The 72,089-nt window shown below is 43.7% G+C and overlaps 3 protein-coding genes and 1 pseudogene across 4 annotated transcripts in view; 2 read left to right on the top strand and 2 right to left on the bottom strand.

The window, feature by feature from the left end:
- Window positions 1-2,367, bottom strand: part of LOC311106069 (rho-related GTP-binding protein RhoU-like) — an 11,456-nt gene extending 9,089 nt beyond the window's left edge. Inside the window, exon 1 of the mRNA XM_084148364.1 lies at window positions 1,900-2,367. The gene's annotated coding sequence lies outside the window, so the exon portion shown is untranslated. The remainder of the gene's footprint in view (window positions 1-1,899) is intronic.
- A 4,293-nt stretch (window positions 2,368-6,660) lies between these two features.
- Window positions 6,661-23,175, bottom strand: LOC311105615 (reticulon-2-like; the record flags this gene model as incomplete). Its single annotated transcript, XM_084147816.1, has 10 exons — window positions 6,661-7,569; window positions 7,803-7,861; window positions 7,981-8,027; window positions 8,324-8,393; window positions 12,648-12,786; window positions 13,470-13,677; window positions 19,666-19,878; window positions 20,597-21,118; window positions 21,745-21,798; window positions 23,145-23,175. The coding sequence occupies 10 exons, from the start codon at window positions 23,173-23,175 to the stop codon at window positions 7,494-7,496; spliced, it is 1,419 nt and encodes a 472-aa protein (XP_084003942.1). The 3' UTR covers window positions 6,661-7,493.
- A 10,337-nt stretch (window positions 23,176-33,512) lies between these two features.
- LOC311105566 (protein phosphatase 1A-like) lies at window positions 33,513-45,012 on the top strand (the record flags this gene model as incomplete). Its single annotated transcript, XM_084147751.1, has 5 exons — window positions 33,513-33,918; window positions 34,635-35,206; window positions 44,345-44,462; window positions 44,694-44,808; window positions 44,928-45,012. 5 exons carry the CDS (start codon window positions 33,513-33,515, stop codon window positions 45,010-45,012), a joined length of 1,296 nt encoding a protein of 431 aa, XP_084003877.1.
- A 3,267-nt stretch (window positions 45,013-48,279) lies between these two features.
- On the top strand, window positions 48,280-69,741 carry LOC311105736 (amino acid transporter heavy chain SLC3A2-like; annotated as a pseudogene). Its single transcript has 8 exons — window positions 48,280-48,624; window positions 67,276-67,454; window positions 68,252-68,355; window positions 68,457-68,532; window positions 68,649-68,691; window positions 68,850-68,944; window positions 69,049-69,117; window positions 69,340-69,741. The product of its transcript is annotated as an amino acid transporter heavy chain SLC3A2-like (transcript).
- The last annotated feature ends 2,348 nt before the right edge of the window (window positions 69,742-72,089 follow it).

Here is a 72,089-nt window from a genome sequence, read left to right as displayed (position 1 = left end):
AGGAGAGACCAGCCCACCAAAATATCCTCTGGGAAAAACAAAAGCAAGCCAGTTTGACGTACTTCATACACCCTGGACACAGTGGACAGAAACCTCACCCATCCCCCTAACTCAGAATGGCGGCATGTCTCGCCCACCCACTCGCCCAGTTAAAGTAAAGGCAGTAACTACTCTCTTTCATACCATATTATGTGTTCTTTCAAGCTTTGAAAGCCCTGCCAAGCTGTCTACAGAGGAAAACAAAGCATATTTGTTTGTTTAGTGACTCTCCCAATAGCTCTCTCCAGATTGGAAGAGTGCTATGAGTCATGTCACTAGCAGTTTCATTATAGGCCATGTTTCAAAAGAGCTCAATGTGGTGAAGCTTATGGAAGCGTTTACAAGGCGCCCGGGGTATACAGTCACACCACCTGATCAAAGAGCTGAGTACTACTCCTCATTAAACCCAGCGCCTATTGTGCAATCATTCCCAAATCCCTGACATATGATCTGCCTTGTATTCTACTTGGGCCCAAAACTCTCTGCCCTCCCCTCTCTCCATCCCTTCCTCCCTCTCTTTCCTCTACCCCAAGTGTCACCTGTGGAATTGCATAACTGCCCAGAAATCAGCTTTCAAAAGAGGGCTCTGATTTCAGCGACAGATACATGACATCATCAAATGGGGCCCCAACTGCACAATCCCTCTCTGTCACGGGGGCGAAAGACAATCTCTGCTCAGAGCCATTGCAACAGATGTGTCCATTCCATTATAGCAGAGAGACGGCTTTTAGGTCAAGGCTGACAACAATGGCCAGAGTTGTGCAATTCAAAACCATGCCTGCCTGCGAGAACCATGTTCAACAAGCATGTTTTGTTCAGTTTAGGCCTTATAACTTGTATTTCTGAGGGCAGTGAGGGAGGGATGAATATTAAAAGTGTTAGTGTGTGTATAAGCCTATTAAAATATGCAATATTCTCATTCAAAACCTTCCATAACGGTTGGAAAAAGTATAGTTCGGTGTTTAGAATAATAGAATGGTTATAATAGATTTATATTCCTGATGAAAGGATAAGTAAAGGCAGCTGTGTCTAATTATAATTTTGGATGGTCATAAAGAGGGTGTCACATTTTCCTAATCAAGCCTCCCCTAGAGTTATCATGTCATGCAAGTTTAGATGAATTCAGACATTGTGTTTTGGTGGAGGTTTCCTGAGATCAAGTTTATAGGGAAGACTTCAAAAGGAAGAATAGGCCTCTCCTGCGATAATGACGCGATAACATCAGTGTGTGCGGGCGTTGTCGTCAATTGCTTGCCAACGGAGGTTAGTTTAAACAAGTATGCCGTTTAAGTTTTCAACCGTTTTGTACATTAGACAAAAATTTGCTAGTGGCAGCGTTTTGGAAAATGGAATTCTGCCAACTGGAAAATACAATAGGCCAGGGCGTATAAAATGACCAGGGCATATCATTTGTGTGCAATAATACAAAGACCTGCAGACAGACCGTCGCTGCTGTTAGCCTCGAGGTCAGCAAAATGAAAGAAGAAAAGTTAGGTGATTCGTTCAGCAGAAAGGGTGGCTGCAAGGGAGAGCCAGCGCATTTCCCCGTTACAATGTAACAGAGATGTTCACTATGGTCAATTAAGGCTTTGTTACAATGTAGCAATGTGCAATATATATATATATATATATATATATATATATATATATATATATATATATATATATATATATATATATATATATATATGTGTTGTCCCATAGTCCAAATCAAAACGTAGCAATGTGCAACAGAAAACATGTTTTATGTTTATTATTTTATCTGGCTGGGAAGTTGCAGATTTGATATCTGTAGGAGACACATCTATCATTATTTTTGTCCAAGAATAGTACCGCAAGAAATGGTTTTAACTGGCTCACCTGAAAAGTCATCAAACGCAGTGGGGACGTATTTCGTTGGATAGCCATTCGTTGTGTAGCTGACAACCAGGCTGGTCTTCCCAACCGCTCCATCGCCGAGTAGTACGCACTTCAACACCCGCTCCTGAGCCTCACCTGGCCGGGTAGTTTTGGTTTTGAAGAGATTGTGATTGGGTCTAACTTACTTTGAAGAGATTGGATTATTGGGCCTGGAGGTGACATCAGCACTTGTTACGAACACCTTTCCCTTACTCCAGTAGGAGCAAATAAAGAGAGCACCATGAGAATGTGTTCTGTAGCCTATAATATATTTGTCAAGTAGACAGGTTGGTCTATATTTTTTATTTTTTATAATTCAAAGCAGTAGTCTTGTGCTCTCCAAATAACTAATAATCATTGTGTGTAAAAAGTTGAAACAGGCACTTCTCTGGGTTTTGAATACTCCAATCTGTTACTCCAATATGTTACACGTTGGAGGAGGAGGGTCTGCTTTATAACTTCAAGCGTGATTTGACTATTCCCTCCCCTCTCTCCACCACTGCGTTTTGAAGGAAGCGAGGTTGATGACACGCCTTCTGTCAGTGCAAAATTAACATATTCATATACCTGTAGGAGTGTGTACTGCAGGGGTCCCCAATTACATTCAGCCGTGGGCGGAATGGTCGGGTCCTGAACATAGTTATAAATAATTTTGTAACTGCAAATTGACCGCAGAATCCCAAACAAATATAGTATTTGACAAAAACCGATTTGACGAAACAGAATGATTTAAAACCTTGATTGCATTGGGATATGATCTCATATGCCTCTCTATTTATGCATGAGAATATTTGGGAACAGATTTCCTAAATTAAAATCACTTTGTGCTGATTTCCTGATGATTTTACAGTCCTTTTATGTCCAACAACGAAATTATAAAAAATTATAAAAATATATATATGTTTTTTTGCTCAGAATTGGGGAACCCTGGTATTCAAATGTAGTATATTGAACACCTCAAATATTTGGTGTAGCCCACCATTCCCTATTCCTATTCATTTTAGATTAACACAAAGGGAAAAACTTGAAAGGCAACCTTTAGAGAACTTTGACATGCATTGCCCCTTGGCAATTTACCTACTAACTATTTAAAATGAGGGCCAGTAACTAAAAACCATAATTCTACAAAAAAACGTAGGCCCTATCATTCAACTGTTCATAATTCATTTGCTTTGTCAAGCAGCTGGTTGTGAAAGGAGACATTTATTTGACACCTACCTACTCAACACGTTTGAAAATGAATGTGGCACACCTTTGACAGATTTAGGCTGATACAATATTATTTCAATGGCCTACAGTGACAACAGATTAAACAAAAATACAGAGCCTATTTGCGTACAAACCAGGGCCTAATACACTTTAATAACACCTAGTTTGAGGTCAGGGCATGTTGAGACTTGTCAAGGTAAGGCCCGTTTAAATGGCCCTATTTCCTTCTGTCACTTGCCGATCTTTTAATAAAGTACAAGCTGAAACGCCAGTGAGGCCCATGGTTGAGTTTGGACTAGGCCCATTAAATATGTCGCCTACTGCGCTATATTTGAGCCTAGAGCAAGCAGTACTGAAATTTCCAGTCGATTCCGTCATTTCTGGTTAATTTTACCATCGGGGTTTCCCTTACAATTCTAAAGATATCTCAGCCTCGCCGGATATTTGCATATTAACTTCTGAAGAGTCACTGTCAAGGCGCCGATCAAGACGCATTGAAAGTGTCAAACTAACTGTCCATCAAGTGTAAATGTCGTATTCAAAATGTCAATCAAAATGGAGTGACACCTTCACTATTAATCTGTGACACAGTATGACTGTTGCAGTACATGCATTGGCTTTTGTCGCCTCCCCTGGTGGTAAAAAGCTAGACATCAAATGGCAAGGATAACGCTCCCTCTTTTTCTTTTCTTTTAGTTTAGCTTTAAAACGTTAATATTAAAAACTCGGAGTCTTCTCTCTCTCTCTCTCTCTCGCTCTCTCTCTCTCTCTCTCTCTCTCTCTCTCTCTCTCTCTCTCTCTCTCTCGCTCTCTCTCTCTCTCTCTCTCTCTCTCTCTCATCTCTCTCTCTCTCTTCACTCTCTCCTCTCTCGTCTCTCTCTCTCTTCTCTCTCTCTCTCTCTCTCTCTCTCTCTCACACACACACACACACACACACATAAACAGTATTGTACAGCTAACCTTGGTGGGGGGACACAATTCAGTCCCATTCAAAATCCTATTTTCCCTAACCCTAATGCTAAACCTAACTCTAACCATAATCTGTACTCTTACCCTTACCCTTACCCTAACCTTAACCCAAAAACCTAACCTTAACCCTAACCCTAACCCTAAACCTAGCTCCTAACCCTAACCCTAAAACGAACCCTAGCTCCTAACCCTAACCTTTACCGTAATTCTAACCCTAACACAAATTCTAACCTTAACCGTAAACCCCCTAGAAATAGCATTTGACCTCGTGGGGACTAACAAAATGTCCCCAGTTGGTCAAAACATTTTTTGTTTACTATTCTTGTGGGACTTCAGGTCCCCAAAAGAATAGTTAAACACGTTCCACACACACACACACACACACACACACACACACACACAACACACACACACACACACACACACACACACACACACACACACACACACACCACACACACAAACAAGGTGGTGTGAAACGCGGAAAGGAATCAAACACTGGACTTGATTTATTTTTCAAGATTTTGTCTTTAATATATTATTGCAAGATTCAACGTTTGGGTACCCATTAGATTTTTGATCATACAAAATTATTCATGTTGGTCTATGCATAAGACAAGTAATGACAGTTCATTTTAGGTTTGTTAAGACTTGCTCTCATGTCCTTGCCCCTTCTAAGGGATTGTGTAATAAAGTCTTCCTGCGAACCATTACCCATCTCACCTCTCATCCTCCAATTCACCATCTACCAAGGGTTCAGGTCTGTCTTGGGCTTCAGGCATCCCTAGTACTGTGTAGTGAGATCAGTGCAACATACTATAAACTATAGTAGGGAGGGAGACGTCAAGTGTTGGTGAACAGGCCACATCATTTAATCATGTCCTGGGATAAAGTTAATTCTAACTCTTAACATACAAGGCCCACTTTGTGGCACAAATGTCAGAACATACAATAATAATAATAATAATAATAATAATAATAATAATAATAAGGCAGGGGAAAATGTACCCTTAAAAAACTTGACAGGTCTAGTGCACTACTACTAAATCACACTGCCAGGCTGTGGTGAGGACCTGAAAGCAATAGGTGTAAAGAGGTGGGCATTTCAGTGGCAGCAAATTCTGAAATGTTTCTTTACACTGAAATGATAATGATGATGATGATTATACATTATTGTGAAATGACTCTAAAAAAGCCTTGGTTTTAGTCCAACAAGAATGGCTTGTTACAGAAGGCGTCTAGAAGCAGTTATCTAGCTAGTCATTCCTTCCCTGACGACTCAAACTTAATTGTTCCGCTTCTCTATGTTCGCTACATACTTCAGTCTGAGACTGACATCGTTTAAGTCGTTTGTGATTATGTCAAAATGAGGGGTGTTGTACGAAACAGTCATCAGCGATTGGATCATCTCTAATCAAAGCCAATGACACATTTTCAAAACGCAGCTTTAGCCACGTCTGTTTTGGCTCTGGCCTAACCCATCGCTTTCTGGGACTAATCAGAACGGTTAGAATGTGTTTACGTTAAAAAAAAATCGCCTGGGAAGTATTCATTACGGAGAAGAAACTAACGTCTGTGGGAATGGCGTAGCGTTTGGCCGGAGCAAGGAGTTTGGGTAGCCAGGCAAAGTCATTCAGTTCATGCACTAATGTGACTGTTGTTAGAAAGGCACCTATTGAGTCATTGGTCCCAAACACCCTTTCAGGCTAGACGTAATCTCGGAAACCCAGAACTAAAATCACACGTAATTGCGTCAGATGCTCAATTAGGTTCTTGGGGGTGATGTATGAGAAAAGATACTTACGAGACTAGCGAAGTCTCCACCCCCCTAAACCGAAACGCTCAGCCCAAGCATGGGCCAAATGTCCCCTCCCCTTCTGAAATTTGAAAGATACGAACACCTGTGAAATCTTGATTTGGCCAAATGATCAGTGATGAAAAAATCTGCACACTGGAACAAATTTCCTCATTAGTCAACGCATCCCACAGTCTGTTGACAGACTACGATACCATCCTATGTTGCGTGCATCTGTCCACGAGAGATTAGGCTAGAGGTACCCTCTGTGTGGGTGATGGGGGTTCAATATTTTGGTAATACTACCCCCTCCATAGATCTTTAAATTATCCATCTAGCCTTTTATTTTTTCAACTCCTCTGCATAAATACTTCTGATGCATTACCAGAGGGACATGTGTGTGCCTCTGTATCTATATCAATTGGCCTGTCATATCAAACCATATTCTGGCTGACGATGAAGGAGATTAATATAATTGTTTCAATACTCCATCAACCGAGCTCTGGTTTAACCTTCAATACTCAGTACTGTATTACCCAAATTCCTTTTACCTCAATCTCAGATGAAACCCTAACTAACTGCATTTTCCCCAATTCCATTCTCACAGATATTCGGATCTTTAAAAGTCATACTGTGTACATTTTCGATCATTGTCTTCTTGAATGTCAATTCAGAAAATACATTTAGAGGCCTGGTTCTGACTATGCTGTTGTATCCTACAGTTGAAGGTGGGGGTAATTTTAGAAACTTCACTGGTTGTATAGACTGGTGAAATGAGAATGGAAGACGTTCAACGTTATTGAATACAAATGTCGTGTGGATGATCATATGGGCAAAAAGAAACAGAACATTTGAAATGAAAAGAACAGTTGTGGTTTTAATAGTTCTCAGGTAACAGGTTCAGATCAGCAAGCTGCATGTCAACTCACACATACTGTGTACACACACATACACACACACACTCGTCATGAGCACAAAAGTGCCATCATTCCCTCACACACACACATCCTGATTCCAAGTGTTAGGCTGCCATGAATAATGATGAACTCTAGTTTGGTGAACTCCAACCTCTGACCCTGGACTGACCCTGTCCTAGCTCCTGGTGAACTCCAGTCCTGCTGGACTCTATACTGAAGTTTTTACTTCCCTCTGATCAGATATACAGCTGTTAATAAGGAACCCACAGGTCTCATAGCATTAGAGGTTCCAATCAGTCTTATTACTTTACTGGACTGCAGCTGTCTGTGTCATTCAAGCCACAATCACCCATGTAGGTCATTTAATGCTGTACCAACAATCATGAGCTGTGTCTTAAATCTTCCTTCGAAACAGCAACAACTCTCGTCCAGATATCACTTCCGTTCCCTCATCCTCACCCAATAGCAACCTACCCAATCCCACCATACAGTATACAGTATCATCATGTCCCAACCCCATGCTTCGACTCCCCACACAACCCGCCCCAATCTCAGAAGCTCCGCCTTCTGGAGCTCTGAGCACAGACTGCTGAGTAAGACATCTGAGTGACAGCCTGTAACTCCTTCTCTTCTCTGCTCCTCATCCTCCTGTCCGCCATGACTCTTCATTGTGTTTTGGGCTTGGCACCGCCAGGGGTTGGGTCAGGGGTGGGGCCACCACCTTGGGCAATTCTGTGGAGACTGTATTAAAGAGAGGGGTCAATATCACATTATCTCATTTTCATTGGTCATTGACAAAGGTTATATGCTTTTTCTATACCATTTCTCCAATACTGCCAGCCATTACAAATTGAGTAAATGTCACAGTGATTCAGAATTCAGTTCAGGGTCTGCAGAGCTGCATTGGAAAACTACAGGAAGGAAAGAGGAATGTTTAATTCCACTGTTGTGCCGTAAGATGGCGCCATACTCACATGTCCTTGACGTTGTCAATGTTTGCCTGAATTCCTGCAAAGAAGCCATCCACTTTTGCCTGGAACATCAAAAAGGGTATTGGTGAGAAACACACTTCATTTGAACAACTGACAGAAGTACCTTCTTTTACTGAATTAATCAGGGTAGCAGTTGTCAGCAGCGTGAGTGAGATTTGACCTGGTTCTGCCTGTAGAACAGTGGTAGAGAGAAGAGGGCGATCACACCTGGAGAAGAGGAAGATAGAAAGGGAGGAGTGAGCATGTGTTATGCCTTCTGATTGAGTATATAGCTTCTTCAGACTAACAACATGGCATACACTTTTATTAAAATCAAAAGGATGTTGATAAAACAATAGAAGCGCTGTCTTCAACTGAAATACTAGAAGTAAAATATGCGACAATGTCAGCATTCATCAACCAATTGTATCCGTCTCTACAGGACAAATGGCCATCATGATTTTTGAATGGCAATACAATAAAGTTATTCAAATACTGATTCTAACTGTGTCTGTGATTCTCACCAATGATGAGCACTGTAAGGCCGTTACACAGGTCTCCCAGGAAGGTCACCAGGTACATCAGAGCCAGGAGCTGAAAAGAACGGGAGGAAACACACAGTGAGCTCCACATACACAATGCACAATTGAATGTACTCTTTGCATTAAGGATTGAAAAATCCCATCAAAATATAAATATATTTAGCAGACAAATTTATCCATAGCAACTTGCAGTCATGCATGCATACATTTTAAGTATGGGTGGCCCCGGGAATTGAACCCACTATCCTGGCAATGCAAGCAACTGACCACCAAAGACCACACAAGCTTGTGGTAAATGTGTTGCAAAGAGTATCTTAAATAATCCCACAGCACCCCTCCTTGCAAACCCTCCACACCTTTCGTGAACTAACACTCACACTTGACTTCCCCCCCCCCCCCTTACTAGCTCTGACTTTCCTGATCGTTACTTTATTGAGGAAAAATGTACTTACTATCACTGAGATATGTGGTTGTCCCACCTAGCTATCTTAAAATGAATGCACTAACTGTAAGTCACTGTAATATGTTAATGAATGCATGCATCATATGTCAAAATTGCACATGGTCCCTGACAAATGAATGAGTACATTATTCCCAGATCATCCACCATAACCCTTCTGGAGTTCGTGTAATATAGCTCAGTGGGTTGTCACTTCGGACCCTTACCCCCATCCTGAAACGGGACACCCCCCTCTCAGAGAAGACGAAACTCCTCTCGCCCCTGTAACTGGGTGAACAGCCACCTGTGTCCCATGTCACATACCGGCCAGGTCAGGGTTGATATCGCGGGGCTCTGGGGCTTCTGGGGATCAGGCTCAAGGCTACGTGGCACAGTCACACTGGCTCTCACTAACTGAGATAAGTCACACTAAGTACTCCTGCTGTACATTTACATTTAACCCTGAAGCATTATTGTGCAACGCATATGACTGTTGTTGATTCAATATGCCAATGTTTTAGTTCTACTGTCCCGGTAAACTGGAGAGAAAATGAATGAAGTCTAAAAGGAAGGTTTCTAGCAGAAACACTTTATCATTTGATAAATAATTGAGCTTTAGATTTTGTTATTAGTCGAAGTTTGCAAGCATACAACATGTGCTGTATACCGTTGAAGTCGGAAGTTTACATACACTTAGGTTGGAGTCATTAAAACTCGTTTTTCAACCACTCTACAAATTTCTTGTTAACAAACTATAGTTTTGGCAAGTCGGTTAGACATTTACATTTTAGTCATTTAGCAGACGCTCTTATCCAGAGCGACTTACAGTTAGCACATACATTATTTTATCGAACCCACAACCCTGGCGTTGCAAACGCCATGCTCTACCAACTGAGCTACATCCCCTGCCGGCCATTCCCTCCCCTACCCTGGACGACGCTGGGCCAATTGTGCGCCGCCCCATGGGTCTCCCGGTTGCGGCCGGCTACGACAGAGCCTGGATTCGAACCAGGATCTCTAGTGGCACAGCTAGCACTGCGATGCAGTGGTTAGGACATCTACTTTGTGCATGACACAAGTAATTTTTCCAACAATTGTTTACAGACAGATTATTTCACTTATAATTCACTGTATCACAATTCCAGTGGGTCAGACGTTTACATACATTAAGTTAACTGTGCCTTTAAACAGCTTGGACAATTCCAGAAAATGATGTCATGGCTTTAGAAGGTTCTGATAGGCTAATCGACATCATTTGAGTCAATTGGAGGTGTACCTGTGGATGTATTTCAAGGCCTACCTTCAAACTCAGTGCCTCTTTGCTTGACATCATGGGAAAATCAAAAGAAATCAGCCAAGACCTCAGAACAAAAATTGTAGACCTCCACAAGTCTGGTTCATCATTGGGAGCAATTTCCAAATGCCTGAAGGTACCACGTTCATCTGTACAAACAATAGTACGCAAGTATAAACACCATGGGACCACACAGCCGTCATACCGCTCAGGAAGGAGACGCGTTCTGTCTCCTAGAGATGAATGTACTGTGATGCGAAATGTGCAAATCAATCCCAGAACAACAGCAAAGGACCTTGTGAAGATTCTGGAGGAAACAGGTACAAAAGTATCTATATCCACAGTAAAACAAGTCCTATATCGACATAACCTGAAAGGCCACTCAGCAAGGAAGAAGCCATTGCTCCAAAACCGCCATAAAAAAGCCAGACTACGATTTGCAACTGCACATGGGGACAAAGATCGTACTTTTTGGAGAAATTTCCTCTGGTCTGATGAAAGAAAAATATAACTGTTTGGCCATAATGACCATTGTTATGTTTGGAGGAAAAAGGTTGTCACTTGCAAGCCGAAGATCACCATCCCAACCGTGAAGAACGGGGGTGGCAGCATCATGCTGTGGGGGTGCTTTGCTGTAGGAGGGACTGGTGCACTTCACAAAATAGATGGCATCATGAGGAAGGAAAATTATGTGGACATATTGACGCAACATCTCAAGACATCAGTCAGGAAGTTAAAGCTTTGTCGCAAATGGGTCTTCCAAATGGACAATGACCCCAAGCATAGTTCCATAGTTTTGGCAAAATGGCTTAAGGACAACAAAGTCAAGGTATTGGAGTGGCCATCACATAGCCCTGACCTCAATCCTATAGAACATTTGTGGGCAGAACTGAAAAAGCGTGTTTGAGCAAGGATGCCTACAAACCTGACTCAGTTACACCAGCTCTGTCAGGAGGAATGGGCCAAAATTCACCCAACTTGTTGTGGGACGCTTGTGGAAGGCTACCCGAAACATTTGACCCAAGTTAAACAATATAAAGGCAATGCTACCAAATACTAATTGAGTGTATGTAAACTTCTGACCCACTGGGAATGTGATTAAAGAAATAAAAGCTGAAATAAATCATTCTCTCTACTATTATTCTGACATTTCACATTCTTAAAATAAAGTGGTGATCCTAACTGACCTAAGACGGGGAATGTTTACTAGGATTAAATGTCAGGAATTGTGAAAAACTGAGTTTAAATGTATTTGGCTAAGGTGTATGTAAACTTCCGACTTCAACTGTATATTGTATTACTATGACAAGGGAACATGTTTCACCGATATGTCAGGACTGACCTACACTCTTAAAAGAAAGGGTTCCAAAAGGGTTCTTCGGCTGTCCCCATAGGAGAACCCTTTTTGGTTCTAGGTAGAACCCATTTGGGTTCCAGGTAGAACCCATTTGGGTTCCATGTAGAACCCTCTGTAGAAAAGGTTCTACATGGAACCCAAAAGGGTTCTACCTGCAACCAAAAAGGGTTCTTCAAAGGTTTCTCCTATGGGGACAGCCGAAGAACCCTTTAAAGTTCTAGAGAACCGTAAGTGAAATACACAAGTGAAATGTCATACCTGTTCTGTATGAAACACATACATAGGATGGGGAGAGGGAAAGGACAAGAACCTTTGCATAACCTTTGCATGAGTACTATGTTGTTTTAGCCTCCATAAAAAATGACACCATTGCAATGCTTTGAGAGCACTCAGGGACACTTGTAATGGGAAGATACAGTTGCACTGCTTTCTTATTGTTACCCTTACAATACGACACACGTTCTTTGTGTATTGTCCCCGATGCGAATCCAATAAAAACCCAATGTACTACAAACTTGCAATTGTGCTTGCTGCCAGTTTGCTTGATCACACTCCGATGCGACCAAAAACAAGGGAACATTTAAAGCAGCAGGACTGTATATACATGATTATCACAATTATATGAACCACAGTGAGTTGTGGGTATGACAGCAGCTCTCTTTGACAGTGGTCTTGTTAGGAAACACAGTCGTCATTTGTCATTTGGCGACGGAGGGCATGACAATGTTGTCATCTCCAGTGAACGGGGAGGCAGGCTGATGCCAGTACAGCACAGAACAGAGGAAGAGAAAAATATGGATAGAGAAAGGGGAGGGATGGATGTCTGTTCTCATGAAAGAGAGTAGAGCCCAGACAGCTAGCGGTAGTAATGTTCAAGTAAATCCACAACGACAAGACAGCCTCCTGTAAACACGATAATGGATGGGGTTCAAGAGACAAGGAGGAGAAGGTAAGGAGATTAAAAGACATACAAAGAAAGAAAGGGAGCAAAAGAGAGAGAGAGAGAGAGAGAGAGAGAGAGAGAGAGGGCGTGTTTTGAGGAAAAAAGGGTCTATGCCATTCTGAAGAGCTTCCTTGTGTAAAAGGTTATTTGAACCAAAAGTAAATGAACGAGACTGAGAGGAGCTATTGAAGGAGAGCGTATAAAAGGTACACTGCCATATTCTGGCCAATTCTAGATGAAGATCGAGGAGATCCAATACCTAGGCAGTCTCACCTTGAGAGAGTCGAAGAGGCTTCCAACCAGGAAGAGATTCTTGAGTGAGTTAGCAGCAGAGACGACTGTAACGATGGCCTTCTGCATGTATTGGTCAGCCAGCTCCCCACTGAAACTGATGTCCAGATCCAGATACGCCCTGAGGAGAGAAAGAGTGGGGGGCCGCATTAAAACCAGAGTGATAGGGGGGGAATGATGGAGAAAGAGAGGGAGATAGAGTCCATGATCAAGGACCAATGGGAAGGAGGAAAGAGTGAGTGTTGATTAGAAAATTAGTGATAGTCGCCACGAACACAACCTGATGCATACACAGTTTGTTGTCTTATGCCTCAATGATTTCCATCAGAACAGATATTCTTTTCAGATCATGATGGATGAAGTCTATCAACTATTTTATCAAACAGCAGTGGTTAGCCTAAACAAATCATAAAACACACTGCCGTTTTCAAAGTCAAGCCCACTGGACTGTGAATTTATTTTGGGCGGTGCAGGAATCCAGCCAATTGAGAACCTATTCCTGAATGCTACTCCCACACCATTATTAGAGAAGAGAGGAGATAAACGAGAGTGGGAGGGAGTGGGGGATGAGGGAAAAGAGGAGAGGATAGGCGAGAAGAAGTAAGAAAATAAGAGGGGAGAGGAGAGGAAGAAGACAAGGGAATAAAGGGGAAAATAGGAAATATTTCTAAAAGAGCAGAGAGGACAAAGTGAATGGAGAGCAGAGATGATGAATACGTCAAGAGAAGAGACCCCCTCCGGATTTAATAGGAACACTTCCCACCCCATTCTATCCCATCCCATCCCAGGTGGCCAGCCACTCACATGAAGGGGTGCACTCCGTCTCCCATGCTGAGCACGTGCAGGATGTTATAGTAGAGGCGGACTGAGACGGTGAAGCACATGATGCCCAGGGAGATGGTGGAGATGACTGTGATGATGCTGAGCTGGAACAAGGACAGGAGGCCCACCACCAGCCCTGTGAATACCATGCCTGTACACTCTGTGTCCTTCCAGTAGATCAGATCCATCACTGAGGAGAGGAGGAGGAGGAGAGGAGAGGAGTGGAGGGGAGAGCAGAGGAGACAGAGAAGGATAGATGGTAATAGAGGGATAGGGAGGGGAATTGACAAGAGAGGGAGAAAAGGTGGAGAAATAAGAAAGTTGCAAAGTCAACATGTTCTCTTCACATATAAACCAATGAGAAACAGAGTGGAAGCCAACATGGACTCAGGAGTCTTCATTGAAGCAGGGTGGGGGAGGGGACAAGCCCATGCATCTGACACTTCCTCTTGTTATTTTAGTTGGTTGCTAAAGGCAGCAGGGACAGTCAGAGCTGCAAGAGTCTCTCCTCCTCACTGTTCCTGCCTATGTGCCTTTTACAAAACGCCCACAGCATCACCAGCCAGTCAGTCCCTGTTTGGCTCTGACTCTCCAGTGCTCAGTGGGCCAGAAGGCCTTTCAGCTGTGCAGAGGCAGAGCAGTGGGACAGTGATCACCAAGCAGAGAGAAAACACACACAGGAGCAGGGGGAGACGTCAAGCCTAACATGGGTTTAATATAGCCTGCACACTGTATAGAGGATGGGAGAGAGAAGAGGAAAGAAAAGAGGAGAGGAGAGGAGAGGAGAGGAGAGGAGAGGAGAGGAGAGGAGAGGAGAGGAGAGGAGAGGAGAGGAGAGGAGAGGAGAGGAGAGGAGAGAGGAGAGGAGAGGAGAGGAGAGGAGAGGAGAGGAGAGGAGAGGAGAGGAGAGGAGAGGAGAGGAGAGGAGAGGAGAGGAGAGGAGAGGAGAGGAGAGGAGAGGAGAGGAGAGGAGCAGGAACCCTGAATTTAAATGTTGCCTCGGAGAGCACCTGCTGACAGTCTTCAAGCCCGCTACCACCCCTTCTCTACACCCTGTCCGTCTCCCTCGATCAGTCACCCAGCAACTGGAGCCGCTGCGACTGGGCGCTCTCATTACAAAAATGGAGGCTCCCCTGGCCTGATCCCTCCATGGAATAAGTCAAAGTAGCGCCAACCAACAGAGACATTACAGCCAAAACACTGATAGCACAGTGTAATGAAGCTGAACACTAGCAGCTCGCTAACCCTCGGACGTGGTAAACTGTAGTGACAAAGGCATGTGGTCATTACTCCATGGCTATTAGTGTATGAGTCAGCCTGGCCCTGGGAATTAGAATAGAGTGCACTGATATATCTGACCAGCAGGAGGACTATTTATAAACATTACCCCACAATATTAATCCCTACAAAGCCTCCAGCACACACACACTTGTCCATTGTCCCAACAGGTGGAACTGTAGCATACAGCCCTCTTCGATGTGTTGGCACTTTGCGACATTGACCAGTACATGGTAAGACTGTTCAATGCATAGACTAAGTGCACTAAGAAAAGGAAGACATACTACAACAAGTTATACTAATGCCGGAGCAAAACAAACCCATCATGTGACAGTCCAATAGATTGACTCTATACTAAGCCGTGTCTATATTGGTTGAAGTTAATATAGTTATATAATGAACTCTCTGAGAATAGTACAGACAATATGAAGTGGGGAAGGGGGAATGGGGGGTTACACACACACACAGGCATACACACACATGCACACACGTGACCACAGACCAAATTGAAAGCTATATTTGCCATAATCTTAGGGAAACCTCTCTATCTGTGCCAACTGCGGCATTCTTTTACCCCATGAGGAAATACAATTCAGCACTCTTCTGACTGAACTAACCACCACAGAGCTGAGCACTGACTGACTGACTGACTGACTGACTGACTGACTGAATGACTCAATCGTTACTACAACATAATAAATTACCAGTCAACCAATTCCCAGCCTGACCTGGCATTATTTACCACCACAACTAAAACCACCACCCAGCCATTGTAACACTACGGGGCATGCAGGAAGTCCCAGAGTACCCCTGTGAAACACCTTGGCTCTGCCAACCCTGCTGCCAACCCTGCTGCCCAAAGAGGTAACATGTCCGATGGGGCACAAACCAGCTGATCACGCTACTAGCCTCTTACATACAGATACAACCACACAGATGGTGCTGTAACAAGCTACAACACAACTCTGGATGGTCACCACTAGGGCCGGGATGAGCAGGTTTTTAAAGGACCAAAGAGTTTAATTTTTGCCATGGAAAAAATATTGCGATACTGGTCCCATCACTAAGCAGGCAGACACACACCTCTGCATAGTTGGTACGGTCTCAAACACTCATGGTCAGTGAGTGGTCAAAATCTCCCCATAGACCCCTGGCTGTAGCTGTTCTCCTGACGTTCAGACTCCTCTCCAAACCCACGGTCACTAAATGCATGGCTCTACAGTGGACAGACAGTCAGTCCCTATATGTGTAAGCGCCCCTACGGCTTGGGAAGATAGGTACTGTAACTTTAACTGTGCCCTGATCTTTCCGGTGTTTGAAACGAGACACTGCTTTGCCCATTCAATAGGTCCCCTGCCTCCCCGCCTAGTCAATTCACTGATAGAGCTCAGTGTGCCGACTGACACTGTCTCATATTATCTCCATCTTGTCTCTCTGAGCCCAGGGTCTTACCATTAATGTTGGCCATTTTGGTTGCTGCTCAGGCGATCCCCCCTTCTCTCTCTTTGACTCTCTCTCAGTCCCCCTGCTCTCTCCCTGCCACTCTGAGCTGTTTTTGGCCTCCCCTGCCCCGTCAGCAGTACAGAGACCTTTCAGCCAAAAATGATCTGCCCAATAGGGCCCGCCCCCCTCAAGACTCATGGAGACTCCAATGTAGATAGACAGATAGATATAGAGATACTGTAAGATGGATACCCAATATATTCACTTATTCACACATTTAGTACATGCACATACTGTATATTGACTGAGACAGAGACAAACCTTGAGACACAGACACATGTTGACATATTCAGTGGGGAGAACAAGTATTTCATACACTGGCGATTTTGCAGGTTTTCCTACTTACAAAGCATGTAGAGGTCTGTAATTTTTATCATACGTACACTTCAACTGTGAGAGACGGAATCTAAAACAAAAATCCAGAAAATCACATTGTATGATTTTTAAGTAATTAATTTGCATTTTATTGCATGACATAAGTATTTGATCACCTACCAACCAGTAAGAATTCCGGCTCTCACAGACATGTTAGTTTTTCTTTAAGAAGCCCTCCTGTTCTCCACTCATTACCTGTATTAACTGCACCTGTTTGAACTCGTTACCTGTATAAAAGACGCCTGTCCACACACTCAATCAAACAGACTCCAACCTCTCCACAATGGCCAAGACCAGAGAGCTGTGTAAGGACTTCAGGGATAAAATTGTAGACCTGCACAAGGCTGGGATGGGCTACAGGACAATAGGCAAGCAGCTTGGTGAGAAGGCAACAACTGTTGGCGCAAGAAAATGGAAGAAGTTCAAGATGACGGTCAATCACCCTTGGTCTGGGGCTCCATGCAAGATCTCACCTCGTGGGGCATCAATGATCATGAGGAAGGTGAGGGATCAGCCCAGAACTACACGGCAGGACCTGGTCAATGACCTGAAGAGAGCTGGGACCACAGTCTCAAAGAAAACCATTAGTAACACACTACGCCGTCATGGATTAAAATCCTGCAGCGCACACAAGGTCCCCCTGCTCAAGCCAGCGCATGTCCAGGCCCGTCTGAAGTTTGCCAATGACCATCTGGATGATCCAGAGGAGGAATGGGAGAAGGTCATGTGGTCTGATTAGACAAAAATTGAGCTTTTTGGTCTAAACTCCACTCGCCGTGTTTGGAGGAAGAAGAAGGATGAGTACAACCCCAAGAACACCATCCCAACCGTGAAGCATGGAGGTGGAAACATCATTCTTTGGGGATGCTTTTCTGCAAAGGGGGCAGGACGACTGCACCATATTGAGGGGAGGATGGATGGGGCCATGTGTCGCGAGATCTTGGCCAACAACCTCCTTCCCTCAGTAAGAGCATTGAAGATGGGTCGTGGCTGGGTCTTCCAGCATGACAATGACCCGAAACACACAACCAGGGCAACTAAGGAGTGGGTCCGTAAGAAGCATCTCAAGGTCCTGGAGTGTCCTAGCCAGTCTCCAGACCTGAACCCAATAGAAAATCTTTGTAGGGAGCTGAAAGTCCGTATTGCCCAGCGACAGCCCCAAAACCTGAAGGATCTGGAGAAGGTCTGTATGGAGGAGTGGGCCAAAATCCCTGCTGCAGTGTGTGCAAACCTGGTCAAGACCTACAGGAAACGTATGATCTCTGTAATTGCAAACAAAGGTTTCTATACCAAATATTAAGTTCTGCTTTTCTGATGTATCAAATACTTATGTCATGCAATAAAATGCAAATTAATTACTCAAAAATCATACAATGTGATTTTCTGGATTTCTGGAAATTACCGACCTCTACATGCTTTGTAAGTAGGAAAACCTGCAAAATCGGCAGTGTATCAAATACTTGTTCTCCCCACTGTACATTTATAGCCATAGCTGGATAACATGGAGAACAAACAAAACCACTAGAGACGCAAAGAGACCCACAGACAAAGGTAACAGGCAAACAAACCCATTCAGAGAAAAACACTCACACAGACACGGAAATGGACACAGACAGAGAATTACACAACACACTTATGTAAGCAGAGACAGAACAGACAACAGCTAACAAAGGAGCAGGTATAGAAGTAAAAACACATTATTGTGACATACAGACAGTACCGTCCTACCGGTAAGTACCCACTCTTAGAAAAAAGGGTTCTTCGGCTGTCCCCATAGGATAACCCTTTTTGGTTCCAGGTAGAACCCTTTTGGGTTCCATGTAGAACCCAGGTAGAACCCTTTTGGGTTCCATGTAGAACCCTAATGGAACCCAAACGGGTTCTACCTGGAATCAAAAAGGGTTGTTCAAAGGCTTCTCCTATGGGGACAGCCGAAGAACCTTTTAGGTTCTGGATAGCACCTTTTTTTGTAAGTGAGTGCAGACGATAGCTCAAATAGCCTCATATATTTCAGATATGCATAGCAGTAGTCTAACCTGTAACCGTCTAGTCTAACCTCACAATAAACATGGGGAGTAAAATATGTTCTGACACATTCAGCCCCGTTCTGATACAGAAACCAGATGGTTTTCTTTACATGATATCTAGATAACCCTTAAAGCTTGTCAACAGCTTGACCAGCCATTAATCACCCATGGCCAGTGTAAGGGGGAGTGGACAGTACACTACACCCAGCCCCCAGTCCACCCAGCCCAGCCACCCCCCAGTCCACCAACTATAATAAGATTGGAAGATATGCCGGTGGTCCATATTGAGTGGTGCCCCCCTTGAAGAGTCATGGAGGCCAGAGAAGATTGAGAGAGAGATATGAAATCTCTCCCTCTCCCTCTCCCTCTCCCTCTCCCTCTCCCTCTCCCTCTCCCTCTCCCTCTCCCTCTCCCTCTCCCTCCCTCACTCCCCTGTCTCACATTCTCTTTATCATGTGAACAGTGATCCAAGGGATACGGAAAGATTGGAGTGTCAGTGTGTGTGTCCGAGCAGACATACATACAATACAGACAGACCAGGAATACAGACAGATTTTTGGTGCAATTAGCCCATTACCCCTCGGAATCCCAAGGGAATGTTGCCATGGAGACACAATAGAACACTCAGGGCTCACAGCAGAATATATTCCAGGGTCCATGTCACTCAAGCAGTGAGAGGGAAATGCATATTTTCAGTATTGTTTGAAAAGGATTGATTGAGGAAGGCTTTGTGCTCTCAGCAACATATCAAGGAAGGGGTTGGAAGTGAGGTATCATCGTAGGGGTCACTGTCTTCCGACAGATGGCGTCATTCTAACATGACCATGTTGCCATGAACTATCAGTGCAGACTTGCTATCTGACGTAAGATAATGTAGTAGAAGTCAAATAGAATGATTTGGGCAAGGGCGGGGGATGGTAGATGCTCAAAATGTAAAGTTAGTTCCAAGATAGGAAAGTCACATAAAAAGAGATAAGATGTGCTACAAACGTTACCTGCTATGTGGGTGCATATTGTAGGGCCTGATAGGTTGAGCTCTGAAAACCACTGTTCGCTGACCAGCTCTTCCTGAGTGTTTCGACCAATGGAGGTGGAGGAAGTGGATGATACGTCATCGGTGAGGCCGCCTCTTGGTTGCACAGCCGTGAGCAGTGTGACTGTGGTTTCCATGGTTATGAGGGACTCAGGCTCAGGGAGTGATGATGCTGCTGAGAAACAGAACACAAGGTCATTGTGATGATGTCATCACCCTGCATCAAGTTAGTCTACAACCAGGTTGTATTAGATCAACTAAAAATTGAATTTATCTAACAATGTAAGTATTTACCTTAGCCTCACCTACTATACAATGAACAGTGATTTAGCAATCTTATTAACAAATGTACTCATCCTGATCCTACAGACCAGGAGAGAGCATGCTGTCCAGGGAGTCTAAAGCACAGTGGTGTCTGACTTCATCTGTGGTCATGGTGTGTGACTAACACGCACACACACACACACTCACACACACACACACACACACACACACACACACACACACACACACACACACACACACACACACACACACACACACACACACACACACACAGGCAGTATTAGCTCAACTCAGTTGTGTTGTGTGTAAGCCATGGTCCTGTCACAGTTATGTACCATCAAATGGGACACGCCTCCCATTTTCAAACATAGAGTTTACACCCATTTACCCTCGAGCAATATCCTCGCCCACTGTGTGATTTAAATGGCTAGAAAATATGCAGAAGCTTCTGCTTTTATATATGTAAGTCGCTCTGGATAAGAGCGTCTGCTAAATGACTAAAATGTAAATGTAATATGTAGCTCCATGCAGGTATATCTAACCTGATCCCATCTACCCTCCCATCTAGATAGCCCCACCCCATCCCCACTGCCCCATAGTGGGCTCACCCTGGTGGCTATCTGAGGGATTGTAGTGCTGGGGCTCCAGGGGCTCTGTCTCCCCTCTCTGGGTCTCTGTGTCCCTCTCCTGAGGTTCAATCTCAGCATCTAGGAGAGATGCCTGGACTGTCTCAATCTGTCTGTGGACCTCCCTTTCCCTTTCCTCCCACTCCCTCTCCTCCTCCTCTCGGGCGAGGAAGGCGTGGGGGTCCCACTCCACGTCGGGGGAGTCCAGTGGGAGGAGCGTCTCCACGGTGTCCGTGCGACTCAGGAAAGTGCGGCCTCCCCTGGCCCCGCTCCTCCGCCGGCTCCCTGACGATAAGTCACGATGATGTCGTGAGGCTCCGCCCGCCTCTGCCTCGGCGATGGCGATGTAGGAGAAGGTGGGCTCGAAGAAGTTCTGTCTCGGGGTCCCCCAAATGGAGGGGGATGAAGCTCCACCATCATCATCATCCTCCGGACCCCCGGCTTCTTCGTCAGACCACTCCCTGGCCGTCTGCAGGTCGCACAGCTCAGACTCCTCATTCCCACCTGGAGAGAACAGGCACAGGAAAAGCCTTAAAGTAAAACCTATATTTCTTTAAGTATTTTTGCATTTGTATATTTGTTATTCTGTCCTGAGTCAATGTTATATGTTGAAATTGTATATGTTTTCATTACAAAAAATCTATAAACTTAGATATAAACTTCAACCATTACAGTGAAAACTTTCATCCTAGGTGATAAAGCTATATAAGCACAAAATATTATTCCATAAACACATCACATGTTCTGTGACTTTAATATCTATGGAGGAGCCGTTTGACGTTGCTTTCTCTCTTTCATCTACAAATCCTCTGATGTTTTTGAGCGCTGAGTTGAAAGCCCAGTAAAACGCAACATGCTTTGTCTGAATGAAAGGGCAACATCCAAAGATGCAAAACGCCTTTGTTGGGAGTAATGTTCCAGATCTCATTTTTCCAAAAGGCTACAAAAGCATTCAAACCAACAAATGGACACAATCAACCTCTACCTACTACTATAACCTTTACGCCTGTAGACTTTGTAGACATGTCATAGTATGATTTTTTCATATTATGATTCTCACATATGAAGTTCAATCATTCACACCATGCATTTCTATACATGTACAGTGTGTATGCATTGTGTGATGCTACCTTCAGTGCAGGGAGGTGTTGAATCAGGTGTGGAGGAGACAGAACCATATTCCTCTGGAAGAAAAATAACAACATTAATCAGAGACATGTTTATTTCCATTGGCTAGGGAACTATCACAATCACAGTCGTGAAATGTACAGTATCAAACAGACAATTTGTATCTAAAATAACAACCGATTAACAACTGGAGACTGTTCTATACCGTCTATGTCTGCAACTCCTCTCTTCCTTCTACATCTGTCTGCAACTTTTAGCCAAGGACAATTTGCATATACCGTAAGCCTAGAGGGCAGACACTATCGAGGTAACAGTTTTCCTCTCAATATCACATGCTAAAGCATTGTTTCACATTCAAAAGCATTACATTGTGCACAAAAGCATTATACCACACATAGCCTATTCTCAGACAGATTACCTGCTTTCAATAATGTAAATGTATTTCTATAGTGTCTCAATACATTGAGATGAGATTGAGAGCGTAAATAAAAGGGTTGCATTTGTAATTTTTAGGAGAATCCATGGCTCGAATCCCGTCATTTGAGTAGCCTTTTTCTAAGCCATTACCAAGTCTTTAAAAGCAATTTCATTAGTGTTTGTATACATTATGCTAACAGATAAGTATGTTCCACTTCCTACAGTACAGATCAGCTCTGGCAGAGCAGGCCTTAACTACATTAGCTAGCCTGCTGCCTCAGATCACCCAATAAATCAAGCAGCCGGCAACTGTGAAAGTAGCCCTGACTAAAATGAACACACCAGCATACACACACACACACAAAATAAACCAAGACTGCCGATGTGGATGGAGACTACCAGGAGGGTTGTGGCGTCAGAAGGGAGGTGAGGAGACACAACGACAAACACAGCGACAGCAAAACAACACACAGCTTTTTTGATCCTGATCTCTCTCAAACACACACACACACACACACACACACACACACACACACACACACACACACACACACACACACACACACACACACACACACACACACACACACACACATAACCAATGCTCAGTCAATGAAAACACTCACACATAGCCTACACATCCTGAGAACAATAATAATAATAATAAATAATAATAATAATAATAATAATATGCCATTTAGCAGACGCTTTTATCCAAAGCGACTTACAGTCATGTGTGCATACACATAGAACACACATAGACACATAGACACATAGACATCTGCAATAGGTCTCTACAAAACAAAAGAAAGAGGTGTGTCTGCTACAGCACTCCATCCATCCGTCCGTTCAACCATTTGTTTATCAAGGGAGGGAGAGAAAGAGAGTGAGAGGGGAGATCGATGGCCATGCATTTGGCTAGTACAGATGCTGTACAGATAGATGGATGCTAAAGACAGGCAGACAGACAAAAGCCGACACTCACTGCAGTGGGAGAATCCAAGAACCTGGCCCATACTCCATCAAGGCACCGCTGGGCCCATCCAGTCTGGAAGCCCCCCTCTCTTCCTCTAGATCTCTCTCTCGCTCTCTCTCTCTCTCTCGCTGCTCCCTCGTGCTCTCTCCCTCTTCCACCTCCCTCTCTCTTTCTTGTTCCACCGATGCAGCTGTTTCTCTCTGTCTCTCCCTCTATGCACCCTCCCCTGCCTTCTCTCGCTCACGGGCCCCTCCCTATCTCCCTCTCCTGCTCTCTCTTTTCCCCTCCCTCCCTCTCTTGCTCTCACGTCACTATGACAGCAGGGGAGCAGCACAGGCAGGGCAGAGCCAGAGAAAGAGTGTGTGTGTGTGTGTGTGTATGTGTGTGTGTGCATATGTGAGCGTGAGTGTGTGTTTCCCTCCTTCCATTCATGACTAATCATTTGTGTATGCATCCAGCCGAGGGGAGTACATCTCTGCTTTTGTAATTTCACATAAGCATCTTACGGGGCTTTGCCTTGTTGCATGCACATAACAACGGGAAACATCGAGCTCATTACAAATACATGTCCTTTTGCACCCACCCACACACAGACAGACATACTGTACGTCTTACTGGGTGTTTTGAATAACCCACGTGTGAGACTGCTAGGTACAGCAGAAGGGTGCATTTTGAGATTGCCTGGCGGCAGTAAGCAGCAGTAGCAGCAGCAGCACATACTGTATAGCCCGTTGTAGCCCTGGTGTGCTGCCTGAAGCTACTTCTTCAAATCAAATTAAATCAAATTGTATGTTACATGCGCCAAATACAACAGGTGTAGACCTTACCTTGAAATGATTACTTACAAGCCCTTAACCAACAATGCAGTTTTGAGAAAATAGAGTTAAGAAAATATTTACAAAATAAACAAAAATAATAAAATAACAATAATGAGACTATATACAGGGGGTACCGGTACCGAGTCAACGTGCGGGGGTACAGGTTAGTCGAGGTAATATGTACATGTAGGTAGGGGCAAAGTGACTATGCATAGTTAATAAACAGCGAGTAGCAGCAGTGTAAAAACAAAGCAATGCAAATAGTCAGAGTGGCCATTTTATGAATTGTTCAGCAGTCTTATGGCTTAGGGGTAGAAGCTGTTAAGGAGCCTCTTGGACCTAGACAGTCTATGACTTTGACAATTTTTTGGGCCTTCCACTGATTGAGTGGTCACATGATGTGTCAGCTAAATCATCCTGCTCATGTACATCACTGACTGCACTGACTCACGGTTCAGACTTGGGCAATATATAAGGGGGGAATTATATGAAATATTGACATTTTCTCCATTCAGAAAACACACATTTAATGAGGCTATTAAGTGCACTTCCTGGCAGGTACAATACACTGAGTGGACAAAACATTAGGAACACTTTCCTAATATTGAGTTGCACCCCCTTTTGCCCTCAGAACAGCCTCAATTCGTCGGGGGCATGGACTACAAGGTGTCGAAAGCGTTCCACAGGGATGCTGGCCCATGTTGACTCCAAAGATTCCCACAATTGTGTCAAGTTGGCTGGATGTCCTTTGGCTGGTGGACCATTCTTGATTCACAACGGAAACTGTTGAGCGTGAAAAACCCAGCAGCGTTGCAGTTCTTGACACAATCAAAACGATGCACCTGGCACCTACTACCATATCCCATTCAAAGGCACTTCAATATTGTTGTCTTGCCCATTCACCCTCTGAATGGCACAAATACACAATCCGTCTCAATTGTTCCAAGGCTTAACAATCCTTCTTTAACCTGTCTCATCCCCTTCATCTACACTGATTGAAGTGGATTTAACAGGTGACATCAATAAGGTATCATAGCTTTCACCTGGATTCACCTGGTCAGTCTGTTCCTAATGTTTTGTACACTGTACATTATAATTTCAAAGAGGTTTTCGGAAATACATTCAGCAATGTAAAATGACATCTGGCCAACTACTGCAATTATGGCGTGCTCATATAATGGGATATTAAAAACAGAATGCATTGGATTCCTCATGTTTAATGGATAAACTTACTCACACATTTTTGCCCAAAACAATTCTCACAATTCGTTCAGTTCAATTGCTAAATATTCAACTGATTGCCAAGAAGAACTGCTCATAAAGGGAAGTTGCAATGGACACATTGGGATTACAATAAGAGGCTACTGTAGCTTTCGTCACTCACCTTACCTGTGTATCCTGTTAAAAGCTGGGGGAATCAAGCATATGAGGTCCCTCTGTCACTCATCTAACAGTCTGAGGAGCAGGATTACATAAGCACTGCTAGTGCGATACTAACACACACACACACATTGATCTTGACAACCAAAACAAACTGCAAATGCTTCCAACAAGTTTGTAGAGTCACAAGCTTGATGTAGTCATTGTGTGCTAGGAATATGGGACCAAATACTAAAGCTTTGACTACTTTAATACACTATAAGTGAATTTGTCCAAATACTTTATGGAAAAAAATTGTTTTATTCAAATGACGGGACTAGATACATTGTAACGATGACTCTGGGAGTCAGGAAGCAGGTGCAGGTGGTGAGTTTAATAATAATGAAGAACATAGAGCCATACAAAACAAGAGAAGGGTCTGGACATGAACACAGAACTAATACTGCCTGAAGAGTGATGCTAGGGAGTGCTAAATAAAGGGGGAGTAATCAGGATAGTGATGAAGTCCAGGTGTGCCTCATGATGGTGCGCAGGTGTGCGTAATGAGGGTTGCCAGGTGCGCGTAATGATGGGTTGCCAGGACCGGTGGTTTGTAAACCGACGTGACAGTACCCCCACACCCGACGCAGGGCTTCCCTTGATGTCCAGGGGAGGCGGAAGGGTGTCATGGGGGACGGCATCAGCCAGGGGATCAGGAACCACCAGCCTGAGGAGAGAAACATGAAAAGAGGGTGAGATCCAGTAGTTAGTGGGGAGCTGTAATCTATATGTCACCTCGTTGACCCTCCAGAGGACTTTGAACGGTCCCACAAACCGGGGTCTCAGCTTTTTACAGGACAGGCGGAGTGGGAGGTTCCTGGTGGAGAGCCAGATGTGATCACCAGGATGGAACACGGGAGCATCACTGCGGTGGCGATCCGCCTGCTCCTTCTGGCGCCGGACGGTGCGCTGGAGCCTCACGTGGGCATCATTCCAAACCTCTTCTGCGCGCCTGAACCACTCGTCCACCGCAGGAGCATCAGTCTGGTCCAGTGTCCACGAAGCCAGGGCTGGATGATAACCCAGAAAACATTGGAAGGGAGTCAGCCCGGTGGAAGAGTGACGAAAGGAATTCTGGGTGTACTCCGCCCAGGAAAGGTGTCGGGCCCACTCCCCCTACCGGTCCTGGCAGTGACTCCTCAGGAACCTCCCCAGCTCCTGGTTCATCCTCTCCACCTGCCCGTTAGACTGAGGCAGGTACCCGGAAGTGAGGCTGACCGTGACCCCCAGCTTCTCCATGAAGGCTTTCCATATCTGTGACATGAATTGGGGGCCACGGTCGGAGACGATGTCCTCCGGAAGGCCATAGTGCCGAAATACCTGCCCACTACAACCATAATAGTGGTGAAACCAACAGACGGAGGGAGATCAGTCACGAAATCTATGGACAGATGAGACCAAGGCCACTGGAAGGGGATGGAGTTTCCCTGCTGGAGCGTGCCGGGGAGATTTTGTTTGGGCACATACAGAGCATGAATTGACATAGCGGGCGACGTCCTGTGCCAAGGTGGGCCACCAGTACTTTGCGGAGATGGATGAAATAGTGTGGGTAATACCTGGGTGTCCAGCAGTGAGGAATGTGTGTATTCTGGTCAACAGCTGATCCCTCACCTCTGTGGGGATATACAGTGGGGAAAAAAAGTATTTAGTCAGCCACCAATTGTGCAAGTTCTCCCACTTAAAAAGATGAGAGAGGCCTGTAATTTTCATCAAAGGTACACGTCAACTATGACAGACAAATTGAAGAAAAAATTTCCAGAAAATCACATTGTAGGATTTTTTATGAATTTATTTGCAAATTATGGTGGAAATTAAGTATTTGGTCACCTACAAACAAGCAAGATTTCTTGCTCTCACAGACCTGTAACTTCTTCTTTAAGAGGCTCCTCTGTCCTCCACTCGTTACCTGTATTAATGGCACCTGTTTGAACTTGTTATCAGTATAAAAGACACCTGTCCACAACCTCAAACAGTCACACTCCAAACTCCACTATGGCCAAGACCAAAGAGCTGTCAAAGGACACCAGAAACGAAATTGTAGACCTGCACCAGGCTGGGAAGACTGAATCTGCAATAGGTAAGCAGCTTGGTTTGAAGAAATCAACTGTGGGAGCAATTATTAGGAAATGGAAGACATACAAGACCACTGATAATCTCCCTCGATCTGGGGCTCCACGCAAGATTTCACCCCGTGGGGTCAAAATGATCACAAGAACGGTGAGCAAAAATCCCAGAACCACACGGGGGGACCTAGTGAATGACCTGCAGAGAGCTGGGACCAAAGTAACAAAGCCTACCATCAGTAACACACTACGCCGCCAGGGGCTCAAATCCTGCAGTGTCAGACGTGTCCCCCTGCTTAAGTCAGTACATGTCCAGGCCCGTCTGAAGTTTGCTAGAGTGCATTTGGATGATCCAGAAGAGGATTGGGAGAATGTCAAATGGTCAGATGAAACCAAAATAGAACTTTTTGGTAAAAACTCAACTCGTCGTGTTTGGAGGACAAAGAATGCTGAGTTGCATCCAAAGAACACCATACCTACTGTGAAGCATGGGGGTGGAAACATCATGCTTTGGGGCTGTTTTTCTGCAAAGGGACCAGGACGACTGATCCGTGTAAAGGAAAGAATGAATGGGGCCATGTATCGTGAGATTTTGAGTGAAAACCTCCTTCCATCAGCAAGGGCATTGAAGATTAAACATGGCTGGGTCTTTCAGCAGGACAATGATCCCAAACACACCGCCCGGGCAACGAAGGAGTGGCTTCGTAAGAAGCATTTCAAGGTCCTGGAGTGGCCTAGCCAGTCTCCAGATCTCAACCCCATAGAAAATCTTTGGAGGGAGTTGAAAGTCTGTGTTGCCCAGCGACAGCCCCAAAACATCACTGCTCTAGAGGAGATCTGCATGGAGGAATGGGCCAAAATACCAGCAACAGTGTGTGAAAACCTTGTGAAGACTTACAGAAAACGTTTGACCTGTGTCATTGCCAACAAAGGGTATATAACAAAGTATTGAGAAACTTTTGTTATTGACTAAATACTTATTTTCCACCATAATCTGCAAATAAATTCATTAAAAATCCTACAATGTGATTTTCTGGATTTTTTTTTCTCATTTTGTCTGTCATAGTTGACGTGTACCTATGATGAACATTACAGGCCTCTCTCATCTTTTTAAGTGGGAGAACTTGCACAATTGGTGGCTGACTAAATACTTTTTTTCCCCACTGTAGATGCGCTCAGTAGGGCAGGTAGCAGGTGCGGGTTCCATCTCCAGAGCCTGGCGGATGTCGACATCTACGTCCCAAAACACAGAACCAACGATATGGGAGGACAGAATGGTGGGCTGGAAGGCACTCACATGACTTTCAACCGATGTGGAACCATAAGGTAAGGAAAAGCAGGTCTTCCGACATCTGGGTGCCCATGCGGTGATATTCATCCTTGACCAGGAGATGGTGGGGTCATGACGTTGGAGCCATGGGAGGCCGAGGATGACTTTGTGTATGGGAGCCATGGTGATGAGGAAGTGAAGGCTTTCTTGGTGCAAGGGTCCCACGGTGAGGGTGAGTGGTGCTGTGATGTGCGTGATAGTGCCGGATCCCAATGGTCGTTTATCCAAGGCTTGAACCGTAAAAGGAGAAGAGAGCTGGTACGCGGTGATGTTCAGGGAGGAGACGAGGGCCTGGTCGATAAAATTCCCCGCGGCACCAGAGTCCACTAGAGCCGTGGAGACAACACCTGAGGGACAGCCAAGCAGTGAAATAGAAACCAGGAAGGGTTTGGTGGAAAACAATGATGAAGAAATACTCATGCCTGGGAGACAGAGGATCACAGGGCCATCCCTCTACCCCAGTGGACTTCGGGTTAGGAAGCACCGGACACCGCTGCAGCTGGTGCCCCTCCTGGCCTCAATAAGGACACAGTCCTTCCTAGCTGTCTCCGGCAACGTCGCTATGCCGCAGAGAGGTGTGTGAACCCTATCTCCATAGGTTCAGGCTCTGCCTCAGGATGGCCAAAGGAGGAGGGTGAGGGGAGAGGAGGACATCGGCGCTCCCGAAGAAGGTGGTCCAGGTGGATGGCCATCGCGATGTGCGTGTCCAGAGGAAGGTTGTCGTCCCGGCAGGCCAACTCCGGAATAGGGTGCGGAGCGCCGGAAGCTGCCACAGTCCAGAAGGCACGGACGTACTCTGCAGCGGTCTAGGAACCCTGCCGGAGTTGGAGTAGTCGTTCACCTCCCGCGATGCACTCCGTTGGATGGTCGAAGACCACCCTGAACAGAGCCATGAACCCTTTGTAGGAACCCTGCTCTTCCTCTCCTCTCTCCCAGATGGCCGTAGCCCACTCCAACGCCCGCCCAGTCAGCAGAGAAATGACCATGGCAACCTTGGACCTCATGGTGGTGTGGCTCCCGTCTGATGGGTGAAATAGAGGGAGCACTGGAGTAGGAAGCCACGGCATTTGGATGGAGTCCCGTTTTACTTGTCCGGGAGGGACAGTTGGGCATCGCTGACCTGGGCGGACTCACTTGGACGAGTCGTGTTAGAAGGTCCTCCGCTATTTGAAGGTGAATCCTCTCGGGTGGTGTCGACGTGGTGGAGGACGGGAGGACCTCATCCATAGCCGCACCCAGTTGTGCCAGCTACTCGTGGGTGTTGGCGGAGTAGGTGTCCCTGTTTGATCGTCTGGGAGATGTCTTTCTCATCTGCTGCTTCCATATTTTGAGGCAGTATTCTGTAACAATGACGCTGGGAGTCAGGAAGCAGGTGGTGAGTTTAATAATATATATATATATATATATATATATTTAACTAGGCAAGTCAGTTAAGAACAAATTCTTATTTACAATGACGGCCTACACCGGCCAAACCCGGACGACGCTGGGCCAATTGTGCGCCGCCCTATGGGACTCCCAATCACGGCCGGTTGTGATACAGCCTGGAATCGAACCAGGGGGTCTGTAGTGACGCCTCAAGCACTGAGATGCAGTGCCTTAGACCGCTGCGCCACTCGGGAGCCCATAATAAAGAACATAGAGCGATACAAAAGAAGAGACGCGTCTGGACATGAATGCAGAACTTATACTGCCTGAAGAGTGATGCTAGGGAGTGCTAGATAAAGGGGGAGTAATCAGGATAGTGATGACGTTCAGGTGTGCCTCATCATGGTGCGTAGGTGTGCGTAATGAGGGTTGCCAGGTGCATGTAATGATGGGTTGCCAGGTCAAGTGGTTAGCAAACCGGCAACATCGAGTGCCGGAGCGGGGGAGCGGGAGTAAACGTGACCTACACTACCAGTCAAAAGTTTGGACACATCTACTCGTTCAAGGGTTTTTCTTTATTTTTACTATTTTTTACATTGCAGAATAGTTGTGAAGACATCAAAACTATAAAATAACACATATGGAATCATGTAGTAGCCAAATAGCCACCCTTTGCCTTGATGACAGATTTGCACACTTTTGGCATTCTCTCAACCAGCTTCATGAGGTAGTCACCTGGAATGCATTTCAGTTAACAGGTGTGCCTTCTTAAAAGTTAATTTGTGGAATTTCTTTCCTTCTTAATGCTTTTGAGCCAATCAGTTGTGTTGTGACAAGGTAGGGAGGATATACAGAAGATAGCCCTATTTGGTAAAAGACCAAGTCCATATTATTGCAAGAACAGCTCAAATAAGCAAAGAGAAACGACAATCCATCATTCCTTTAAGACATGAAGGTCAGTCAATACGGAAAATTTCAAGAACTTTGAAAGTTTCTTCAAGTGCAGTCGCAAAAACCATCAAGCGCTATGATGAAACTGGCTCTCATGAGGAGCGCCACAAGAATGGAAGACCCAGAGTTCCCTCTGCTGCAGAGGATAAGTTCATTAGAGTTACCAGCCTCAGAAATGGCAGCCCAAATGAATGCTTCACAGAGTTCAAGTAACAGACACATCTCAACATCAACTGTTCAGAGGGTACTGTGTGAATCAGGCCTTCATGGTCGAATTGCTGAAAAGAAACCACTACTAAAGGACACCAATATGAAGAAGAGACCTGCTTGGGCCAAGAAACACGTGCAATGGACAAATTGGAGAATTTAGGTTCAAACCGCCGTGTCTTTGTGAGACACGGTGTGGGTGAACGGATTATCTCCGCATGTGTAGTTCCCACTGTAAAGCATGGAGGAGGAGGTGTTATGGTGTGGGGGTGATTTGCTGATGACACTGTCTGTGATTTATTTAGAATTCAAGGCACACTTAACCAGTATGGCTACCACAGCATTCTGCAGCGATACGCCGTCCCATCTGGTTTGGGCTTAGTGGAACTATCATTTGTTTTTCAACAGGACAATGACACATCATACCTCCAAGCTGTGTAAGGGCTATTTGACCAAGAAGTAGAGTGATGGAGTGCTGCATCAGATGACCTGGCCTCGACAATCCCCCGACCTCATACCAATTGAAATGAAGCTGGTTGAGAGAATGCCAAGAGTGTGCAAAGCTGTCATCAAGGCAAAGGGTGGCTATTTGAAGAATCTGAAATATAAAATATATTTTGATTTGTTTAACACTTTTTTGGTTACTACATGATTCCATATGTGTTATTTCATAATTTTGATGTCTTCACTATTATTCTACAATGTAGAAAATAGTAAAAATAAAGAAAAACCTTTGAATGAGTAAGTGTGTCCAAACTTTTGACTGGTACTGTATGTAAAGTGCTTTAATTTCTAAATGATAAAACAGAATTGTATGAAAATACCCTTAAATAAAAGGTGACATTCTGTACTGTCACCTCATTTGATCTCAAATCCAAATGTACACATTTTAGCTTCACTGTCCAAATAAATACAGAGTGGAGTGTATATGCAGGTTACTTACTCATTCCCTTCTGTATCTGACCACCATATAGCAGGTCCCATCCTCAACCTGAACCCATAACTCGACCTATAACGGGCTCTATAGATAGCTGGATCAGCTCCCAACCTCATGTATACACAACTTGAAGTCCAGTAATCTACTAGACCACTCCAGAATGACTGCATCTAAAATAGGCCAACGGCTGCAAATACGCTTTTGAGAAACAGCAGAGATTGAAGAGGAATGCCCAGGCCTATACTGTAGCTAGGGGACCTCTGATGATGAGGATCACACCTGTTGTTAAGTGAGGATTTCCCTCTTATGCTTCAGTTATATCAGTAATGAGGTAAACTGACTCACGTGTTAAACTGGTTGAACTGTTAAACTGGTTTAATCATGACACACATGGATAATAATATGGGTCCTCCATATCAGTTAGATGTGTCACTGATTTGCTAATCCATACTAATGTGTGTGTGTGTGTGTGTGTGTGTTGTGTGTGAGAATGTGTGTGGCATTGTGTTAAAGAGAAAAAGAGAAAGCAGTGGGCGCCCAAAGTCAAAGGTGGACTATATTCAGTGAATCATTGCTAACAGGTCCTAAAGTGTTCTGAAAATAAACTACAGAGGTCCAGTCACAAAAAGTTGGAGAGCTCATTCTATCTGTCCACTATGCTACTATGAAACGCTGACAGGCTCATAATCCATATTTTACATTCGGTCCTACAGTACTAATCTAAGATCCTGCGCAGGTTGGAGATTAACTAGTGCATTAAGAGACAGACAGAGAGAGAGAGAGGTGGAGAGAGAGAGAGAGAGAGAGAGAGAGAGAGAGAGAGACAAGGGAGGAGTGATCATGCTGAGGGATAAGTCAACAGAAATAGATATAGGCCAACAGCATCACAGGGCAAACGCTGGCCAGGGACAGGAGAGAAAGAGGGGGAGAAAGACAGAAAAGGAGATAGAGTGGGCACCATACAGCCACATACGCTGCACATAAAGACATTGAGACAAATGCTAGGAATCCAGAAACTACGCCAACAAGCCAGGTTTACAAAGACAAGGATGGCCACAGCGATTTCTGCCAGTATCTAGTGAAGCCCACCTAAACTCTGAAGCCCACCTAAACACAACTCTACAGTCCAGAGTTGACACATTTTCCACCTGCTCAGTGTGTCTAGCTTAACCCAGTGCCCTGGACCTGCTGCGGGGGACACAGACTGGGAGAAGGAGGAGAGAGGGGAAGAGGAGGACCAGCGCCAGGTCAGGAAAGAGACTTGAGCGGCGCCTCCGAGGAGCCATGAGGACGGCCAGGCGGGCCAGCACCGTGGAGGTGCCCTCCTTCCTCCGCCAGCTAGCCAAGGAGACAGAGAAGATGGTCACCTTCTTCTTTAAGGGAGTACAGAAAGATGACCAGGAGGGGAACGAAGAGGACTTCAGTGATGAGGATAACGGGCCGAGCATCTACCTGGACCGGCCCATCCTGGAGAAACACGCGGCCGAGGGGGGGTCTCAGTGGGGGGTGAACTATGCAACGGCCAGCATGCAGGGCTGGAGGGCGCAGATGGAGGACGCCCATGCCTGCATGCCGGAGATGGGAGGGGAGCTGGTGGAGTGGGGCTACTATGCTGTGTTTGATGGACACGCTGGCAACACGGTGGCACAGTACTGCTCCCGCAACCTGCTGCAACACATCCTCGCTACAGGTACCAAATTGGGCCACGCACTTTGACTAACTGAATTATATAATTGTAGGCAGCCTAGTTTATTTTCACTATTTTACGACACCTATTTCCAGTGTGTGTTCCACAGACATAGCTAGGCATGGGTGACAAGGTGCCGTTGTGCTGTAGGCTATGTGTATGGTGTTCTTGATCTAAAGTTGTAACTTGAATACCAAAGACAATATCTCTCCTGGTTTTATGTATCATTCCTAAACATTAACATGGTAGCACAACATGGCTGACAGCTGTTGTTGACAACCTCTTGATCCTTGTTCTTGGCCCGAAGTATGACATACTTAATCTGACACTTGTGCCTACAATGTATGCTACTTAACTCAAGACAAACTTTTAATCCTAACCTACAATGCATGAATTAATCAATTAATGCCACAAGCAAAACAGACAGACAGACAGACAGTGACCTCAGAGGACTACAACAGCGCAACCTGAGCTCTGAGATTTGGGCTCTGGCAGGGCACCAACAGTGGGCATTTGTCCCTTGGAACCAAGCTGGCAAGGCTGGTGGTCAAATAATTGTATTGTAACTATGTGTAGTTATCCTGTAGTTGGCCCCACTGTAGTTAACTTCTGCATGTCGATTTTAGGCAGCACAACCTAATATGAATTAGAACCAAATGATGTGTATTTGTCACCTATAGGCCAGGTCTCTAACCCGTATAGATCTCTCCTGCCTCCAGGGCGCGTAAAGGCGGAGGAGGACCCTGATGATGTGAAGGAGGGGATTGTCGAGGGCTTCCTGGCCATCGACAGCCACATGCACACACTGACGCGCCAGGAATGCTGGGAGCGCAGCGGCTCCACGGCGGCTGCCGTCATGCTCTCGCCGCAGTACATCTACTTCGTCAACTGTGGCGACTCGCGGACGCTCCTCTGCCGTGACGGCCAGGTCATCTTCTACACGGAGGACCACAAGCCTTTCAACCCTAGGGAGAAGGAGAGAATACAGAACGCAGGCGGCTCGGTGACCCAGCATAGGGTGAACGGCTCCCTGGCTGTGTCCAGGTCCCTGGGTGACTTTGACTTTAAGGAGGTGGACTGGAGGTCCCAGACTGAGCAGCTGGTCTCCCCAGAGCCGGAGGTGTACAAGCTGGAGAGGTCACCGCAAGACGAGTTCCTCATAGTGGCTTGTGACGGCGTGTGGGACGCCATCGGCAATGAGGAGCTGTGTGCGTTCGTCCGCAGCCGCCTGCAGGTGTGCGATGACCTGAGGGAGATCTGCAACCAGGTCATTGACCTCTGCCTCTATAAGGTCAGTGTATAAATTATCAGATCACACTACATGCAGAATCACATTGATCCTAAACCTCTGCCTCCTCTATATGGGTACGTATGCAGGACCAGAGAATAAACTTGTAAAGGGGTACAATCACACTCACTAACTGCCAAAGTGAGTAAATTGCAATGATGACCATAACTGGACATTGTATTGAAAGTCAGAAGGTGCCCGGGGTGAGAGGGTTAAGAGGACTTTGGCAGTATCTTCAGGCAATGATATCATCCCAAGGTCTTGGCTGTCCTCTCCCCTCCTGTAGTCCTGGAGACTAATACCATTCCAATACTCAGTGTTCAGATCAGTCAGAGGATTTAACAGCAGGACATAGCCAGGACGGAACAGCCAGGTGACTTACACTGCAGTGCAGGGAGTCTCCTCCATAGACAACGGCTGTTTTCTAAATCCAGCCTAAATATTGCCTTTAATTTAAGATTTTTTTATTTAACCTTCATTTTATCAGTGAGTCATACTGAGACTAAGGTCTCTTTTACAGATGAGCCCTGAATTACATCAATTACAGAAAATACACAAATCAAAATATGAATACAAAATGCAAGCAGAAAGAAAAACACGGTCATAAAAACCAAAAATATTAATTAATATGGTCCTCAATCAGCTTTCTGAATTGCCCTGGAGGCACCAACAAATCTAATTTAACCCTCCCGTTGTCCTAGGGTCAAAATGACCCACCACTGTATTGAACCAACTTTATTTAATTTTTATATTTTGGGGATAATTTGTGAGAAGGAGGCAGTTAGACTTTAAAGAAAGTATCACGGCCTCCTTCTCACAAATGATCAAAAAAATATAAAAATTAAATAAAGTTGGTTCAACACAGTGGCGGGTCATTTTGACCCTAGGACAACGGGAGAGTTAAGAACATTTTGAAGATTTTTCCACAAATTAGGTGCAAGAAAACTAAAAGCTAAAACTAACTCAGTAGAGACCAAAGGAATATCCAGAGACCAGGTGTGGTAACTCGTATGTCTAAAGTTGAGTAAAGATGTTAGGTATGGGACTTTTTGTAAAAGGGCTTTATAAATGAAAACATAGCAATGTATCAACCTACATGACATCAAAGAGGGCCAACCAACTTTCTGGTAGAGAATGCAGTGATGAGTACTAAAATTGTTGGCCGTAATAAAGCGCAGTGCATCTAATGGCTTTAATGAAGAGGCAGATGCGTTCATATACAGTACCAGTCAAAAGTTGACACACCTACTCATTCAAAGGTTTTTCTTTATTTTTTCTACATTGTAGAATAATAGTGAAGACATCAAAACTATGAAATAACACATATGGAATCAAGTAGTAACCCAAAAAATGTTAAACAAATCAAAATATATTTTATATTTGAGATTCATCAAAGTAGCCACCCTTTGCCTTGATGACAGCTTTGCACACTCTTGGCATTCTCTCAACCAGCTTCACCTGGAATGCTTTTCCAACAGTCTTGAAGGAGTTTGCACATATACTGAGCACTTGTTTGCTGCTTTTCCTTCACTCTGACGTCCAACTCATCCCAAACCATCTCAATTGGGTTGAGGTCGGGGGATTGTGGAGGCCAGGTCATCTGATGCAGCACTCCATCACTCTCATTCTTGGTAAAATAGCCCTTACATAGCCTGGAAGTGTGTTGGGTCATTGTCCTGTTGAAAAACAAATGATAGTCCCACTAAGCGCAAACCAGATGGGATGGAATATCGCTGCAGAATGCTGTGGTAGCCATGCTGGTTAAGTGTGCCTTGAATTCTAAATAAATCACAGACAGTGTCATCAGCAAAGCACCCCCACACCATAACACCTCCTCCTCCATGCTTTACGGTGGGAACTACACATGTGGAGATCATCCATTCACCTACTCTGCGTCTCACAAAGACACGGCAGTTGGAACCAAAAATCTCAAATTTGGACTCATCAGACTAAAGGACAGATTTCCACCGGTCTAATGTCCATTGCTCGTGTTTCTTGGCCCAAGCAAGTCTCTTCTTCTTATTGGTGACCTTTAGTAGTGGTCTCCTATGAACAGTTGATGCTGACATGTGTCTGTTACTTGAACTCTGTGAAGCACTTATTTGGGCTGCAATTTCTGAGGCTGGTAACTCTAATGAACTTATCCTCTGCAGCAGAGGTAACTCTGGGTCTTCCTTTCCTGTGGCGGTCCTCATGAGAGCCAATTTCATCATAGCGCTTGATGGTTTTTGCGACTGGACTTGAAGAAACTTTCAAAGTTCTTGACATTTTCCATATTGACTGACCTTCATGTCTTAAAGTAATGACTGTCATTTCTCTTTGCTTATTTGAGCTGTTCTTGCCATAATATGGACTTGGTCTTTTACCAAATAGGGCTATCTTCTGTATACCACCCCTACCTTGTCACAACACAAGTGATTGGCTCAAACACATTAAGAAGGTAAGAATTCCACAAATTAGCTTTAAACAAGGCATGCCTGTTAATTGAAATGCATTCCAGGTGACTACCTCATGAAGCTGGTTGAGAGAATGCCAAGAGTGCAAAGCTGTCATCAAGGCAAAGGGTGGCTACTTTGAAGGATCTGAAATATAAAATATTTTGATTTGTTTAACACTTTTTGGGTTATGACACGATTCCATATTTGTTATTTCATAGTTTTGATGTCTTCACTATTATTCTAAAATGTAGAAAATAGTAAAAATAAAGAAAAACCCTTGAATGAGTAGTTGTGTCCAAACTTTTGACTGGTACTGTAAACGATGTTGCAATAGTCTAGGACCAATAGGAACATCGACTGAATAATATGCTTTCGACTATTTAGTGAGAGGCAGGACCTATTTCTATAGAAGAAGCCTATTTTTATTCTCAGCTTCTTACTTAACTCATCAATATGCTTTTTAAATGACTGTGGTGAGTGATTTAGAAGGAGTCAGGCGCAGGAGGGTAAATCACAGAATAAAAGCGTTTATTCCGAAAACACAGCATTACGCAGCAATGCGTCAAACACTCCAGTGCGTAAATCAGGCGCACCGGGAAACAAGGCACACGGGTGAAATACATGGAGCTCCACCGAGCTAAACTAACCTCCACAATAAACAATCACACACAAAGACAAGGGGGCAGAGGGAACACTTATACAGGTACTGATGAGGGGATATGAACCAGGTGTGTGTAATAAACAAAACAAAACAAAACAAATGGAATGATGAGATGAGGAGCGGCGGTAGCTAGAAGGTCGGTGACGACGAAGCCTGCCCGAACAAGGAGAGGAGGCAGCTTCGGAGGAAGTTGTGACAATGACAGTCATCTATCCAGTTACCCCGATATGTCTAAGCAGGGACACGATCAATATGGACACCATCTAAAGTACATATTCTTAAATCATCAGAGTTATTTTTATGCGCTCTACACACTTAGAAAAAGGGTTCCAAAAGGGTTGTCCGGCTATCCCCATTGGATAACCCTTTTTGGTTCCAGGTAGAACCCTTTTTGGTTCCAGATATAACTTTTTTTGGGTTCCATGTAGAACCCTCTGTGTAAAAGGTTGTACATGGAACCAAAAAGGGTTTTTCAAAGGGTTCTCTTATGGGGACAGCCGAAGAACACTTTTAGGATTTAGATAGCACCTTTTTTTCTAAGAGTGTAGAGAACAATGTATACTTTGTTTTACCTGCATTCAATACTAATTTCAGGTCCATACAGTTTTTCTGTAATACAATGAAGGCAGACTGTAGTTCAGATAGAGCCTGGTCAACCGAGGGGGCAATAGCATACACAACAGTATCATCGGCATACAGTGCAGGTTACACTTTTGTTACAGACAATATTGTTAATGTAAACAGTAAAAAGTACAGGACCCAGAATCGACCACTTTGGGACACCTTTCGTAATATCCAGAAAACCTTCAGTAGATACACATTGAGTTCTGTCAAGTAATTTTTTAACCAGTTACATGCAGCCTGGTCTAGGCAAATTGAGGAAAACCTCAGAATTAGAAGTGAGTGATCAACAGTATCGAAAGCCTTTGACAGGTCAATGAATAGGGCAGCACAATGTTGCCTTTTATCCACAGTTAACCACAACATTTATAACTAGAGATGCAGCAGAGATAGCACTATGACCTGGTCTAAAACCCGACTGATGTACATTTTAGAATACATTTAAAAGAAAAGAAAGATCTTAGCTGAGAATTAAATCAAGGATTCTAATATGTTAGCTAGGCAAGAAAGTTTAGAAGTAGGGGGATAATTATTTAGGCCACAAGGGTCACCACCTTTGTGAAGGGGGAGTAAATGATGGCACTCAGCACTGGACAGGGTGTGTGTTGAAGGGCCTACATCATTACATACCTAATGTACCAAGCATTACAGTGGCTTGCGAAAGTATTCACCCCCCTTGGCATTTTTCATATTTTGTTGCCTTACAACCTGGAATTATTTTTTTTGGGGGGGTTTGTATCATTTCATTTACACAACATGCCTACCACTTTGACAATGCAACATATTTTTTATTGTGAAACAAACAAGAAATAAGACAACAAAAAAACAGAAAACTTGAGCGTGCATAACTATTCACACCCCCAAAGTCAATACTTTGTAGAGCCAACTTTTGTAGCAATTACAGCTGCAAGTCTCTTGGGGTATGTCTCTATAAGCTTGGCACATCTAGCCACTGGGATTTTTGCCCATTCTTCAAGGCAAAACTGCTCCAGCTCCTTCAAGTTGGATGGGTTCCGCTGGTGTACAGCAATCTTTAAGACATACCACAGATTCTCTATTTAATTGAGGTCTGGGCTTTGACTAGGCCATTCCAATACATTTAAATGATTCCCCTTAAACCACTCGAGTGTTACTTTAGCAGTATGCTTAGGGTCATTGTCCTGCTGGAAGGTGAACATCTGTCCTAGTCTCAAATCCCTGGAAGACTGAAAGAGGTTTCCCTCAATAATTTTCTTGTATTTAGCGCCATCCCATCATTCCTTCAATTCTGACCAGTTTCCCAGTCCCTGCTGATGAAAAACATGGTGTTCTCGGGGTGATGAGAGGTTTGCGCCAGACATCACATTTTCCTTGATGGCCAAAAAGCTCAATTTAAGTCTCATCTGACCAGAATACCTTCTTCCATATGTTTGGGGAGTCTCCCACATGCCTTTTGGCGAACACCAAACTTATTTGCTTATTTTTTTCTTATGCAATGGCTTTTTTCTGGCCACTCTTCTGTAAAACCCAGCTCTGTGGAGTGTACGGCTTAAAGTGGTCCTATGGACAGATACTCAAATCTCCGCTCTAGAGTTTTGCAGCTCCTTCAGGGGTTATCTTTGGTCTCTTTGTTGCCTCTCTGATTAATGCCCTCCTTGCATGGTCTGTGAGTTTTGGTGGGCGGCCCTCTCTTGGCAGGTTTGTTGTGGTGCCATATGCTTTCCATTTTTTAATAATGGATGTAATGGTGCTCCGTGGGATGTTCAAAGTTTCTGATATTCTTTTATAACCCAACCCTGATCTGTACTTCTCCACAACTTTGTCTCTGACCTGTTTGGAGAGCTCCTTGGTCTTCATGGTGCTGCTTGCTTGGTGGTGCCCCTTGCTTAGTGTTGTTGCAGACTCTGGGCCTTTCAGAACAGGTGTATATATACTGAGATCATGTGACAGATCATGTGACACTTAGATTGCACACAGGTGGACTTTATTTAACTAATTATGTGACTTCTGAATGTAATTGGTTGCACCAGAACTTATTTAGGGGCTTCTTAGCAAAGGGGGTGAATACATATGCACGCACCACTTTTCCGTTATTTATTTTTTTGAATTTGTTGAAACAAGTTATTTTTTTCATTTCACTTCACCAATTTTGACTATTTTGTGTATGTCCATTACATTAAATCCAAATAAAACTCCATTTAAATTACAGGTTGTAATGCAAAAAAATAGGAAAAACGACAAGGGGAATGAATACTTTTGCAAGGCACTGTATGTAAGCACTTATCTTATTCAGGTCTGCTTAAGCTGGTTAGGACTTACAATGTTACGTCTTAACACTGGCACGACCTGTACCTGTCCTCTAAATAGCAGGATTATGAGAGGGAGCTATAGAGAGAGGGAGAGAGGTGAGGGGAACACAGTGAAGGATTTTGGGTGAGTGTCTGTGTTAGACTGTCAGGGTCTCAGGGCCACACCAGCTGATAGCTAGGCCTATTAACCTGGTCAAGAAGAGCCTCACTTTACCAATAGCAACAGAACAGGCATACAGTGGGGAAAAAAAGTATTTAGTCAGCCACCAATTGTGCAAGTTCTCCCACTTAAAAAGATGAGAGAGGCCTGTAATTTTCATCATAGGTACACGTCAACTATGACAGACAAAATGAGATTTTTTTTTCTCCAGAAAATCACATTGTAGGATTTTTAATGAATTTATTTGCAAATTATGGTGGAAAATAAGTATTTGGTCAATAACAAAAGTTTCTCAATACTTTGTTATATACCCTTTGTTGGCAATGACACAGGTCAAAAGTTTTCTTTAAGTCTTCACAAGGTTTTAACACACTGTTGCTGGTATTTTGGCCCATTCCTCCATGCAGATCTCCTCTAGAGCAGTGATGTTTTTGGGCTGTCGCTGGGCAACACAGACTTTCAACTCCCTCCAAAGATTTTCTATGGGGTTGAGATCTGGAGACTGGCTAGGCCACTCCAGGACCTTGAAATGCTTCTTACGAAGCCACTCCTTCATTGCCCGGGGTGTGTGTTTGGGATCATTGTCATGCTGAAAGACCCAGCCACGTTTCATCTTCAATGCTTTTGCTGATGGAAGGAGGTTTTCACTCAAAATCTCACGATACATGGCCCCATTCATTCTTTCCTTTACACTGATCAGTCGTCCTGGTCCCTTTGCAGAAAAACTGCCCCAAAGCATGATGTTTCCACCCCCATGCTTCACAGTAGGTATGGTGTTCTTTGGATGCAACTCAGCATTCTTTGTCCTCCAAACACGACGAGTTGAGTTTTTACCAAAAAGTTATATTTTGGTTTCATCTGACCATATGACATTCTCCCAATCCTCTTCTGGATCATCCAAATGCACTCTAGCAAACTTCAGACGGGCCTGGACATGTACTGGCTTAATCAGGGGGACACGTCTGGCACTGCAGGATTTGAGTCCCTGGCGGTGTAGTGTGTTACTGATGGTAGGCTTTGTTACTTTGGTCCCAGCTCTCTGCAGGTCATTCACTAGGTCCCCCCGTGTGGTTCTGGGATTTTTGCTCACCGTTCTTGTGATCATTTTGACCCCACAGGGTGAGATCTTGCGTGGCGCCCCAGATCGAGGGAGATTATCAGTGGTCTTGTATGTCTTCCATTTCCTAATAATTGCTCCCACAGTTGATTTCTTCAAACCAAGCTGCTTACCTATTGCAGATTCAGTCTTCCCAGCCTGGTGCAGGTCTACACATTTTTTTCTGGTGTCCTTTGACAGCTCTTTGGTCTTGGCCATAGTGGAGTTTGGAGTGTGACTGTTTGAGGTTGTGGACAGGTGTCTTTTATACTGATAACAAGTTCAAACAGGTGCCATTAATACAGGTAACGAGTGGAGGACAGAGGAGCCTCTCAAAGAAGAAGTTACAGGTCTGTGAGAGCCAGAAATCTTGCTTGTTTGTAGGTGACCAAATACTTATTTTCCACCATAATTTGCAAATAAATTCATAAAAAAATCCTACAATGTGATTTTCTGGATTTTTTTCCCTCAATTTGTCTGTCATAGTTGACGTGTACCTATGATGAAAATTACAGGCCTCTCTCATCTTTTTAAGTGGGAGAACTTGCACAATTGGTGGCTGACTAAATACTTTTTTTCCCCACTGTACTTCATTTGAATCTGTACTTAAGCTAAATGGGTTATGTTGTAGCACACAGTGAACCTAGCTTCTCAGCTCTGTGACATGAGATCACAATAACCAATTAGTCACGATTGATATCCTATTAAATTACTAGAGGGGCTATGTCATGATCCCTCAAAGTTACTGAATGGGACGAAAATGGCAGCCATCTTGGTCAGGGAGAAACACAGAACCAGTTTAAATGGAATTAATGGTAGTAGAGGCATAGGTCATGCATTTCCTGCTTTTACTTATGAAGGAATATAAAATGAAGGCATGTGATGTATCAGAAATTGTGTCATAGAATTATAGTCAACCTAAATAGTCAACCTGTCATATAAAAATAAATACAGTTTATACAGGTTTATACCAATTTTCTGTATAAATATCCTCTAAAATATATGTAAACAGACATAAATGTCTCAGATTTAGTTTTTCGGGAAAGCTGTGAGTGCTATTATATGATACAATATCAGTACTTGTTGCATTTACAACTTGTGTAAGACCTGTCATCAACTGATTTGAGCCAGTGTATGGCTGTGGATTGACTGCATTGTTTGAATGGAGTATTGGCATATTAATTAATGGAATCACTCCTCTACAACTGGCTGGCTAGCTAGCTAACACACATACAGTGCCGATAAATTCTTCACATTCATTGTTTTACACAATATCTTATCACAGCACTGTCAAACCATGGCTGAACTTTGGATCATCATTACATTTTAGCCATTTAGTATCCATAGTGACTTACAGCAGAAGGTTTATAAGAAGGTTCATGTCCATTCTGGTATTCTAATTCCTAATTCTTCGTCCCACTGTTCCATTGTGACCTGATTCCAAAATTCAAATTTCTGTCAGTACACAATTATGACATCACAATATCCCTCCACCTGCAGTGTCATGTAAACATCTTCCCACTCTGAGACTTCAAAGTCCTGTTCTCTATTGTGATGTCATAATGACACTTATTTTCTTCTCTGTTCACATTATCATTAAGCAAGCAAAGAATATTCCTCATCATCATATTATTCCTCAAGTAAACTTCAATATCAATAGTGGCAGCTTTATGTTAGCTTTTTTTCATGGCATTTCATTTAGCTTCTCAATGTTTGGGGTAACAAATGACATTTTTGAAACGAATCATACGCCAACAAACAATGTTCCCTATTTATATAAAACATTGGCTTATGCTTCTCTTACAAGAGCTCATAGAATTGTGCCTCTATCAAGCAAAGTCATCATTCCTGCGTTCCCTCTTTGTCACCCCCTACAGGGTAGTTTAGACAACATGAGCATCATCATTGTGACCTTTTCTGGCGCACCCCAGGTGTCACAAGAGGCCCTACAACAAGAGGCCGAGCTAGAGACACTCCTCGAGGCCAAAGTGGAAGGTAGGTCTTTTGATGGCCTTTTGAGTTGCGATTAAGATTACTATGCAGCTCTAAACCATCTTGGCTTGGTCTCACTCACAATAGGCTTTCATGTTAATATGTCATCACATCAAAATGAAACTTGATAACAATAACAAGAACTCTGAGACAATGGCAGCTTAATTCTCTCCTCTGAGGACAGTGACCGATCATTACATCACTCTCTCCCTTTCTCTCTGTCTGTATGTGTAGAGATTGTCAATTTACTAAGGTCGCGGGACAAGGACCCTGACCTGCTGTACGTGATGAAGTTTCTGGTCTCTGAGGATATACCTGGCCTGCCACCAGGGGGAGGAGTCACCAGCAAGTAAGTCACTCACTCACGACTCATCATTCAGAGTTCAAAAAGTGACATAGAGGCCTAGATGTGTGTGACTGAATAGGAGTAATTTTGTATATTAAATGTTCATAATTTTTCATTTGCAGAAGAGACTGTGTAATCTCTGCATATCAGAAGTTTGTAACGCCCTTCAGACCTCTGGAACCAATGGTAGGAGACGACCAAACATAGGTCACACGCTCTTGAACCATGTCTCACTAAACACATAAGTGCAAACTGGACTACAAAGTAACTAAGTTACTGTTTGTCACTGACACATCATTGACTTGTCGCATTCCAGGACATCGGAGGATCTGAAGAGTCCTACTAGTTGTTTCCATGGAAATGTATTCTTCAGCCTCATGTATCCATGGCGACCAATTCCAACTGGGGACTCCACTTTTCAGCTGAGGAATCAGCCAATGGCTAAATAAAGAACTATGGTGGGAGTGGTTTTGACCTGGGCCTTCCCTTAGCCATTCATCTCTTCTCTGTTCCTCATTTACACTGTCTATCAACAAGTCTACTGTATCATCAGAAAATATGAAATAGTTAGCATTTTCCAGTAAGGGAAGAATGACATATTCCAAAACGTTTATTTAAAATACATGACAGTTAGATATAATATTGATTAACTTTCTTACTTTACACTTTACAGTACCTGGGTAGATCTGATTACTTTTCTTCAAGACTAGAAGCTTATGAATAAGGCTGATCATGTTATTTCATTTAAAAGCAAATTAAAATGTTTAAGCAATGTGCAACTCCATACTACAGCTGTAAATGAAGTTGACAAAACACCCGTTCAACCATCACAGACCAGTGAAGCCTCTGATATGCATGTGTCCTGTGATGGCCTACACTAAATAATCTGCACAATCCTGTGAGGGAGCATATGAGACATGAATAGATGTGTGTCATGATGATGATGCTGTGAGAGAGAGAGAGAGAGAGAGAGAGAGAGAGAGAGAGAGAGAGAGAGAGAGAGAGAGAGAGAGAGAGAGAGAGAGAGAGAGAGGATAACATGGGGTGTGGGATTATTGGCACACATACTGTACCTCATAAAATGTAACCTTTTGCAGTTTAGAGCACAGATGCTCACAGTTAGACATGATTTAGACCAGTGTGATGCGTAAGGTAGTATAGCTACAGGTAAATTGTTGAACTGTTTGTGAAAAATAAGTGTTTTGCTGTTTGCATGTTTTCTTTTCAACACGTCATTGTGCTGTTTTACAAAGCTCTCTGTAGTTGTATGGTTACTTTATTCCTCCTTTGGATCATACCAAATGGATGAACATAGTAACTGTATTCCATGGCAGAGGTCAGAGGTAAAAAATAGCTAGACTAGAGATCAAACACTGCTGCAGCATGTCTGTTTGAATTCTATGAAATCAGGAGGAAATAGGATCCAAGAGGATTCGACAGCACAACAGATTACCATGAGAACTTTCACAATTGTATGTCAGTGATTTGATGACTGTATGGGCATCGGATTTAAGCCTTTAGCTGACCCAAGAGGCATGAAATGAATGAAATAAAATGGCATTCTGTGAACAATTTGTCCTGTTGTTTTTAATGGAGCGGAGTGGGCTCTTACTCCTAAAGTGTTTAATTACAGCCTTCAGACTGATAGATACAGCACTACAGGGTTAGACTACGGACCAAGGGAGAAGAAGACAAGACAGTTCCATAACGAACCATTGATATCGTTCCAGAACTTTATTTTGGCCAGTTGTATGCATCTATCCAGGGGTGTCAAACTCATTCCATGGAGGGCCTTGTGTATGCTGGTTTTTGGTTTTTCCTTTCAATTAAGACCTAGACAACCAGGTAAGGGGCGTTCCTTACTAATCAGTGACCTTAATTCATCAATCAAGTACAAGGGAGGAGCAAAAACCCACTGACACTCGGCCCTCCGTGGAACGAGTCTGACACGTGATCTAAACAAACAAGTAGGGAGACCTTGCTCTAATGAAGCCCTACCAAGGCCTCAGTTGAGCACGGGTTCTCCAGAATGGGTTGTCAGGGAGTGGCGAGACAACATCTCCATACTAATTGCTCCAGCCAAGTTGTCATTTGACAGACACAGTGCCCCTCTTACCACCATACTCCTTGAACATTTAGAGAGGCCAAACAAACACAACCAACTGGATTGAACTGGTCTGCCGACCGCAAATGCAGTGGAAGAGCAGGATAAAGACTAAAAGAATAGTAGGAAGCCAAGAGGACCCAAAGACAAGACTGCTGCCAGTTATCCGGTGAGTTTTGTTGCTTTTAGACAGATCATTGCATTGGATTTAACTGATATTAGGGGAGACCGGGGCAGATTGTCACTTTCTACTCTGGTGTGTATTTCTCAGTACCAGTATATCTTAGAATACTATTTTCAACAGTAATAGAAAGACCAAGGTATTGGGTTGAAAAGGGGACCATTTTATCATCTCATTCCAACATGGAATTATTAGCCATCAAACACACTGGCGTGGTTGGATGTTACACAATATGGTGTTGGTTGTTAACAATGTTTTCTAGCAGTTTATTACTTTTGTAACAAGAAATAAAGCAATGTAGCTTAGTCTTAAAAATAGTCATGCCTTTCTATGATCGATTGAAATTCCTAACACAATTCAGCATTTTATGCCTTGAGAACAACATGACATTTAGTAAATTGTTTGCACATGCTTGTGTGGGTGTGACAAATGTGAGAGAGGCAAGGAAGGGTAGGTTATTCATCTTTTTTAATTTATTAATCTTCAAAATTCAAAAGGTAAGCCTAAAAAACAAAATTCTGTCACTGATATAGGGAACTTGCATTTTGTTTGTATGTGTCAGGTGGTCAGAATATTGCTTTTTCCAGAAATTAATATTGACAGTAGCCTAACTCTTTATTTGTTTCATCTGATCAATATTGGTTAAATGGAACGTGGGTTAAAGGATGGAGGTATAATTCAAATTAACAGACAAGGTAAATGGGCTAATTGGACGATTTAAAACAAATGGTAGGAATTTAGCACTTTGACAGGCAAGAGGGCCACTCAGGCGCCGACTGGTCACCATCAGGGCATTCCAGTCCTCCATCCTGACGGTATCCTAATGTTAAGTCTTCACCTGTCCGGTAGGCGAGTTCCCTGGGTGTGCGTTGCAGCTTCACGGGGGCTGTTAAGTAAAATTAACGCAATATTTTATCAAATGTATTTACAAAAATTTAAATAAGTGTGTAGCCCCCCCCCCCCCCCCCCCCATAAATAAACATTTGTAGATGGCGCACGTGGATAACACCTCCATTGAAGTCATTAAACGTTTGAAAGTGTAATGAGTTGTAGGCCTATCAACTATTCATTGATAGTTTCGTTTTATGTAAATAATATTCGATTATGGAACTTATCTAAGTTTTCAAAAAATCGTGTCAACCTTTTTATCATTGAAACTTCAGTAGCCTAATTCAGAATGCCATTGAACATGGATGGTGACCATGGCTACGGCAGCGTGGCAGTAGGCCCTGGGATGTCGGGCAGTCTGGGTTGCTCTGACTCTGAGACGGTCCCGCTGCTGATCACGGACCCCCAACCAGAGACCCCGAAATGGCAGCCCATGTCCAAGGGGGGGAGGAAAATACGCTCCCGCCTAGTGCTGGTCTTCTGGTTATGTTGGCTAGCCTTGCTGGGCGCCTCTATCGCCATCATAATGCAGAGAATCCCCGGCCGGTCGCACCGCGGTTACTCTGGTGGCAGAGGGCGCTGTTCTACCGCCTACAGCCCTCACTGTTCATGGACGCCCAGAACGAGGTGCCAGGTGCTATCGACGGTGAATTAAATTGGGGTCAGTGGACCTAAACACCCGAGAACACAGTAGCTGCACTATATAGACTAATGTCTTTACAATGTAAAGTGTGCATGCGCAGGGAAAGTGGCGCCTTCAGTCATTTATTTTTATGGTCTTTAAGCACAAAACGCACAAAATGACAAAGCAAACTTAAACCTTTTATAAAAGGCATTGGGTAGAAGTAAATTAATCCATGATTAGGCTTACTGAGATATACACTATATATACAAAAGTGTGTGGACACCCCTTCAAATTAGTGGATTTGGCTATTCAGCCAAACCATTGCTGACAGGTGTATAAAATCGAGTAGAAAGCCATGCAATCTCCATTGACAAACCTTGGCAGTAGAATGGCCTTGCTGAAGAGCTCAGTGACCTTAAACGTGGCCTTGTCATAGCATGCCACCTTTCCACCAAATCAGTGCGTCAAATTTCTGCGCTGTTAGAGCTGCCTCGGTCAACTGTAAGTGCTGTTATTGTGAAGTGGAAACATCTAGGAGCAACAACGGCTCAGCCGTGAAGTGGTAGACCACACAAGCTCACAGAACGAGACCGCCGAGTGCTGAAGCACATAGCGTGTAAAAAGCTTCTGTCCGGGCCTCGCGAGTGGCACAGCGGTCTAAGGCACTGCATCGCAGTGCTAGAGGCGTCACTACAGACCCGGGTTCGATCCCAGGCTGTATCACAACCGGCCGTGATTGGGAGTCCCAAAGGGCGGCGCACAATTGGGCCAACGTCGTATGGGTTAGGGGAGAGTTTGGCTGGGGGGGCTTTACCTGGCTCATCGCGCTCTAGTGACTACTTGTGGCGGGCCGGGCGCCTGCAGGCTGACCTCGGACGTCAGTTGAACGGTGTTTCCTTTGACACATTGGTGCGGTTGGCTTCCGGGTTAAGCAGGCGAGTGTTAAGAAACACAGTTTGACAGGTCATGTTTCAGAGGACGCATAACTCGACCTTTGCCTCCCGAGCCCGTTGGGGAGTTGCAGCGTTGTCCTCGGTTGCAACACTCACCACGAGTTCCAAAATGCCTCTGCAAGCAACTTCAGCACAATAACTGCTCGTCGGAAGCTCCATGAAATGGATTTCCATGGCCGAGCAGCCGCACACAAGCCTAAGATCACCATGCGTAATACCAAGCGTCAGCTGGAGTGGTGTAAAGCTTGCCACCATTGGACTCTGGAGCAGTGGAAGATCTGATCTGGGGGAGGATACCAAAAAATGTCTGCAGCATTGAAGGTCCCCAAGAACACAGTGGCCTCCATCATTCTTAAATGGAAGAAGTTTGGAACCACCAAGACTCTTCCTGGAGCTGGCCGCCCGGCCAAACTGAGCAATCGGGGGAGAAGGGCCTTGGTCAGAGATTGGACCAAGAACCCGATGGTCACTCTGACAGAGTTCCTCTGTGGAGATGGGAGAAACTTCCAGAAGGACAACCATCTCTATTGCACACCAGCATTCAGGCCTTTATGTTAGAATGGCCAGACGGAAGCAACTCCTCAGTAAAAGGTACATTACAGCCCACTTGGAGTTTGCTAAAAGGCACCTAAAGGACTCGCAGACCATGAGAAACAAGATTCTCTGGTCTGAGGAAACTAAGATTTAACTCTTTGGCCTGAATGCCAAGCGTCACGTCTGGAGGAAACCTGGCACCATCCCTACGGTGAAGCATGGTGGTGGCAGCATCATGCTGTGGGGATGTTTTTCAGTGGCAGGGACTGGGAGACTAGTCAGGATCGAGGGAAAGATGAGCGGCGCAAAGTACAGAGATCCTTGATGAAAACCTGCTCCAGAGCGCTTAGGACCTCAGACTGGGGCGAAGGTTCACCTTACAACAGGACAACAACCCTAAGCACACAGCCAAGACCACACAGGAGTGGCTACGGGACAAGTCTCAATTTCCTTGAGTGGCCCAGTCAGAGCTCGGACTTGAACCCGATTAGAACATCTCTGGAGAGACCTGAAAATAGCTGTGCAGCGCCGCTCCCCATCTAACCTGACAGAGCATGAGAGGATCTGCAGAGAAGAATGGAGAAACTCTCCAAATACAGGTGTGCCAAACTTGTAATGTCATACCCAAGAAGAATCGAGGCTGTAATCAGTGCCAAAGGTGCTTCAAAGTACTGAGTAAAGGTTTCTGAATACTTATGTGTTATTTCAGGTTTTTTAAAACCTTTTCTTGCTTTGTACTTATGTGGTATTGTGTGTGTGTGTGTGGATTGAGGGGAAAAAAACTACTTTAATTCATTTTTTTAATAAGGCTGTAACGTAACAATGTGGAAAAAGTCAAGTGGTCTGAATACTTTCTGAATGCACTTTAGATACTATATTTTAAATTAACTTGTTTTCGTGGATTTAGTGATATAGGCCTACTCTTGAAGTCCAGTCAATAACAATAGCCTATGGGCAAAGTGAATTGGCCTACAAATAATTACAGTGCCTTACAAAAGCATTCATCCCCCTTGGCGTTTTTCCTATTTTGTTGCATCACAACCTGTAATTTAAATTGATTTTTATTTGGATTTCATGAAATGGACATACACAGAATAGTCCAAATTGTTGAAGTGAAATGAAATTTTTTTTTTCAAAAAAAAAAATTACGGAAAAGTGGTGCATGCATATGTATTCACCCCCTTTGCAATGAAGCCCCTAAATAAGATATGGTGCAACCAATTACCTTCAGAAATCACATAATTAGTTAGATTGCACACAGGTGGACTTTATTTAAGTGTCACATGATCTGTCACATGATCGCAGTGTACAGTTGAAGTCGGAAGTTTACATACACTTAGGTTGGAGTCATTAAAACTTGTTTTTCAACCACTCCACTAATTTCTTGTTAACAAACTATAGTTTTGGCAAGTTGGTTAGGACATCTACTTTGTGCATGACACAAGTAATTTTTCAAACAATTGTTTAGAAAGATTATTTCACTTCTAGTTAACTGTATCACAATTCCAGTGGGTCAGAAGTTTACATACACTAAGTTGACTGTACCTTTAAACAGATTGGAAAATTCCAGAAAATGATGTTGTGGCTTTAGAAGCTTCTGATAGGCTAATTGACATCATTTGAGTCAATTGGAGGTGTACCTGTGGATGTATTTCAAGGCCTACCTTCAAACTCAGTGCCTCTTTGCTTGACATCATGGGAAAATCAAAATAAATCAGCCAAGACCTCAGAATTTTCTTTTGTAGATCTCCACAAGTCTGGTTCATCCTTGGGAGCAATTTCCAAACGCCTGAAGGTACCACGTTCATCTGTACAAACAATAGTACGCAAGTATAAACACCATGGGACCACGCAGCAGTCATACCGCTCAGGAAGGAGATGACTTCTGTCTCCTAGAGATGAACGTACTTTGGTGCGAAAAGTGCAAATCAATTCCAGAACAACAGCAAAGGACCTTGTAAAGATGCTGGAGGAAACCGGTACAAAAGTATCTATATCCACAGTAAAACGAGTCCTATATCGACATAACCTGAAAGGCCGCTCAGCAAGGAAGAAACCACTGCTCCAAAACCACCATTAAAAAAAGCCAGACTACGGTTTGTTAACTGCACATGGGGACAAAGATCGTACTTTTTGGAGAAATGTCCTCTGGTCTGATGAAACAAAAATAGAACTGTTTGGCCATAATGACCATTGTTATGTTTGGAGGAAAAAGGGGAACGCTTGCAAGCCGAAGAACACCATCCCAACCGTGAAGCACTGGGTGGCAGCATCATGTTGTGGGGGTGCTTTGCTGCAGGAGGGACTGGTGCACTTCACAAAATAGATGGCATCATTAGGAAGGGAAATTATGTGGATATATTGAAGCAACATCTCAAGACATCAGTCAGGAAGTTAAAGCTTGGTCGCAAATGGGTCTTCCAAATGGACAATGACCCCAAGCATTCTTCCAAAGTTGTGGCAAAATGGCTTAAGGAAAACAAAGTAAAGGTATTGCAGTGGCCATCACAAAGCCCTGACCTCAATCCCATAGAAAATGTGTGGACAGAACTGAAAAAGTGTGTGCGTGCAAGGAGGCCTACAAACCTGACTCAGTTACACCAGCTCTGTCAGGAGGAATGGGCCAAAATTCACCCAACGTATTGTGGGAAGCTTGTGGAAGGCTACCCGACACGTTTGACCCAAGTTAAACAATTTAAAGGCAATGCTACCAAATACACTCAATTAGTATGTAAACTTCTGACCCACTGGGAATGTGATTAAAGAAATAAAAGCTTAAATAAATAATTCTCTCTACTATTATTCTGACATTTCACATTCTTAAAATAATGTGGTGATCCTAACTGACCTAAGACAGGGAATGTTTACTAGGATTAAATGTCAGGAATTGTGAAAAACTGAGTTTAAATGTATTTGCCTAAGGTCTGGGACACCACCAAGCAAACGCAAAGGACACCACCAAGCAAACGGCACCATGAAGACCAATGAGCTCTCCAAACAGGTCAGGGACAAAGTTGTGGAGTACAGATCGGGGTTGGGTTATAAAAAAATATCACTAACTTTGAACATCCCACGGAGCACCATTTTAAATCCATTTATTAAAAAATTGAAAGAATATGGCACCACAACAAACCTGCCAAGAGAGGGCTGCCCACCAAAACTCACAGACCAGGCAAGGAGGGCATTAATCAGAGGCAACAAAGAGACCAAAGATAACCCTGAAGGAGCTGCAAGATTGGAGTTTCTTTCCATAGGACTACTTTAAGCCGTACACGCCACAGAGCTGGGCTTTATGGAAGAGTGGCCAGAAAAAAAGCTGTTGCTTGAAGACAAAAATAAGCAAACACGTTTGGTGTTCGCCAAAAGGCATGTGGGAGACTCCCCAAACATATGGAAGAAGGTACTCTGGTCAGATGAGACTTAAATTGAGCTTTTTGGCCATCAAGGAAAACTCAATGTCTGGCGCATACCAAACACCTCTCATCACCCCGAGAACACCATGCCCACAGTGAAGCATGGTGGTGGCAACATCATGCTGTGGAGATGTTTTTCATCAGTAGGGTCTGGGAAACTGGTCCGAATTGAAGGAATGGTGGATGGCACTAAATACAGGGAAATTCTTGAGGGGAAACCTGTTTCAGTCTTCCAGAGATTTGAGACTGGGACAGAGGTTCACCTTCCAACAGGACAATGACCCTAAGCATACTGCTAAAGCAACACTCAAGTGGTTTGAAACTTGTATCTCATTATGGTGTATGGTGAAATAAGTATAGCCAGTTATAATTGTAATGGCTTAGCTGTTAATAACAAAAGAAGAACAATATTTACATGGCTCAAAGAGAAGGAATATAATATCTATTGTATACAGGAAACTCATTCAACAATTCGAGATGAAGTAACGTGGAAAAAAGAATGGGGGGGGGGGGGGGAAATATACTTCTCCCATGGGCAAAGAAATTAAAAAGGGGTGATGATATTAATTAATAGTAATTTCGATCCGAATGTGCAAATTGTCCAAATAGATACGCAAGGTAGATGGATTATTTTAAATATAATATAATAATAATATGCCATTTAGCAGACGCTTTTATCCAAAGCGACTTACAGTCATGCGCGCATACATTTTTGTGTATGGGTGGTCCCGGGGATCGAACCCACTACCTTGGCGTTACAAGCGCCGTGCTCTACCAGCTGAGCTACAGAGGACCACATTAACCTTACATTAACCTTTACGGACCAAATAATGATGATCCACAATTCTTTGACAATATATATAATAAATTATCAAGCCTGCAAGCAACTCAAGACAATATTATTATGGTGGGGGATTATAATACTGTTTTAAATAGCTCAATGGACCGTAAAGGAAATCACACCACAAACAATCACCCACATGCTCTTAAGGAAATTGTGAATGTCATGGATACATTAGAACTAGTAGATATATGGAGGCTTAAATATACTGATCTAGTGAGATATACATGGCGGAGACTGAATCAAGCTAGTCGTCTTGACTTCTTTCTTATCTCATTCTCGTTGGCACCAAAAGTAAAAAAAAGTGTTGATAGGGGACAGAATGCGGTCGGACCATCATATAATAGGCATATACATTACTCTTACTGAATTTCCACGTGGGCGAGGATATTGGAAATTTAATCAAAGCCTATTGGATGATAATTTATTCATAATTAGAACAAAGGAATTTATAACTGACTTTTTCCAACATAACATAGGTACAGCGAATCCCCTTATTGTATGGGACACCTTTAAATGTGCCTTTAGAGGCCATGCAATTCAGTACTCATCTCGAAAACAAAAGCAATTTAGGTCAAAAGAGTTTATACTAAGAAAGGAAATAGAAAATCTAACAGAACAGATAGATGGCAATAAAAACTGTAACATAGAGGCTCAGAATAAATTAGAGGAAAAACAAAAAGAAATGGAGAAACTTATTCAAGAAAGATCAAGTGTAATGTATTATAAAAATAAAGCAAACTGGATGGAATATGGGGAAAAATGCACAAAATTCTTTTTTAATCTTCAACATAGGAATGCTACCAAAAAGAACTTAATGAAACTGGTTACAATTGACGGAGTCACCCATAATTCACCAAATGATATTTTGAAGGAAGAAACAAAGTCCTTTAAGCATATGTTTTCTTTTCAGTCGCCTCCATCTCCTCTAACTGAAGCTAATTGTAGAGATTTTTTTCTATTGATAATGTCAAATTAACAGCCACACAGAAAGACTCATGTGAAGGTGAAATTACAGAGGAGGAACTTCTGGATGCAATTAAAGACTTTAAGTCCGGGAAAACTCCAGGGTTGGATGGCATACCAGTCGAGGTATACCAAACCTTTTTTGATATACTAAGCGGACCGTTATTAGCATGTTTTAACCTATGTAAATGGTAGATTATCTGACACTCAAGAAGAAGGTCTGATCTCATTATTACTGAAACAGGATACAAGTGGAAAATATAAAGATCCAGTCCATTTACAAAATTGGAGGCCCCTTACACTTCAGTGTTGTGATGCAAAAATCCTAGCAAAATGTATAGCGCATAGAATTAAAAAGGTATTGTCGGATATTATTCATTCTAATCAGACATGTTTTTTACATGGAAGATACATTGGAGATAATATAAGGCAAGTATTGGAAACAATAGAACACTATGGAAAATATGGGAAACAAGGCCTGCTATTCATAGCAGACTTCGAAAAGGCATTTGATAAAGTTCAACTGGGGTTTATATATAAATGCCTGGAGCATTTCAATTTTGGAGAATCTCTTATAAAATGGGTCAAAATCATGTATAGTAACCCTAGGTGTAAAATAGTAAATAATGGCTATTTCTCAGAAAGTTTTAAACTGTCAAGAGGAGTGAAACAAGGATGTCCACTATCGGCATATCTATTTATTGTGGCCATCGAGATGTTAGCTATTAAAATCAGATCCAATAATAATATCAGAGGATTAGAAATACAGGGCTTAAAAACAAAGGTGTCATTGTACGCTGATGATTCATGTTTTCTTTTAAATCCACAACTAGAATCCCTCCACAGCCTCATAGAGGATCTAGATACATTTTCTAACCTCTGGATTACAACCAAATTATGACAAATGTACTATATTACGTATTGGATCACTAAAAAATACAATTTTTACATTACCATGTAGTTTACCAATAAAATGGTCTGATGGTGATGTGGATATACTCGGAATACATATCCCAAAGGAAATAAATGATCTCACTTCAATAAATTTTAATAGAAAGTTAGCAAAAATAGATAAGATCTTACTACCATGGAAAGGAAAATACCTGTCAATTTGTGGAAAAATCACCCTGATTAACTCTTTAGTATTATCCCAGTTTACCTATTTGCTTATGGTCTTGCCTACGCCTAGCGAACAGTTTTTTAAATTATATGAGAAAAAAATATTCAATTTTATTTGGAACGGCAAGCCAGACAAAATTAAAAGAGCATATTTATATAATGAATATGAATTCGGAGGACAGAAATTATTAAATATTAAAGCATTAGACCTATCACTAAAAGCTTCAGTCATACAAAAGTTATACTTAAATCCGAACTGGTTCTCAAGCAAATTAGTAAGATTGTCTCACCCAATGTTCAAGAAAGGCCTTTTTCCCTTTATTCAGATTACAACCTCTCACTTTCAGTTATTTGAAAAGAAAATCATCTCCCAAATGTCACTATTTCTAAAACAAGCCATAGAAAGTTGGTTGCAATTTCAATTTAATCCTCCAGAAACGACAGAACAAATAATGCAACAAATATTGTGGTTAAATTCAAAAATACTAATTGACAAAAAACCTTTATTTTTTGACAGAATGTTTAAAAAAGGTATAATCTTCGTAAATGATATCATCGGTAGGACTGGTGCAGCTAACAAAAACATATGGAAATGTCTGCTCTACCCAAAATTACAACCAAATAATTGCAGCCTTACCGCAAAAGTGGAAGAGGAAAGTGGAAGGGGGAGAAAGTAAGGAACTTGACTGTCGGCCTTGCATTAAAGAACATAATTGGTTAAGGAAAACTGTGATAAATAAAAAAGTATATCAGTTTCACTTAAGGACCAAAGGATTGACAGCCGTCCCATATAGATTGCAAAATAGTTGGGAAGAGATCTTTGACGTACCGATCCCATGGCACAGTGTTTATGAACTGACACGCAAAACGACACCGGATTCAAAAGTTAGAATCTTTCAATTTAAATTATTATATAAAATTCTTGCTACCAATAGAATGTTATTTATATGGGGGATACAATCTTCCCAGCTCTGCCGGTTTTGCTGTGAAGAGACAGAATCATTAGATCATTTGTTTTGGTTCTGTCCATTTGTAGCTTGTTTTTGGACACAGGTCCAGGAATGGCTAAAGGATTGCAATATTTACCTGGAACTAACCTTGCAGATAGCATTACTGGGTGATCTGAAAAGTCATAGTCAATCAATCAATAATATAATAATACTTTTAGCAAAAATGTTTATTTTTAATTCACAATCTGTAGAAGCAATGAGAATAGAGGTTCAGAATTTTTGTGAAACATCACAGTACGGTTGAAATATACAGTGGGGGAAAAAAGTATTTAGTCAGCCACTAATTGTGCAAGTTCTCCCACTTAAAAAGATGAGAGATGCCTGTAATTTTCATCATAGGTACACGTCAACTATGACAGACAAAATGAGAAAACAAAATCCAGAAAATCACATTGTAGGATTTTTTATTTACATTTACATTTACATTTTAGTCATTTAGCAGACGCTCTTATCCAGAGCGACTTACAGGAGCAATTAGGGTTAAGTGCCTTGCTCAAGGGCACATTAACGTCATTTAGCAGACGCTCTTAGCCAGAGCGACTCACAAATTGGTGCGTTCACCCTATAGCCAGTGGGATAACCACTTTACAATTTGGGGGGGGGGGGGGTTAGAAGGAACACTTTATCCTATCCCAGGTATTCCTTAAAGAGGTGGGGTTTCAAATGTCTCCGGAAGGTGGTGAGTGACTCCGCTGTCCTGGCGTCGTGAGGGAGCTTGTTCCACCATTGGGGTGCCAGAGCAGCGAACAGTTTTGACTGGGCTGAGCGGGAGCTATGCTTCCGCAGAGGAAGGGGAGCCAGCAGGCCAGAGGTGGATGAACGCAATGCCCTCGTTTGGGTGTAGGGACTGATCAGAGCCTGAAGGTACAGAGGTGCCGTTCCCCTCACTGCTCCATAGGCAAGCACCATGGTCTTGTAGCGGATGCGAGCTTCAACTGGAAGCCAGTGGAGTGTGCGGAGGAGGGGGGTGACGTGAGAGAACTTGGGAAGGTTGAACACCAGACGGGCTGCGGCATTCTGGATGAGTTGTAGGGGTTTAATGGCACAGGCAGGGAGGCCAGCCAACAGCGAGTTGCAGTAGTCCAGACGGGAGATGACAAGTGCCTGGATTAGGACCTGTGCCGCTTCCTGTGTAAGGCAGGGTCGTACTCTCCGAATGTTGTAGAGCATGAACCTGCAGGAGCGGGTCACCGCCTTGATGTTGGCGGAGAACGACAGGGTGTTGTCCAGGGTCACGCCTAGGCTCTTCGCACTCTGGGAGGAGGACACAGCGGAGTTGTCAACCGTGATGGCGAGATCATGGAACGGGCAGTCATTCCCCGGGAGGAAGAGCAGCTCCGTCTTGCCAGGGTTCAGCTTGAGGTGGTGATCCGTCATCCATACTGATATGTCTGCCAGACATGCAGAGATACGATTCGCCACCTGGTTATCAGAAGGGGGAAAGGAGAAGATTAGTTGTGTATCGTCAGCGTAGCAATGATAGGAAAGGCCATGTGAGGATATGACAGAGCCAAGTGACTTGGTGTATAGGGAGAAAAGGAGAGGGCCTAGAACTGAGCCCTGGGGGACACCAGTGGTGAGAGCACGTGGTGCGGAGACAGCTTCTCGCCACGCCACTTGGTAGGAGCGACCGGTCAGGTAGGACGCAATCCAGGAGTGAGCCGCGCCGGAGATGCCCAGCTCGGAGAGGGTGGAGAGGAGGATCTGATGGTTCACAGTATCAAAGGCAGCAGACAGGTCTAGAAGGACAAGAGCAGAGGAGAGAGAGTTAGCTTTAGCAGTGCGGAGAGTCTCCGTGACACAGAGAAGAGCAGTCTCAGTTGAATGACCAGTCCTGAAACCTGATTGGTTTGGATCAAGAAGGTCATTCTGAGAGAGATAGCAAGAGAGTTGGCTAAAGACGGCACGCTCAATAGTTTTGGAAAGAAAAGAAAGAAGGGATACTGGTCTGTAGTTGTTGACATCAGTGGGGTCGAGTGTTGGTTTTTTGAGAAGGGGAGCAACTCTCGCTCTCTTGAAGACGGAAGGGACATGGCCAGCGGTCAAGGATGAGTTGATCAGCGAGGTGAGGTAGGGGAGAAGGTCACCGGAGATGGTCTGGAGAAGGGAGGAGGGGATGGGGTCAAGCGGGCAGGTTGTTGGGCGGCCTGCAGTCACAAGTCACAGGATTTTATCTGGAGAGAGAGGGGAGAAAGAAGTCAAAGCATAGGGTAGGGCAGTGTGAGCAGGACCAGCAGTGTCATTAGACTTAACAAACGAGGATCGGATGTCGTCAACCTTCTTTTCAAAGTGGTTGACGAAGTCATCCACAGAGAGAGAGGAGGGGGGGGGGGGGGGGGCTGCCCGGAGCTCTGTTCTGTGAGCTCGCAATGAGTCATCAAGCCACGGAGCTGGAGGGGAGGACCGAGCCGGCCGGGAGGATAGGGGACACAGAGAGTCAAAGGATGCAGAAAGGGAGGAGAGGAGGGTTGAGGAGGCAGAATCAGGAGATTGGAGGGAGAAGGATTGAGCAGATGGAAGAGATGATAGGATGGAAGAGGAGAGAGTAGTGGGAGAGAGAGAGCGAAGGTTGCGGCGGCGCATTACCATCTGTGTAGGGGCAGAGTGAATAGTGTGGGAGGAGAGCGAGAGAGAAAAGGAAACAAAGTAGTGGTCGGAGACATGGAGGGGAGTTGCAGTGAGATTAGTAGAGGAGCAGCATCTAGTGAAGATGAGGTCAAGCGTATTGCCTGCCTTGTGAGTAGGGGGGGACGGTGAGAGGGTGAGGTCAAAAGAGGAGAGGAGTGGAAAGAAGGAGGCAGAGAGAAATGAGTCAAATGTGGACATAGGGAGGTTGAAATCCCCCAAAACTGTGAGGGGTGAGCCATCCTCAGGGAAGGAACTTATCAAGGCGTCAAGCTCATTGATGAACTCTCCAAGGGAACCTGGAGGGCGATAGATGACAAGGATATTAAGCTTAAATGGGCTAGTGACTGTGACAGCATGGAATTCAAATGAGGAGATAGACAGATGGGTTAGGGGAAAAATTGAGAATGTCCACTTGGGAGAGATGAGGATTCCTGTACCACCACCCCTCTGACCAGATGCTCTCGGGGTATGCGAGAACACATGGTCAGACGAGGAGAGAGCAGTAGGAGTAGCAGTGTTTTCAGTGGTGATCCATGTTTCCGTCAGCGCCAGGAAGTCGAGGGACTGGAGGTTGGCATAGGCTGGGATGAAGTCAGCTTTGTTGGCAGCAGAACGGCAGTTCCAGAGGCTGCCTGCGACCTGGAACTCCACGTGGGTGGTGCGTGCAGGGACCACCAGGTTAGAGAGGCAGCAGCCACGCGGTGTGGTGCGTTTGTGTAGCCTGTGCAGAGAGGAGAGAACAGGGATAGGCAGAGGCATAGTTGACAGGCTGTAGCAAATGGCTACAAAAATGCAGAGGAGATCGGAATGAAATGAGCTAAGCATCTGGGAGCGGAGAGAGCAGGGCCTCCCTCACCAAAAACGTCTACCTCAGAAACTAAAATTGTTTCACTGAACCACCCGAACAAAAACTCTCCCAACTTCCGCCTTTAGAAATCAGAATTGTTGTGAACCACAGCGGTTCAATGTTTAAAGGAATAGACTCAACCCACTTTATTCAGCTAGCCAACTATGACACCATAGCTAACTAGCAAGCTAGCATCCAATAACAATAACACACCGTTTAGCACCAACACTTTTATGAATTTATTTGCAAATTATGGTGGAAAATAAGTATTTGGTCAATAACAAAAGTTTCTCAATACTTTGTTATATACCCTTTGTTGGCAATGACACAGGTCAAACGTTTTCTGTAAGTCTTCACAAGGTTTTCACACACTGTTGCTGGTATTTTGGGCCATTCCTCCATGCAGATCTCCTCTAGAGCAGTGATGTTTTGGGGCTGTCGCTGGGCAACACGGACTTTCATCTCCCTCCAAAGATTTTCTATGGGGTTGAGATCTGGAGACTGGCTAGGCCACTCCAGGACCTTGAAATGCTTCTTACGAAGCCACTCCTTCGTTGCCCGGGCGGTGTGTTTGGGATCATTGTCATGCTGAAAGACCCAGCCACGTTTCATCTTCAATGCCCTTGCTGATGGAAGGAGGTTTTCACTCAAAATCTCACGATACATGGCCCCATTCATTCTTTCCTTTACACGGATCAGTCGTCCTGGTCCCTTTGCAGAAAAACAGCCCCAAAGCATGATGTTTCCACCCCCATGCTTCACAGTAGGTATGGTGTTCTTTGGATGCAACTCAGCATTCTTTGTCCTCCAAACACGACGAGTTGAGTTTTTACCAAAAAGTTATATTTTGGTTCATCTGACCATATGACATTCTCCCAATCCTCTTCTGGATCATCCAAATGCACTCTAGCAAACTTCAGACGGGCCTGGACATGTACTGGCTTAAGCAGGGGGACACGTCTGGCACTGCAGGATTTGAGTCCCTGGCGGCGTAGTGTGTTACTGATGGTAGGCTTTGTTACTTTGGTCCCAGCTCTCTGCAGGTCATTCACTAGGTCCCCCCGTGTGGTTCTGGGATTTTTGCTCACCGTTCTTGTGATCATTTTGACCCCACGGGGTGAGATCTTGCGTGGAGCCCCAGATCGAGGGAGATTATCATTTCCTAATAATTGCTCCCACAGTTGATTTCTTCAAACCAAGCTGCTTACCTATTGCAGATTCAGTCTTCCCAGCCTGGTGCAGGTCTACAATTTTGTTTCTGGTGTCGTTTGACAGCTCTTTGGTCTTGGCCATAGTGGAGTTTGGAGTGTGACTGTTTGAGGTTGTGGACAGGTGTCTTTTTATACTGATAACAAGTTCAAACAGGTGCCATTAATACAGGTAACGAGTGGAGGACAGAGGAGCCTCTTAAAGAAGAAGTTACAGGTCTGTGAGAGCCAGACATCTTGCTTGTTTGTAGGTGACCAAATACTTATTTTCCACCATAATTTGCAAATAAATTCATAAAAAATCCTACAATGTGATTTTCTGGAAAAAAAAATCTCAATTTGTCTGTCATAGTTGACGTGTACCTATGATGAAAATTACAGGCCTCTCATCTTTTTAAGTGGGAGAACTTGCACAATTGGTGGCTGACTAAATACTTTTTTCCCCACTGTATATGGCAAATAGAAATCCTATATGGATGGTGTTAAGAGATAGATGGGAGGTATTGAATAGAGTTGAAGGATGGGACTAATGACAAATAACAACAAATAATAACAAAGATGGCTAATAATGTAAGCATACTGTGTCCATAATAAGTATATAGGTTGTATGTTGGGAGCTTTTCGGAAGGAGCACAGTTAGAAAGATATGGCATATAGAAGCAAACCGGATGGACACCATGAAAATGATCGGAGAGGTTGAGAGTAGAAGAAGTTCAGGAGCAAAAAATGTGTGTGTGTATATATATATATATATATATATATATATATAAAATTATTGTAAAATTAACTCTGCCCATAAGGTGTAGATAGTAAGTATAGACCGGAAGTAGAGGCCTGGGCATTGTTGTTCACTAATTTACTCCAAGTAGGGAAAGGATGGTGGGGTTGAAAAGTAATAAAGGGGAGTATATATATAAAAAATAAAAAAAACATGGGGGATTGGAAGTGATGCAGACAATTACATTGATTGAAGATACAATCTATCTGCAATATTAAGCTGATCCATTCCCACAAAAAAAAATAATAATAAGATTAAAGAAATAAATAATAATTAAATAATAAAAAAAAATACTCAAGTGGTTTAAGGGGAATCATTTAAATGTCTGGGAATGAATGGCCTATTCAAAGCCCAGACCTCAATCCAATTGAGAATCTGTGGTATGACTTAAAGATTGCTGTAAACCAGTGGAACCTATCCAACTTGATGGAGCTGGAGCAGTTTTGCCTTGAAGAATGGACAAAGATCCCAGTGCTTAGATGTGCCAAGCTTATAGAGACATACCCCAAGAGACTTGCAGCTTTAATTGCTGCAAAAGTTGGCTCTACATAGTATTGACTTTGGGGGGGGGGGGGGGGGTGAATAGTTATGCACGCTCAAGTTCAGTTTTTTTGTCTTATTTAGTTTCTTTTTGTTCACATTTTTTTTCCACCTTTATTTAATCAGGTAAGCCAGTTGGGAACAAGTTCTCATTTACAACTGCGACCTGTCCAAGATAAAGCAAAGCAGTGCGATTTAAAAACAACAACACAGTTACATGTGGAATAAACAAAAACGTACAGTCAATAACACAATAGAAAATCTATATACAGTGTGTGCAAATGTAGTAAGTTATGCTCATGTAAGTCACTCTGATCCAGAACGACTTACATGAGCATGTCTGCTAAATGACTAAAATGTAATGTAAATGTTATAGAGGTAAGGCAATAAATAGGCCATAGTGCAAAATAATTACAATTTACTATTAACACTGGAGTGATGGATGTGCAGAAGATGATGTGCAAATAGAGATACTGGGGTGCAAATGAGCAAAATAAATACCAATATGGGGATGAGGTAGTTTGGTGGGCTAATTACAGATGGGCTGTGTACAGGTACAGTGATCGGTAAGCTGCTCTGACAACTGATGCTTAAAGTTAATGAGGGAGATAAGTGTCTCCAGCTTCAGAGATTTTTGTAGTTCGTTCCAGTCATTTGCAGCAGAGTAACTGGAAGGAATGGCGGCCAAAGGAGGTGTTTGCTTTGGGGATGACCAGTGAGATATACCTGCTGGAGCACATACTACGGGTGGGTGTTTGCTATGGTGACCAATGGGCTAAGATAAGGTGGGGATTTGCCTAGAAGTGATTTATAGATTAACTGGAGCCAGTGGGTTTGGCGACGAATATGTAGTGAGGGCCAGCAAACGAGAGCGTACAGGTCACAATGATGGGTAGTATATGGGGCTTTGGTGACAAAACGGATGGCACTGTAATAGACTACATCCAATTTGCTGAGTAGTGTTGGAAGCTATTTTGTAAATGACATCGCCGAAGTCAAGGATCGGTAGGATAGTCAGTTTTACGAGGGCATGTTTAGCAGCATGAGTGAAGGAGGCTTTGTTGCGAAATAGGAAGACAATTCTAGATTTAACTTTGGATTGGAGATGCTTAATGTGAGTCTGGAAGGAGAGTTTACGGTCTAACCAGACACCTAGGTATTTGTAGTTGTCCACATATTCTAAGTCAGACCCGCCGAGAGTAGTGATTCTAGTCGGGCGGGCGGGTGCAAGCAGCGTTCGATTGAAGCGCATGCATTTAGTTTTACTAGCGTTTAAGAGCAGTTGGAGGCCACAGAAGGAGTGTTGTATGGCATTGTAGCTCGTTTGGAGGTTTGTTAACAGTGTCCTATGAAGGGCCAGATGTATACAAAATGGTGTCGTCTGCGTAGAGGTGGATCTGAGACTCACCATTAGCAAGAGCGACATCATTGATATACACAGAGAATAGAGTCGGCCCGAGAATTGAACCCTGTGGCACCCCCATAGAGGCTGTCCAGACAACAGGCCCTCCGATTTGACACATTGAACTCTATCTGAAAAGTAGTTGGTGAACCAGGCGAGGCAGTCAGTTGAGAAACCAAGGCTATTTAGTCTGCCAATAAGAATGTGGTGATTGACAGTCAAAAGCCTTGGCCAGGTCGATGAAGACGGCTGCACAGTACTGTCTTTTATCAATCGCGGTTATTATATTGTTTAGGACCTTGAGCGTGGCTGAGGTGCACCCATGACCAGCTCGGAAACCAGATTGTATAGCGGAGAAGGTACGGTGGGATTCGAAGTGGTCGGTGATCTGTTTAACTTGGCCTTCAAATACTTTCGAAAGGCAGGGTAGGATGGATATAGGTCTGTAACAGTTTGGATCTAGAGTGTCACCCCCTTTGAAGAGGGGGATGACCGTGGCAGCTTTCCAATCTCTGGGGATCTCAGACGTTACGAAAGAGAGGTTGAACAGGCTAGTAATAGGGGTTGCGACCATTTCGGCGGCTAATTTTAGAAAGAAAGGGTCCAGATTGTCTAGCCCAGCTGATTTGTAGGGGTCCAGATTTTGCAGCTCTTTCAGGACATCAGCTATCTGAATTTGGGTGAAGGAGAAGCGGGGGCGGCATGGGCAAGTTGCAGTGGAGGGTGCAGAGCTGGTGGCCGGGGTAGGGGTAGCCAGGTGGAAAGCATGGCCAGCCATAGCAAAATGCTTATTGAAATTCTCGATTATCGGTGGTGACAGTGTTTCCTAGCCTCAGTGCAGTGGGTAGCTGGGAGGAGGTGCTCTTATTCTCCATGGACAATAGTGTCCCAAAACTTTTTGGAGTTAGTGCTACAGGATGCAAATTTCTGTTTGAAAAAGCTAGCCTTTGCTTTCCTAACTGATTGTGTATATTGGTTCCTGACTTCCCTGAAAAGTTGCATATCTCGGGGGCTGTTCGATGCTAATGCAGTACACCACAGGATGTTTTTGTGCTGGTCAAGGGCAGTCAAGTCTGGTGTGAACCAGGGGCTATATCTGTTCTTAGTTCATGCTTATTTAAGAGGGTTTGTTTCACAATAAAAAATATATCGCATCTTCAAAGTGGTAGGCATGCTGTGTAAATCAAATGATACAAACCCCCCAAAAATCTATTTTAATTCCAGGTTGTAAGGCAACAAAATAAGAAAAATGCCAAGAGGGGTGAATACTTTCGCAAGCCACTGTACAAACTCTTTGGGATGGGGAACTCCCTAAAAAGATACCGTATAACTGGAAGAGACTTTTCGTAGCAGGTTAGGAGGGCATTTTTGCTAAACCCTTTTCCTAATGTTATTCTCGTAACCTTGGACATTAATTCTCCCAACCTGCTGCACATAGCCACGGGAAGTAGTTTGGGGGTGGGGGTGCTGGACTTGTTTGCCTGCGCTACAGCCGGTTATATTGGACTTGTAAAGGCCCAGTGCACTACTTTTGTAAAAAAAAAAAATGTTTTTTATTAATATTTTTTATAGTTCCGATTTTTCAGGGGGTGCTGCAGCTCCCTCATCACCCCTACATCCCACGGCTCTGCTGCTGTGTAAATTCTCCTAACCTGCTACGAAAAAGTAACTTCCGGTCGTAGCTGTATCGAAGTGTCATGTTTTTAGGGAATCTTGTGGTATGGGACAGTATACGGAAGTCTGGAATTATTGACGCCACTTTCCCAGTGTTGGATTAATAACTCCTCCCACTAATTACTTATTCACCACAAATGACCATAGGCCTAATCCATAGAAAATGCTGGTTTAAGGCCGAATAGCCTACACAAGACAGTCTCAGGATGTGAATTCACTCAAATTTTATAGAGTAACGTTGCAAACAGAATAATATTAATAAAACGGGTCTTCCTTGCTCTACTTTTCTAACCATCATATCCAAAGTCCTTCCTTTCAACCACTGTCAAAGCTCCAAATAGTTTTGACATTTTCAAACTGTACAGTTCAAACATGTAAGGAAAGTAGGATCTCCTCTGCTGTGTTTTTCTAACGACAGCGAGAACACAATCCCTATTTGAAACAGTATTCAATACCGGTATGTCTGTCAGCTGTAGACCACTATTGTGGCCCACTGGTCTTGGAGTCAAATATAAACATACTGTGCACTTTCACATTTTCTTCCCTTATTTCATTCATTCTCCTGTTTCCTGTATGTTTAAACCACTCACACGGCCTCAGTCATGTGTTGCATACAATTATCTCAACCTAACAGTATCTTTCTCTGTTTAGTGGACTTCAGTCAAGTAATTGATATTACACCATTTTGGTGTGTGTGGGGAATCTCTGTTTGTAAAGCTAGTTTCTGAGTTATTTTGTGGTATTCTTCTGGTTGTTCAGTGGTGTGTGTGTGTGTGTGTGTGTGAGCGGCTACCCTACCTGAAGTCCCTGGGTGTGGGGGCTCTGATTCTGGAGGGGCTGTTTCACCGGGACGTGTCCCTGCCGGACATCAGAGATCGATGAGCGAGTGGGTACAGTGCCTCAGATCCAACAACTGCTCATGGAGCGCCACAAAGCAAGTATGTACCCAAAACATCATTGCCCTTACGACAAGTTGACTAATTGATAAAGAAATGTGTGAGTAAGATATGACTAAAATGTCACACCCTCAGTTAAACTAATAATGTATGACTAATTAGTAGACTAGAGCTTAGAGAGTTAATCAAATGTGTTTATATCACAGCAACAGAGTATTTGTGTCTTGTAATTAGGCAAGCAGAAGTGCAAAACGATGGAAACCAAATAACAGGAGACTGGTTCCCAAAACACACAGGGAAAGGGGAGTGAAAAGGCTTTCAGGATATTGTGAGGACGCGATAACTGAAGAATGCAGCCTGCCCGAGCAAAGAGTAGACTATGATAAGAACGTGTGTGTGTGTGTGTATGTGTGTGTGTGACCTGATGGTCATGAGAGCAGAGGAAAATCACATGCGCTAGACCCAGGTGTGAACTTACAAGATGTGTACAGTGGAAAAATACAGCCCGCCTACAGCGGGGTGGGGTTTTTCCTCTGACGTGTGTGTATAAAAAGATTGTACGACCATTTTGTTGCAGAGCGCTCTCATGAATAAACATGCTGACCATTGCAGAATTGGGTCTTTGTTTAATTTATTCAAACTAAGAGATTTACAACCTTTTGGGAATTATTCAAAGATTTAAGAAGTAGTTGACGTCAAAATTCTCGTGACACTAATGCCAGACCTAAACCGAGGCCAGCTAGCCTTTATCCTCACAAGGACATTTCCAGAGCTCTTGAAAGATGCACTTAACTTATTGAATGTTCTGATCCACTATTCACATGGTCTCCCTCCTTTAGGCATCAAAGTAGTGTTTTACTTCTGTAAGCTGGACCTGTTCGGACCCCAAGACTCAGTAGGCAACGACTCTGCTGTGCCCTCTGACCTCTCTGGCTCAATACAGGTAGGATAGGTCTTGCATGACACCATGAGTAGAATGGCTAGATCTTGGTTTCAATTGTTACGTAGACTGTACGAGTTTTAAAAATTGTTATGTTTCTCCAGTATGCACTCCGATTTTGGTTGGAACAGGGTGTGGCAGGATTTGGGATCTGTGACAGACGCTGCATATTCAGAAAAGGTCAGACTGTTGAACAATGCTCAAAATTGGTTGCCAACTAATCAAAGCCAGACTAACTAAAGTTCATATAAGCACAGAATGTTATGTTGTCTATTAATGTCGTCTGTTTGTTTTAGACTCTGACTGAGTGGAGAGTTCTGGTCAAGGAGTTCAGCACAGGTGCTGTGGCACTCCTAACATACAGAACAAAATATACACAACTCACATACTGTTATACCTGTGTTCATCAAAGGATATCTTTGTTTTAGTCACTAATATTGGCTGGTATATTTGAGGAATCTGTTAGGATTGAGGAATATGTAGTTCATGTTTTATAGCAAATTGGTTGAAGTTGCACAGAATACTCCTGGTTCTGATGACACTACCTGGATCAGCTGTTGTCAAGTACGGAGAAGAAATAGCCCATTCACCGGTAAGAGACCTGAGTCCTAGGGATGCAATACAGACTAACTGCATCCGATGTGGTCATGCTTTAGTACAGTGGAACAACATTTAGTCATTTTCTTTGTGGTGAAGAATGTGTCTGCAGATATGAGCTGGGAATGTGAGGCAGACAAGACCAATGGACTGAACGACTCTGTTGGGGTGAGTAGTCCAAACCGCTCCAAAACGGGCTATTTTAGTCTGTAAAATAATGTGAAGTTTGTTGGTCTTCACATACCTACAGTATTACCACATCTGAGCTCAGTGGTTCTAGGCACTTTGGCAAGTGGTGTATGTTTATACCACAGAAAGTCTCTCAGAATGACAGGCCTATTTTGATGTGTTTCTCCATTTGACATCTCCTCTGTTCCTCCTTTTTTTCAGGAACAGAGGATGCTCAAATGCTCTGCCTTGGCTCTGGTCAGCTCCCTCAGTCGCTCTCGCCTCAGAGAAGAATCTCTCCTTTATGGGAGCAACACCTTCCTCCCCTTCAACACCACCTCCCTCCCCCACTACTCCTCCAACTCCACCTTGGCCCCCCCGTCGGCCCTTGTGCTAGCGTTCCTGCTCTCCTGGGGCTGTGTCCACTTCCTGGTGCTGCTCAACCTGGGGCCCGAGGCCCAAGCCCTGGACCCAGCCTGGGCTCCCAGCCTTCCCACTGCTGGGGTGTTTGTGACCAGCACAGGGATGGACCACCTGGGCGCCACCTCCCTGGAAACACTGAGGCTCCAGCCAGAGGAGGCCATAGTCATCAAACTGTTTGAGTCTGGCAGCTACTCCTCCTAGGGCCTATGGTCTGGGGCATTGGACAGAGTGAGAGAGGCTAGGACTGGATGCAGGGGAGGATAACTAGGCAGAAATGGGAACTATTTAGCCATCGATTATGTTGTGTACAAATGGAAATGTGTGCCAGGGCGGAGTCAATAAATTTGTTTTTTAAAAGGCTGCATCAAAATGTTATTGAAAGGTCTTAAAATAATACATTGTATAGTATCATTTGTTCTGAATAAATTGTTAACTTCAGAGGGTGCCAAATATTTGGAATACAATGCAAACACATGGCAGGGAATGTATAGGCTATGGCTGCGTTTACACAGGCAGCCCAATTCTAATCTTTTTTCCACCAATCACATCAGATCTTTTTCAGAGCTGATCTGAAAAGACCAATTAGTGAAAAAAAGATCAGAATTTGGCTGCCTGTGTATAAACACAGGCATTGTACTGTTTTATAATGAGAAACAAATACTTGATTCAACAGTTGATTTCAACATGTTTTAGTTGAGAAACAAACATTGTATGACATATCCTGAGGTATGTAGCTGGATAATGTGGTGAAACACAGTAATTCACTGACTGAACCACAATGAGTGGTGGGAAGGTCCCACATGTTTCTGGTTCATCCACTTTTTGCACTACTCATCCCTTCCAACTCTTAGGTGGAGAAAAAGCTAGACATAAATCATTCTAGCCCAAACAAACCCAAACAGCATCAGCAGCCAGAGGAGTGAGTTTTCACGGTGACACTTTCAACATGTCTGGGCCAGGCGAATGTATGCTGATTGCCTATTCCCGTCTAGGGCAGGGTTTCCCAAAAGCCGGTACAGAAGGGTTAAACTGATCGAGTGATTGATGTCTTTTTCTGTGTTTGGTGTGAGTTGACCAGCCACAGAGGGTCAGGGCACTGCCCAAGTATTTCAACTTTGTGTTTTTGTTTTTCATGGTATATTTATGATCATCAAACAAGCCAAACCCATTAATTTAATATTACTGTCTAAACCCCCTGCCAATCATTAATTAGTTGAACCTGGTTGGAGTGCTTTGAAGAAACAGCCTTTAGGCTGCGTTTACAGTGTAATTATTGGCAAAAGAGCTGATCTGATTGGTCAAAAGACGAATTAGTGGAAGAAGATCAGCATTAGGATGTCTGTGGAAATGCAGCCTTATAGTCGCATGATCAAAAACCATGGTAAACCCAACTGTTCTGAACAACTTATCTTTGCTTCTCTCCCCATTCCTACCTTTTAACCCAAACTGCTGGCACTCATCTCTGACCTTTACTCCTCAATTAGCTTTTTTTTTTTCTTTTTTTTTTCTTCTCAATTTGTTAATTCTCACTCCTTTAATTCCTCAGTAATATTCAAGGCTTCCAATAATATTTGCCAATCGCCAGCCAGGTCTACAGACATAGTAGAATCCCAAAACCAGTACGCCCACTTCTCATACACCCACAGGGGGATGAACTACTCAATATTAGGAAGGTGTTCTTAATGTTTGGTACATTCAGTGTACACAGGCTGCCCAATTCTGATCTTTTGCCCAATTATTGGCAAAATAGCTCACTTTAATTTGTCAAAAAACCAATTTGTGGAAAAAATAATCAGAATTGTGTAAACCCAGCCAATGTGTCTGGCATTTCCCTACAGTTCTTACACATCACATACCTACCTCAACCTATGAACCCAAGGGGTCATTCTGGCTGTGTTTAGACAGGCAGCCCAATTCTGGTCTTTCTTTTCACTATTTGGTCTTTTGACCAATCAGATCAGCTCTGAAAAAGATCTAATGTGAAAAGCTCTTATGTGATTGGTCAAAAGAATATCAGAATGCGACTGTCTGTGTAAACGCACCGGTTGTGACCTCAATTTCTCAGGAAGGATCTGTTTTACATCATGGCATGCTCTCTCTCTCTCTCTCTCTTGTTTCAAATCAGGCGAGCATGTGATATGGAATCCAATTGGACTGTCGTCATACTGTGCATCGTCATCCATAACAAACTGCACTCCCAGATGAGGTGATTGTTATACCCAGGGCATGTTACTTTGATTACACTGTACTTTCTGCTTTTTGGAATAACTACATTTGTATTTTAAAATTGCATTATGTTTTGCTATTGAATTAGACATGATCAAGTAAGGCTGGCCTGACTGAATCATACCAGTATTGTATGGAGGAACACAATATGCGTTCCGTCACACGTCAGAAGCAGGGGTCTTCCCCAACCAAGAGGGCACTTACTCAGTGTTCCTTTGTGTCACCCGCTGGTACATGCAAGGAACTAATGTATAGACTTGTACAACAACCAGGTGTTAAATAAACTGGTTGACCCTCTGTGCTGCACTGCCTGTTGTGAAGCC

The sequence above is a fragment of the Coregonus lavaretus genome (genome assembly GCF_964263955.1).
Source record: "Coregonus lavaretus genome assembly, chromosome: 30".
NCBI lineage: Eukaryota > Metazoa > Chordata > Actinopteri > Salmoniformes > Salmonidae > Coregonus > Coregonus lavaretus.
The sequence above is the reverse complement of the archived record's forward strand: the minus strand, read 5'-3'. Positions and strand labels throughout refer to the sequence as shown.